A 56,212-nucleotide genomic window follows, 5' to 3' on the forward strand; every position below is an offset into this window, starting at 1 on the left:
TGGTTTTCTGCCTTATTTAAAATATGTTTATATTTTTATAAATGTCTTATGTATTTAAAAATGTTTATTGTATTAGATTTAGAGAAAGGGGGATCATGATTTGTAGATCTGAGATACATAAAAAATCACAACAACAAACAAATGTACAACTTATATGCAAAGGTAGAGGAGGGAGTAAAATGCAGAAAATGAGGGCGGCCTTGCATTTGGCTCAGTAAGAAATTCATGTTAAAATAGCAGTGAAGGAATAAACAAATTAAAAAGAAATGGAAATGTCACTGTTTTCTCCTAAAAAAATTCCAGTTTTTTTGTTTTTGTTTTGTATCAGGTGGGTTTTTTTTTTTTTTTTTTTTTGCTTTCCTGCACAAGTTGACCTACTTGTAACATGACTGGAAAATGATTTTATTTTGAAATACAGCTTAGCTTCTGTGTCACTGACCTAGTCACTGAGTTGGTCCATGCTTGGATTTCAAAATCAGTACTGCAGATACTCTAAGCCGTCCAGAGCTAGAATATTGACAGTAATCACATACATGTCTGCTTTCAGGAGCTGGTTTCTTGTGCTGATCATCCTGTTCCATTTATCTCAAAGAAGTACATCCTGTGGTATTTCAACCCACATAGAAATAGGTAAGTATCTGGGTTTTAAAATCTTAATGGAAAGCCAATAAACCTTAAGTTTATTAAGTTAAGTATTAAGTATTAAGTACAGAATCTATGATAGTGAGCCAGTAGCTTTTTTCTTTTAGCTAAATTTTTTTTAAAAAGCATTTTTTTTCTCTCTCTCTTATATCTCCTTACTGTTTCCAGCTATAAACTGGAAAAAGGAAAAAGGAAACTTAAAAAAAAAAAGTATACATGTTTAAGCAAAAAAAATTCCCATTTTGACCATGTCTACAACTGCATGTCTCATTTTTCTTATTTGGTCGATTAGCCCTCCGTTAGGAGGTAGATCATTCCTCTGTAATTATAGTGAATCATTGTATTGATGATAGTTCTTAAGTTTTTCAATATAATTTTTATTTTCAATTTTTGTTTTAGAATGATATGATTATTGTCCTACTTAATTCAGTCTGCATCAATTCATACAAGTCTTCCTAGGTTTCTTTGAAACCATTCCCTTCATTGTTTCTTACAGTGTCATAGTATTCTATTATATTAATGTGTATGATTTATTTATTCTTTCATTCTCTAATTATCCCCTTAGTTTCTAGTTTTTTGCTACCACAAAAGAACTGCTATATTGGTGAACCCATTTAGAATTATGCTCAGTCATTAGTTTCTAAGAGAAGACCAAAAGTTCCACTTGACTGTAAACAAGTTACTCTTTCAGGTCTCCCTCATACTTACTAGCTAATATTTTTTGTGGACAAGTACATGTCTAACTAAATAGTGACTCTATTCACCTCAGTTTTATTGGACCTTCTTATTTGTGGTAAAAGTGAACCCAGGTGGTTAGGTAAATATTAGATATTACATTTACTAGACAAGGAATTTCCAAGTTAATTTTTAAATTATTGACATGGTTTTTCACATGTAAAAAGAGAAAGAAAGGAGAGGGAAGTATAGGGTAGTGACAAAGAGGTTAGAATTTGATGGCAGAAGATATTGATTTGAATCTTGGCTCTGCTGCTTCCTAACTTTGTGGCCTTTATATTTCTAGGTCTCAGTTTCCCCATATGAAGATAATAGTGTTTTATAGTTACACTTGTACCTAATGGTAGAAAAATTTTAAATGTAACATCAATATAAATATAAATATAAATATAAATGCTTTATAATATAGTTTTAGATCTGGTACAGTTAGGCCACTTTCATTTACATTTTTTTCATTAATTCCATTGAAATTCTTGACCTTTTGTTCTTCCAGACGAACTTTGTTATTATTTTTACTAGCTCTGTAGTTTCTTGGCAGTTTGATATGGCACTAGACACATAGATTAATTTTACGTAAATTTGTCATGAGCATTTGATATTCTTCCAATTGTTTAAATCTGACTTTATTTGTGTAGAAAGTATTTTGTAATTGTGTTCATATAGTTCCTGATTTTGTCTTGGCAGGTAGACTCCCAAATATTTTATATTATCAACAGTTATTTTAAATGGAATTTCTCTTTGTATCTCTTGCTGCTGGATTTTGTTGATAACATATAGAAATCTTGATGATTTATGTGTATTTATTTTGTGTCCTGCAACTTTGCTAAAGTTGTTAATTATTTTTTAGTAGTTTTTTAGTTGATTCTTTAGGACTCTCTAAGTATATCATCATTATCTACAAAGAGAAATAATATGATTTCCTCATTACTTACTATAGTTCCTTTAATTTGTTTTTCTTCTCTTATTGCTAAAGGCAACATTGAATAGTAAATTTTCTTTGGTTTCTTTGAAACCACCCCATTCTTCTTTTCCTATAACAATAGTATTCTGTTACACTTATATACTAACATTTATTCAGCCATTCCTCACTTGATGGGTACTATCTCAGTATCCAATCCTTTGTCAACACAAAAAAAGATGTGCTAAACTATTATTGTGCATACAAGTCCTTTTTCTGTTTGTTTGTTTGTTTTAATCTTTTTTAGGAATACATACCCTGCAGGATCAAAGAGTATGTACAGTTTAATAGCTTTTTGGACATAATTCCAAATTGTTTTCCAGAATGGCTAGGTAGGGGTCATAACTCCGTCAACAGTGCATTAATGTACCTGCTTTCCCAAAGCTCCTATATCTTTTTGTCATTTTCATTTTCTGGATAACCTTGCCAATCTTTTTGTGCAACATAGTATAACAATTCTAGAAAAATTCACATTTTTCTAGTTTTTGGTGATTAAGAATTTTTTTTTTCATATGGTAGTAATGGTTTGAATTTCTTCTTTTGAAAACTGCTTATTCACATTCTTGGATCATTTATAATTGAGGAATTGTTCTCATTGTAGAAATGAGGCCTTTATCAGAGAAACTTGATGTAAAGGTTTTTTTTTTCCCCTTTCAGGTTTCTGTTTCTTTACTAATTTTAGCTGAATTGATTTTGTTTGTGTAAAAACTTTTTACATTTCTCAAAATACTGCTTGTAATTGACCAACTTAACTGATTTTTAAAAATTTGTTTTAGCACACAGAGCACTGGAATTTTTCAGCCAACAAGATGGCACTATTAACTATAAAAAGGTATAACTTTTTCATTTGATTTACTTCTCATTAACTATATAGTGTATAGCTATAACAAATGTGAATATTTCTGATTTAATGTCCCAGAGAATGACTTATTCCCAATGAAACATAATCAATGAACACTATATATTAATAAACAATTCAAATAATGTAGCATTTTAACAAAATCAAAATGAAATATAAGTTAAGGCAGTATCTGAGGAGGTATCTTCAAAGAAGTTAGGCATTTTTTTTTAATAAGGACATGGAAAGGAAAACTTTAATGCTTGAATCAGTTATGATGTGGGTATTTTTTTAACTTAAGGGAAACTTGCTCCATTATTTATTCTCAAATAGGTTTGAGTAATATTATATCATAATTAGGTTAAGAATATATTTACTCAGAAATATGAATGAATCCTTTTTCAAAAGATTTTCCCTTCTTACTACATTTCTTGATTTATTCAAAACTAGACTCAGATAAAAGTTGGATGCTAAAAGAGCTGGTGCATATAACTGTTGTGTTATCTGTGGGTTACCTTTGGGAAACTATAAATAAGGGGAGAGGCATTTCAGAATTGAAGAAAGACATTATTGAGGTAAAAGTTGTCCCAAATTTTTTTAAAAAGGAAAAAGAATGGAATTTGTCAACTCTAATTTGATAAAATTGATTTTAATTTCTGGCAACATTGCAAAATGTATTATGGAAGGAATAGTTAGTGAATACTTAAAAAAATAAAGCAATGATCATAAAGATGACTTTTTATTTGCCCTATTACCTTATTTCCTTTTTTGACAGGAAAACAAACTTCTAGATCCAAGAGAATTCTGTAGATATACCTCATCTAGGTTTTTAGCAAAAACATTTATATTCTTTCATGATATCCCTATGAATAAGCTGTAAAGTTATAAAGTAAACAGTCTTACATTAAAGGGATTCAGAAATAGTTAAGTAATCATATGCAAAGAAAAGTAATTGATGGGTCATTATTAATCCAATGACAGGTCTTTAATGGAATACCTCTGAGATTTTTCTTTAGTTAATTTTTTTATCATCATAATTTTAGATAAAGGGAAAAATAGCATTCTAAAAAGCAGTTGATCTGAAAAGATCCAGGGATGTTAGTGGACTGCAAAATCAATATGAGTCAACAACACAATATGGCAGCAACAACAACAATAAGCTTTACAATATCAGGCTGTGTGGCCAGGGATATGGCATACAGAATTAGGGAGATCTTACTATGAATGTTCTCTGCATTGTCTGGAAACTATTTAGAATATCATGGTCAGCTCTGGGCATTTTGAGAAGGACATTGTTAAACTGGAGAATATCTAAAGAGTCGTGACCCTTAACTAGGAGAGACAAGAGTCTTGACATTCTGCCATAGGAAGATTAGTTGAAAGAGCCAGCTCAGAACTAAAAGCAATGGATACAAATTTAAGAAAGTAAATTTCTCCCTGGTGTAAGGAATAGTTACTAGCAATTGTTAGTTGCTAACAATTATTTAAAAAAGTAACTAATAATTAGTTATTCACAAATAGGGCTATCTACATATGGAAAACTACCTGTCAAGGACTTCCTGAAAAGAATTCTTATTTAGTTATTGGTTGAATTAGATTAATTCTGAGTTTTGAAATCTGAGCTTTTATTTATGACCAAGATGGCTCAGACATATTTGCAGTTTATTATTTGGGATATTTTTCTGTCATCAAAATGAGGATTCATTAGAAGTCTGTGTTTATCCATCCTGGTAAATGGGATTGCCCTGACAATTAAAACAAATCCTCATTAGCATTTAGACTTGAATGTCAATTTACTTGTTTAAGAAACAAAATGGACAGATATAAATTTTATCTTTAATTTTCTGGGAAGAGGTTTTTTGCCTCACAAAGGTACAGATTGTTTTTACTCTTTTCTCTTTTTTAAGGGTTGGAAGTTTTGTTTATTAGTTACCACATATATGAACTTTTTCTGTTCCTCATTCTCTTTACTTATCTCTGCCTTTTAACCATGATATTATTCATGAGTGCCTTTACTATAAGTTAGACAGAGACAGTGAAACAAAGAGAAAAGAATGAGTGAATTTTGCCACTTTTTTTTAGTAACTTTGATAGTATCTATTGGAATATAGAAGTCATTGCCTCCAATGAGGTTTTTGAATTTTGAACAAATTTATGTATATTGTCTCTGTCTTTGATTACCCTCAGACACTTGGGAGTTGACTGCACATATATGTGATTGGGATTTGACTTTGCTCTCTTATTTTGACATCTTTTTGCTTCTCTAGCTGTTATTAGAACATCAGGATGCTTATCAGGCTGGGAGTGTGTTTCCTGATGCTTTTTATCCCAACATCTGCAAAGGAGGTGAGTGAAAGGAAACCTAATGCAAAGTTACATTTATCTAGTCAAGAAGCCATGGTTTAGCTGTGGAAACAGAGTAGCTCCTCATTTTTGAACAATGAGCTGTCCCAATTTAATAAATTAACCAGGTAATTGAAGTATATCTCTTTAAGCATGAAAAATTTAAAACATATGTAGCCATATGATGGAAATCCTTTTTGATTGCCTCTGATATTTTGTTGCCTTTAGAAACAGTGAAAAGATCCCAAGGACTTGTTATCAAAAATCCTGGAACTTGGGCTGTTCAAAATACATACATGTATATCTTTTTTTTCCTACCTATTAAAAGGTGTATGTGTGGGAGAAGATATACAGGGTGTTTTGGGATGCCGTATGTGTATGTTTGTATGTATGTATGTATGTACACATATACAGGTAATAACTCATTTATATATTACAAAGTTTTGCAAAGTATTTTCCTTACAACAACCTTACAATATAGGTAGTTATTTCCATTTTACAAATGAGGGAATTGGGATCATAAGATGTTAAATAACTTCCCATGATCACATATCTACTAGGTGTCTGAGGCAGAATTTGAATCCAGGGCTTTCAAACTTTCAATCCTATTTTTTTGCCATGTTGCTTCACTAAGGAACCTTGTTGGTAGTCTCATTTGAGGTTATTATCAAGTAAATATCATTTCCTTTTTATTTTTATATAATAAAATAGGACTAGAATCCTAATTGAAAAGAGATGTGTATAGCAGATAGAGAGCTGGCTTCAGAGAAATAAAGATATAGTGAAGTAGTGAATATATTGGCTCTGAGATTGTGGGCATGTCCTTATCTTGGTGTCCCAGCCAGCTCTCTAAGATTGTATAAGCTGAATAAGAATTAGTGATCTGCATTGGTAGAGGGAAAAAGAAAGCCCTCATCCACAATTCTCTATAGCAAAAAAATAAATAAATAAATAAATAACCCCTATAGTTTAGCTTTGGAATTAGAATAACTATTTTTGAAAGGCTGTTGAAGAAACAAAATGGACAGATATAAATTTTATCTTTAATTTTCTGGGAAGAGGTTTTTTGCCTCACAAAGGTACAGATTGTTTTTACTCTTTTCTCTTTTTTAAGGGTTGGAAGTTTTGTTTATTAGTTACCACATATATGAACTTTTTCTGTTCCTCATTCTCTTTACTTATCTCTGCCTTTTAACCATGATATTATTCATGAGTGCCTTTACTATAAGTTAGACAGAGACAGTGAAACAAAGAGAAAAGAATGAGTGAATTTTGCCACTTTTTTTTAGTAACTTTGATAGTATCTATTGGAATATAGAAGTCATTGCCTCCAATGAGGTTTTTGAATTTTGAACAAATTTATGTATATTGTCTCTGTCTTTGATTACCCTCAGACACTTGGGAGTTGACTGCACATATATGTGATTGGGATTTGACTTTGCTCTCTTATTTTGACATCTTTTTGCTTCTCTAGCTGTTATTAGAACATCAGGATGCTTATCAGGCTGGGAGTGTGTTTCCTGATGCTTTTTATCCCAACATCTGCAAAGGAGGTGAGTGAAAGGAAACCTAATGCAAAGTTACATTTATCTAGTCAAGAAGCCATGGTTTAGCTGTGGAAACAGAGTAGCTCCTCATTTTTGAACAATGAGCTGTCCCAATTTAATAAATTAACCAGGTAATTGAAGTATATCTCTTTAAGCATGAAAAATTTAAAACATATGTAGCCATATGATGGAAATCCTTTTTGATTGCCTCTGATATTTTGTTGCCTTTAGAAACAGTGAAAAGATCCCAAGGACTTGTTATCAAAAATCCTGGAACTTGGGCTGTTCAAAATACATACATGTATATCTTTTTTTTCCTACCTATTAAAAGGTGTATGTGTGGGAGAAGATATACAGGGTGTTTTGGGATGCCGTATGTGTATGTTTGTATGTATGTATGTATGTACACATATACAGGTAATAACTCATTTATATATTACAAAGTTTTGCAAAGTATTTTCCTTACAACAACCTTATAATATAGGTAGTTATTTCCATTTTACAAATGAGGGAATTGGGATCATAAGATGTTAAATAACTTCCCATGATCACATATCTACTAGGTGTCTGAGGCAGAATTTGAATCCAGGGCTTTCAAACTTTCAATCCTATTTTTTTGCCATGTTGCTTCACTAAGGAACCTTGTTGGTAGTCTCATTTGAGGTTATTATCAAGTAAATATCATTTCCTTTTTATTTTTATATAATAAAATAGGACTAGAATCCTAATTGAAAAGACATGTGTATAGCAGATAGAGAGCTGGCTTCAGAGAAATAAAGATATAGTGAAGTAGTGAATATATTGGCTCTGAGATTGTGGGCATGTCTTATCTTGGTGTCCCAGCCAGCTCTCTAAGATTGTATAAGCTGAATAAGAATTAATGATCTGCATTGGTAGAGGGAAAAAGAAAGCCCTCATCCACAATTCTCTATAGCAAAAAATAAATAAATAAATAAATAACCCCTATAGTTTAGCTTTGGAATTAGAATAACTATTTTTGAAAGGCTGTTGAAGAAACAATGAGATATTCCAGTTTAGTGAATTAGCCAAGTAACTGAAACATATCCCTTTAAGCACTTACAAAAAGATTTAATTGCAAAGTGTCTGAAGTTGAAGAATGGTTCATTGGGTAAGGAAGGGATATGCTTATTTGGGAATGAATATAATAAAAAAGCAAGAAGCATCAATACACTTTTTAAATAAACTCAAAATATATAAAATATTCTTAATGTAGAGGTTAGTTTTCTCAAAGATTACTCATGAACCATGAGGAAGATAAATTATTTTGTATAAAAGCTAAAAATGTTTAGAATGTTAAGTAGAATATACAACATATTTATAAGATGTTATAAAATCTTCTAAGCTTATTTATAGCATTTTACACTCACAGGGTCTGTCAAGGAATACTTTTTAATCAGAGTCAAGGTCCTGATTTAAAACAAATAAGATTAGACCTTTAAATTATTCCAAACATTTGGCTAAATGGGATCTGCAGTCTTCCTAGTACTCTGAAAGATGATGCCTAAAGTGATTCAGGGGATAGGTGGAGGAGTAGTACCAAATGGAAGACACTCAATTGAGAAACCATGCCCTTGAGGAATTAATCCTATTTTATATTGGCAGGAATTTATCACGATGTATCTGAAGATACTCACTGGACTCCATTTCTCAATGCAAGTATCCATTACATACGACAAAATTATCCTCTTCCTTGGGAGAAGGTAAGAATGATCTTCAAATAATAATAAATTTATGATATTCCAGTCAGTAATTTTATCCCAATACTATTTTTCCAGCGACAATTCTGAAGTAGTGAATATTTTTTTAAAACAAACTTCCAAATGGTTTTTTATAGTTTAGAAATAAGACAGTGCCTCCACAGACTTTTGGATCAGTTCCTGGAAATATAAATGAAGTCAAGTTAATGATTAAAAATGTCTTAGTAGATTTTAAGTTTCTTGAAGATAAAGTCCCTGTCTTAATTTAAATAGAATGTGATATATACCCCTCCCCCCCACACACACATAGATGTACATACACATGTATATATATGTTATATATATATACACACACATATTATATATACATATATAGATATATTTTGTACTTTTCATATTTTAAAATAGCTCAAAATATATAAATACCAGTTATTATTTATTTTTGTGCCTCCCAGAACCCAGAACACTGCTTTATACAGTTAATTAAATATTTTTGGATGGTTATATTTAATCTTTGCTACTTTGTGCATTTATTTTGTGTTTGGGCAGGATACCGAGAAATTGGTGGCTTTCCTGTTTGGCATTATGTCACACATGGTGGCAGATGTGAGCTGGCATAGCCTGGGCATTGAACAAGGATTCTTGCAGACAATGGGAGAAGTGAGTAGATATCTTAATAATTGCTAACTCTGAAATTGTTTTGTGTTTGATTATAAAGCAGATTTCCTCCTCAGCAGGTGGTACTAATAGTATCCATGGGACGGGCTGTCTAATAAATTAAATACTCAAATGATTTGTCACTTTAGCTATTTTTCATTGAATTGTCTCACAACCTGGAGAAGAAATAGTGAGTTCACCAGCTTTAAGTAACTGCATGGTTTTTTTTTCTATTTACACAGCATTATTTATAACTGTAATGTTCTGTCATATGTCACTTGGGCTAGCCGAGTAGGATATACAAGTGTTTTATGTGTATGTGCACCAGCTTTCATGTGATACATAAAGAGAATTAGTTTTTGAGTTAGATAGTCATGAGTTCAAATCCTACCTCTGATATATTCTGTTGTACGACCCTAGAGAAGTCATTTAATTTTTCCATGATCTCAGGCAACTTGCCTGATCTGTGTTGGTAGGAGTTTTTTCATCAGAAGCTTTACAACAATTGAAATAACCAGCCCAATTTAAAAACAAACATTTATACCCACATTTATCTTGGGCAAGTGCTGCAGATGGGCAGCTCACTATTTGGCTCAGGATTGAGTAGGTTGTTATTGTTGTTTATCTTTCATTCTTGAAAACAACAACTCTGACATGTTGAGTGAATTGGATTTAGGTGAGGGAAGGCTGTGCAAAGTCCCCAGCCTCACTTTCTCCTCAGGAGTCATCTGGGTCTTGCAGTCAGATATAGATCAGGAAAACTGGAAATGGCCCTGCAAAAGGGAAAACCTTGGCCTTTGTAAAACTAAGGTCTTTAATAGGTCTCAGTTTGACTGGGGCAATCACCCATGCAGTGATTAAGACTAGGTAAGAAAGAAAAGAGCTCCTGAAACTCATGATTTCCTTTCCAAGTTATGAGACAGTCCAGTGAAAATCGCTAAAGTAAAAAGTCATTTGTGTATTTAGTTTATTGGACATTTTTACCTAATTAAAAAAAAATCTATCTGGGAAGGAAAGATCCTTAGGGATTCTGGCCAAAACAGAAACAAGTGATATTTACATTCACTCTGAGTTGGTCAGGGTCCAAAAAAAGCTCTTTGGGTTTGGCCTTTTGTTGGCCAATCAATGAGAGCCAGAGAAATCTAGCCTGTGAACCCCAAGATGTCTTGTGGAGTTTTCAACAATCAAAATTTACATTCCTTTGGGCAGAGTATCCATAGGAAGGAAAAGGAAAAAAGAGGAAGGAAGGGAAGAAAAAAGAAAAGCAGAAAGGAAGGAAGGAATGAAGGAAGGAAAGAAAGGAGAAAGGAAAGTAAGAGATAAAATTTAATAGGAAGAAAGGATGCTTTGTGATTCTGAGTCATCCATCACAATAATCTCAGAAAGATTAACTTGTTGAGTAACCAAAAAAATCAATGCAGAAACCTATGGTGGGTTTAAATTTGTTGGTATATTACCCACAATGATTCCCCACAAATAGTGTTATAAAAGACATCATCCAGTATATCGATGTTATAAAAAGGAGTTGGTTTGGTTATAGGAAAGAAGATACTTTCTGCATTCAGAGAAACCTGATAAATAGAAGTATGTATAGAATGATTTTACATATATATATGTATGTATATATACATATACATATGTATATATTTGTGTCTAATTGTATTCATTTCTAGGGTGGGGTGGTGGGAAAGGAGAAAAAAATTGTGTCATAACCTTATTATATATTTAAAAGGAATAGCAATTTGTACATAATAGACTTACAATCATCTTTTTATATTATTGGATGCTTGTTTTATTCCATAAATTAAAAATTTTAAAAACAAAAAAAGGAAAAGTTGATTTGGTCATGTAATGAGAATAAAAAATGATGGAAAACATAGGTTCAGTTATACCATCCCTCTTCCTACTCAATAAACTCAATAAGTCTCTTGCATCCAAGAGCAACTGCAAAATGCTTTGTTTGGCAAAGTCCTTCATGAACCTTGGCCCCTCCTACCTTTTCAGTCTTTCTAATATCCTATCTGTGCCACATACTTTTTAATCCAGTAACAATGACCTCATTGGTGTTCCATGGATGAGATACTCCACCTCTTAGCTTGGCTCTGGCCATTCTTTTTTGCTGGCTCACCTGCCTGGAATGCTCTCTTCCACTGTGACTACTAATCTCCATGACTCTCTTTTAAGTCCTAAATTAAGTCCTGTTCTCACTTCTTATAAGAAGCTTGTCTCAAATCCTGTTAATTCTAATGCTTTCCCTCTTTTATTATTTCCTATTTATCCTGCATATAGCTTGCTTTGTACATATTTCCACATTGTCTCCTCCATTAGATGGTAAATTCTTTGAGGTCAGGACTTTTTCCTTTTCTTGTGTCCCCAGCACTTAACACAGTGCCTGGCAAATAGTAGCAAAATCAGATGGATTATTATGACAGAAAAAAGAAATGATAAATATTGAAAGGGACGTGGGAAAATTGGGATACTAATGCATTGCTAATGAAATTGTGAACTGATCCAACCATTCTGAAGAGCGATTTAGAACTCTGTCCAGAGAGTTATACAACTGTGCATGTCCTTTGACCCAGCAATACCAGTTCTAGATCTGTATCCCAAAGAAAAAAAAATTTTAAAAGGAGGAAATATCCTATTTGTAAAAAAAAATCTATAACAGCTCTTTTTGCAATGGCTAAGAATTGGAAAATGAAAGGATGCCCATCAATTAGAGAATGGGCAAACAAATTGTGGTATATGATTGTGATGAATACTATTGTGCTTTCTGAAACCTCACTATAAGGGATTTCAGAAAAACCTGGAAATACTTAAATGAAAAGAAAGTAAAGTGAGCAGAATCAGAACATTGCACAGAGTAACAGCCCTGCATGATAGAGAATTGTGAATGACTTAGCAGTATATTCTCAGTAATACAATGATCCAAGATAGTTTTGAAGGACTTATGTATGATCACCTTCTAGAGAAAGAATTGATGGAGTCTGAATATGCAGATTGAAGTATACTTGTTTACTTTACTTTTCTTGGTTTTTTTTTTTTTTTTTTGAGGGGGGAAGGGTCTGTTTTCTTTCACAAGGTAATGAATATAGAATTATGCTTTGCATGACTGTACTTGTCTAACATATATCAAATTGTTTGCCTTCTCATTGAGGGGGGGAGGAATGAGAGGGAAAGAGAGAATTTGGAACTCAACATTTTTTTAAAAGTTACAATTTTTGCATGTAATTGAAAAAAAATTCAAAGTTTAAAAAATTTACATTGTATAAAAAACAAGCCAATATATCATAGGATTTTCTATTTACTTCATTTTGTGTTTCCATCTTTTCATTTTTTTTTTTTGTATAAACCAAGTTTATTTTTCTTGTTATGATTTACTTATAACTCACTGTTCTATTTTTCAGATTGATTTTCATGGCTCTTACCAAGATGCTCATTCTGTTGGTGATGTTGGTAATTTTTTATTTATGTCTTTCTAATTTTCTCATGGTCAACTAGTAGAACAAAGGGCAGAGTGCCAGAACTAGAGTTAAGAAGACTCAGCTTCCTGTGTTCAAATCTTCCCTCAGATACTTCCTAGCTTTGTAACCCTGAACAAATCATTTAACCCTGTTTGCCTCAGTTCCTCATGTGTAAAGTGAGCTGGTGAAAGAAATGGCAAACCATTCCCATGTTTCTGCCAAGACTACCCCAAAGTGGGGAAGGGTCACAAAGAGTCAGACATGAATGAAAAAAACAACAGAACTATAATAAATCTCACCTTTATGAATTTCAGTTTACTCCTCTATAAAATAGGAATGATAATGTTTATTTATCCTGTTTACTTAGCAAGCTTTGTGTGGGGATCACGCCTTTTAAACTCTAAAATGCTATAGTCATGTACATTATTGTAAATAATATTAACAATAATCACTTTCTTATTTTTCAACTATTCCATCAAGTAACAGATGATGATATGTGAATGCACACATTTTAGAAATTTTTATGTAAAGAAATTATTCTGATGAATCCTTTTGTAAAATGAAAAATCTTTTGCAATGTGAATTATCATTCCCTAATTTACAAAAAATAATAGTAATAGATCACATTTAAATAGTGTTTTAGAATTAGCCTTATATTCTGGAAAAACTTCCTTCAAATCCTGTACCTGGAACTTATGGGTTGTATAATTCCTGGCAAGACACTTAACCTGTAACCTCCTAGAGCCTCATAAACTTATAAATTGAAAAGAGTTATAGAGCTGTATTATCAGGGAGAGTTTCTTCTTTAGGTATTACCTACCTTAAGGAAATCATCTGTGACTTATCAAGATTTGCAAAATATTTTCTTGTCATGATTCCTTTTTTCTTCTTCCATTCAACATACATTTTTTTAAAAATTCAATTTCTTAAATTTAAATTTTTTATTTTTAAAATTAAAAAAAAGTTTTCATTTTGTTTGTTTTGATCTCAGTCTTTAAAAGTAAATAGTACAAGTGGTTTGAGAGGTTAAATGCCCTGCCCACAGACAGCTTAGTGTCACAACTCATCCTTAAATCAAAGTCCTCCACTCTTTTAAATCCTGTACTCAGATTCAATATGACAAATATTTTTAAGTAGGGCCAAAGCAAAAAGCAGCCTAAGCCTTGTTTCCCACTAGACAAAAATCTACATTGAATTATTTTTCTCATACTGTAGGAGGAGATGTGTTGAGCCATTTTGAACTTGATTTTAATTACCTCGGGCGGAAATGGTAAGAACATCTTGTGTTCAGATATTTGCTTTTTTTAGTGGAATTTAGAATCGCTATTTCTTCTTGCATTTTGGACTTTTGAAAAGCAAAAATTGGTGTTCACCAGAGGCTATTATTTTTCATTTATGCTAGAGAAATACATTAATGTTGCATGATCACTATTTTCATATAGTTGAAGGGTTATCATGAGCCAAAAGAATTAGATTTATTTTTCTTGGCCCAGAAGTAAAACAAAGCCAATGAAGTTGAAGAAAAAAAATTAAATGTCAGGAATATTAGGAAAAAATAAATAAACAATGAAGATGTCCCAGATTGGTGTGAGTTGCTTTGGAAAGTAGTGAGATATTCTATATTATTCCATGGATCACCAATGAAGCAAGATAATCATTGAGATGCCTTTCAATTCTTCAGATTCTATGATTCTAACTAAAGTCATTCCTGGTTAGTCATAATTCTTGCCTTGGATGCTGGACTGACTTGAAATTAAGTTTTAGGATTATTCCCTATAAAATCTGATATGGAAAAAAAAAAGTTTTCAGACTCTAACAGATAACTCTTGTGATCTAAAATGTAACATAGTATTCCATCAGTCATATACCACAATTTATTCAGACATTGCTCAATTGATGGGCATCCTCTTGATTTCCAATTCTTTTTCCATCAAAAAGAGAACTGCTATAAACATTTTAGGATATATAGGTTCTTTTCCCCTAATTATCTTTGAAAATAGATATAAATGTAGTGGTGGTATTGCTGGGTCAAGGGATATAGGCAGTTTAATAACTCTTTGGGCATAATTCCAGACTACAAAAAAAATCCCAAAAACTTTTTAGTTTTTGGTATGATTGTGATGGAATATTACTGTGCTATTAGAAGTGATTTCCATGATCTTAGGAAAATATTGAAAGATTTCTGTGAAATAATGAAGAATGAAATGAACAGAACCAAGAAAAAACATTGTATACAATAATAGCAATATTGTTTTGAGAATGATTTGAGCAAATAAGTCATTTTGACTATTACAAATACCCAAATGAATTGTAAAGAACAAATGAAGAAACTGCATCCAGAGAAAGAACTTATAAATAGAAGTATACGTAGAATAATTTTACACACACACACACATGTGTATGCATATAGATATATGTACATACCTATTTGTGTCTGATTAGCCATCTTGGGGGGCAAGACAGAAGAGAAAAAATTTCCATAATAACTTTATTATATATTTAAAAGGAATAGCAAATTATATAGAATAGATTTGTAGTTTCATGTGCAATAATCTGTTAAAAAATATACTGTATAATGGAAATATTTGCTTTTTTCTCACAAGTTAGAAAATAAAATTATATACACAAGTATGTAAAAAAATTAAAATAAAGTGTAGCATAGTGAGGCAGTGTGGTTTAGCAGATAGAGAGCTGTTCTCAAAGTCAAGAAGCCTTAAGTTCAAATAACACCTCTTGACCGATGCTGTCTGTGTGACATTAGGCAAGTCTTAAGTTACCCAACCTATATTAATAGATGGAATTTCCTCACTAGGGGTTTCCCTATGTCTGTGAAATCACTATTCCAATTCTCTCTCATATCAAATAAACTAAAAGGCTAAATTTGTAGTCCTTCCTATAAAATTTATTGATTTCAACAATAACTCTAAAATGTAATTTAGGCACAATTTTTTTTTTTGTATGTTATTCAAGGAACCTTGTTTTATAATATCTTATTTTACTTAACAACTCGTATAGGAAAAAATCCATTTAAAAAAAAGCAAAAGAAAAAATAGCCCTTGAATTCCAGGCTTGTACTTGGAAAACTTTAATTTTAGAATTTCCCAGTGATTCTTTTACTAAAATGTACTCCATCAAATATTTTGGTTGGGTTGTGTCTAATTAGATTTCATTAATTTAAACAGAAAATCAAAACATATCTTTCTATTGATTCTACTGTTTCTTAGGTATGTACCTGTCAAAGACCTAATGGGAATCTACAAGCAGCTCTATGGCAAGGAAGTCATAACGAAAAAAGCAATAATTGACTGTTCGTATCTTCAGTTCTTAGAATTGTAAGTTTAATGTAGACAGTTCTTTCCCAAAACTTGGAGAAAAAAATGGCACCTAGTTTTCCTGTGGATTTGTTATAATAATATTTACAACACTTTTATGGATCTATGATCTCATCTATTTGGATACACCCATCACAATCCATCCTTGTCCACCCATCTTGAGTAACTCTAACCCATGTTTTCCTGTAAAACCCTCACAGAGGGGAGAGACTCCACCTATTATGTTAGGATAATATACTTCCTTGAAAACATTTCTAATATTCTCATTATCTCAGTAACATTTAATATCTGGATTTTGCATATTTGTAAATAGGGGTGTGTTGGAACTTATTCAAACCAGTTTATTAGAGTTTAATGTTAAATTTTCAGTATAAGCATTTATATACTGGAAACCAAAAAATCTACTAATTGGTTCCTGTTTTATAGTTTTGTTCATTGTTTAGATTGAAGAAAGTGATGGAGAAAATAATTGATAATGCAGAATAAACTAAAAATAAATATGCCATAGGTTCATTTTCTCTCCCTCCACCCCCACCCCTGAGAGCTACTTGTTAAACATTTATCAGCACACTGCAGTTTTTAATCTTTTTGAATGATATATTTTGGTAGGACTTTATTTTCATCATTTGGTTTACATCTTTCTAGGAAATACAACTTTCATTTTATTATAATTTATATTACAGGTATGGTGAGATATTGGTTCTTTCTAAGGTAATTTTCTTTATATCATTATAAATATAATACTTTTTTAAAAGAACTAGATGGATGTCAGACCAACATCTTATTTATTTATTATTATTTTTTTTCTTACCTGCTTTTTATATAGCTTTACCCAAATTTTGCAAGAAAGTCCCCATTTTTGGTGGAACAATTCCAAGATTATTTCCTAGGTGGACTAGATGACATGGCATTCTGGTCCACTAATATGTTTCATCTAACAAGCTATATGTTACAGAATGGGACCAGGTGAGGCATTATTTTGTTTTTTTTGTGCTTTATGTTGTATTGATGACTTTTTTACCCTCTAGGAATTTCAATTTGCTCCAGGAATTTATATATATATATATATATATATATTATATATATATATATATATATATATATATATATATATATATGTATGTATGTATGTATTATATGTTATATATAATTATAAATAATATATATTTATAATTATATATAACATATAATACATATATATATACAGACAGACATTATGGTATAGCTATTAGGTTTTATATATATATTCTAATCTATCAGAAAGAGAAAAAGGTGGCAAGTATGAGCAGTGGTTAAAGGAAGTAGATATGTTTACTTGTCAAAGAGAAAATTTAAAGGTACACAGTTACTGTTTTCAAATATTTGAAAAGTTATTCTATGAAAGAAGAATTAGATTTAATTTGCTTAGCTATAGGGGGTAGAACCAAGAGCAGTGGATGGAAGTTATGGATAAGAAAGCTTTGTGATATAATAGAAAAAGTGCTAGACTTTGAATCAGGAAAACCTGAATTCAAATTCTGCCCTTAAGTACTTTCTTCTTGTGTAATTTATAATCTCTCTCAGACTCAATTTCCTTATCCGGGAAATGAGAATAATAAGAGTACTTCAAAAGATTGTGAGGCTCAAATGAGATAATTCATCTATAATATACACAAATATTTGAAGTGCTTTGCAGACTTAAAATGCCATATGTTAGTAGTTGTTGTTATTGTTATTATTATGTTATAAAAGGATATAAGTTGTAACATAGTAATGAGGAACTTCTTAACAGTTCAAATGCCACCAAATGGAATGGATTGTCTTAAGAAGTAGTAGGGTCCCTCTTGTTGAGGCTAAATCTCTCTGTTCTGGTCAAAACATTTGTTATTAATGTTCTAGTGTAAGCGTTCTTAACTGTATGGTAGACCATTTTTTTTTTCCCCTGAGGCTGTTAGGGGTAAGTGACTTGCCCAGGGTCACACAGTGTTAAGTGTCTGAGACCAGATTTGAACTCAGGTCCTCCTGACTTCAGAGCTGGTGCTCTATCCCCTGTACCACCCACCTGCCCCTGAATTTGAAATTCTTAATTTAAATAATTGAAAGTGAAATAGGTTTCAGAAGATGGTCTGAAAAAACTTCACCTCTTTTTGCATACTCCTATAGTGACTGTACCCTACCTGAGAATCCTCTGTTCATGGCATGTGGTCCCAAACATAATGGCAGCCTTGGGTAAGTGGAATACTGATGTTTTCATTTAATAGCCCGTGTGATTACTCATAGGATCAGAGATTTAGAGCTGGCCAGGCCTCTGACACTCAGAAAAGATATCCCATTTGCAATCTGTGGATCTTTCAATGGAAAATGTTTATCTAATTGATTCTTGCTGAATGGATTTTTCTGTTGTATCCTAAAGCATAATGTACCAGAGGCAAATTTTAATCACTGTGATCCTTGAAATCATATCCTATCTAAGGGATATCATTGTCTCCCACAGAATTGTAATCTAAATACTCATTGTAACAATCTTTAACAAGGGGATGTAAGGGGAGATGCAAGGGGCTAAAATTCAATTTTAGTCTTTTAGTATGTTTCAGAGACAACCAGAATTTAATTAATGTTGTTTTTGGAGCTTTGACACAATTCTTTTCACTTGAAGATATAGATTATCATAGGATTGTAGATACAGAACTGGAAGGGAACTCAGAGGACATCTTGCCAGATTCTTTATTTTACAGATTAGGAAACTGAGGCCCAGAGAGATGAAATGGCATACCCAAAGTCATAGAGATAATAAAATGGAATTTAAACCCATGTTCTCTGACTTCAAAGATTTTCCACTGTACCACAGAATAGAAGATAAATATGTCTCCTATATGGAGACAGTAGGACTTGACTGAAAAAAGGGAGAAAATAAATATTGATTAAAGGAAGAATAGGGCAGAGGTCATGGTTTTTCATTCTAATCTAGTCCTTTTATGCCAGCCATAAATTGAATGACAAATTCTCTTTCTCTCTGACTTTCTATATTCCAGGACAGGAATAGCATTATGCTTCCTAGTGAGAAAGCTGTGATAATTATCAGCCTTCACATTTCCTAATTAACACCAACACATCTGTTACTTTTCAAGAGAGAATCTCTTATCCTCCTTAGCTCATTCCCAATGGTGATGATAGATGATCTCTATCTTTGATTTCCTGCATTTTAGAATTATGTTTTGGGATAAACATTTGAATTTGAAAACATTTAACTTTTTTTTTTTTTTAATAAACGTAACTTGTCAAATCTTTAAGGGATAAAATACTATATACCATGGTAAAATTTGCATTTTAATCTTTTTTTGGTCAAATACAGCTAAATCTTTAACTGTTAATGATCTAGAAGGAACTCTAGCTTTATTACTCATTGAACACTTAGAATTCTGATACTCTGCAAAACATCTTGAGTAATTTTTTGTTAGTGGTAGGGTTTTGTGTTATTAGGAGGCTTTGTGGAAGTATTGTAGTACAGGAAAAAATGGGGAAAAGAATAATCATTATTTTTTTGTCCCAATATAGCAGCCAACTAATTATGTTGTAGGCAAATTACATTTTGGGGCTGCAGTTACTCCATGTACAAAATTTTGTTGTATAGTCATTCAGTTGTATCCAAGTCTTCATGGACCATACTGTCTGCGAGTTTTGTTTGTTTTGTCAAACCCCTGGAGTTGCTTGCTGTTTCTTTACCCAATGGATTAAGACAGAGTTTAGTGACTTACTCAGGGTCACCAGCTAGTAAGTGTCTAAGGCTGGATCTGGACTCAGATTGTACTGACTTCAGGCCTAGCACTCTATCCACGCCATCTGCTCCATATATATAAAATAGGAGATGTGAGTTAGAAGATCTCTAAGGTACTTTTGAGTGCTAAATCTGTAATTCCCTTTGTGGAGATCCCTCCTCTTTCACTTATTGATTTGTAAAGGCTGGTGGGGCTGCAGCTTGATGGTCTCTGAAATCCTTTTCAGCCTTAAATTCATGTTCTTATGACCCTATAAGCTCAGAGAAAAGACTTATCCTGTTACACTTCCTTCTTGCTCTAATAATGTCTTGTGATATATGAATATCTCATTATCTATTCTTTAGTCTTATTCAAAATATTTCTTAATCAGTAAATAGTTTTTTGAAGCTTGTCATTTATAATTGATTTTTCTTGACAGAATAAAACTGCAGAAAAATAAATGTCATGCAAATGTAAATGTATCCTTAGCTGAAAATACTAAAGGAAATATAAATTACACAGAAAGAGGAGTCTTCTACAGTGTGGATTCATGGGCCCAAGTAAGTATTTCTTTCTAAATAAATTGAAATAGATAAATTGAAACTCTAGACTGTGGTTTACTACCTATGGATTGAAGACCTTTACTAAAGCCCAAGACCTATTATTGTACAAAGTTTACAAATCCTTGTACCTATCATGCAATATCATTTTGACCTTGATTTTATTCAAATGTGTGTGTGTGTGTGTGTGTGTGGTGTATATATTTACTGTTTTTCAAATGTACGTAAATGCTATTGGTTATTAATAAAATACAAGTTTTTAATGTGATACAAAATTACATTTTATTTATTGTGATTAAATTAGTTAATCATAATTGCAAACTTGTATTTTTTTTTTATAACCAACAACATCTACATGCATTTGAATTTGAATTTATAGAATTTCATTTATTTTCTCAGTTAAGGGATACTTATATTATAAGTGCTCAGAGTCAAAGATAGTCCTAGAGAATGAACTTAGGGCTCCTGGAGGTCCAGGATAGCCGGAAGGGGGCCCTGATTCGGCTTCATTGCAATGCCAGTCAATAATACTTATTGAGAGCTCACTGTGTCCCCTGCCTTAAGAGGAATAATGAAGAGATAGAAAGGAATTAGAAAATATAATTCCTATTTTGAGACAGCTTGCAAAATATGGTCTACCCTAAGATAATTTTTTTAAAAATAATAGCTTTTTATTTTCAAAATATATGCTGTAAGAAATAAAATATCTTACCAAGAACTCCACTGATTCACTGAAAAATACAAGAAATATTTATTTTACATTCTTGCAAGAATGGGTGCCAAAGTGAGTAGATATACCTTTGAAACTCCAAGGGCAGCATTTCATTTCCTATCCTGAAGCACAAGACCCTCCCCTGATTCCCAATTAATTGGATGTTACAGAAGTTATATGACATGACTCTCTACCTTTTATTATATAGCCAGTCCTTGCCCCAAAGCAGCTTACATTCTAAATGGGAGAAGATAGCAGGAGGGCTAAAAAGAACAAGATTCTTTTCAAATCTCAGACCACTATTCCTGATTACAAAAGTCCTTCCCTACCCCCCAGAAGCTTACATTCTTTTGAAGGAAGATAAACACCACCTTGATTATTCTTTGATATCTTTGTGTGTCTAATTTAAGTTTCTTTATCCAATTTAATTTTCATAACTGTGGAAAGCAAAATGCCCATTCATTTCTCACATTTTCCCCCTTTTTTCTTTTTTAATAATTTGGTTTCCACATCATTTTCTAACTCTTCAAATCTGTCTAGTACTTTTTTATATCCCACTTCATAAAAGTCTATTAATCCCTGCACAGATCTCCTTACACAGTACGGATAATTAATCCCTGAATTCTCTGCTAATTCTTCTGACAGGGCTGTACTAGGAATGAAACTACTTATAACCTGTTCAGAGTCATTCTGCTTTCCCAAGCCATTCTGCTAGGGGCATCTCACTACTCTGCTATTCCTGTCACTGCCTCTCTAGTGTAACTTATCCAATAATATTTCACCAGAGTAGGAATGACCCAAATCCAGAACTAGATTTCTAGCCTTGAATCCATCAGTTACTATCCTTTACTTATTTCTTCCTGGTTCAGTCTTACTTTCCTTTTTAAATGCCAAGGTAAAAGGAATAGCCAGTTGGGTTGATGCACATATGTCCACTCAGTTCCCAGACAAAGCAGGTTTGAGAGGGCTGCCTCTATATTACCCAAGGTTTACTTGGGCTGTGATTATCCTTGGGAAGTTGCCAGAGCTACCCTCAATTACATTTCCAACTCGGGTATGTGCCACTAGAATTCCTAGATTTTGGAATCTTTCACCCTTCCATGAGAAGCAAACTGATTGATCTTCAGAGCTAAAGGGCTAATATAAAGTATTGGAAATCTCCCTAGGAATGTTATTATGGGAACAGGAGGAATTCACTCCTATGTTTATCATACCCAAAGGGAATGATACTATCTGGGGTATGAGGCAACCCATAGCACAAACATAGAAATTGCTTTTTTTTCAGACTCTTTATAGAGTACTTTAACAATTCTACCCAGGCATTGGTATCTATTGCTTATATTATCTTGATTCCAAATCTTCCTAAAAGATCTATAACTATTATGTCTATTCTCAACTTACTCTTTGATCTATATTTTCTAAATGTCTAGTCCCTGTAGCAAACCAAACATTATTTCAAATTGGACAGTAAGTCCATAAATTCGTCTTTCTCTATTAGAACACAAATACTTATTGAACTTACTTCTCTATAGCTAGTCAAGCCTCTACAATTCTATAATTTGACAAGCATTAAACTAAATTATTTGTGGGGCATCCTTCTCAGTAATATTAACCCAATCTTAACCTGATGTCTCCCATTCTGAGTCCCAAATACAATACTAGGAAAGTAGCATTAATCCAATATAACCTACCTCCTTCATAGGATTGATGGATTCCTTACAGGGAACCCATTCAGACAGTAGGTAGTTTAAGTCCATTTACCACCAATTCCAGTTCCTTCCCAAACAAATAGGGCCCAAAGTCTTTTGGGATATGGGGCGATGATCTAATCTTCTGAAACTACTTTCTGCTGAGAATGGGCATTTAACTAGGTCATCCCATAGGATCCCATGTGGAGGAATTAGAGCTGTTTAAAGATCCAGTGGATTGAGTCAGAACCCTGAAGTACCAGTTTTCACCTCAAGAATACAGGCCTTTTCACCTTGAGGTTGTCACTAACACAGCCCCACAAACCTGACTCATGCTAATACGAGCTTCTAATTACTTTTTAAATCTCATTGATTTCTTTTACAAACAATCTTTTTTGTTTCTTGTTTTTTAAAACCAACCTTTTTTTTTTTTTTTTAAACTTTCTATATATCCTGTAAGTATATTTCTTTGTTAAAGGGAGAGAGTCAGACAAACCTTAAGATTCTCAACATAGGTAGTATCTAAATAACTTTGGACAAAATTTCATAAAACTTATACCATGTGTCCAGCAGAGCTGACAGCATTTTAAAGCATAGCTCATATAATTTTTACAAATTGCCCAATCTGCATTTTAGAAAGTAAGGAACATAGTGCCTTAAATATGTTTCTTCTAATTAGGAGATACAAACATATGACCTTTTTAGGTAAGTTACCAGAGAATTTTGTTGTGTCCCCCCCCCCCCTTTTTTTTTACTTAAAATTAAATCAAATACAGACTTAAATTTCTAGTAGCAATATTTCAGTATTAATGCACACATATTTCTAAAATATCATTCCCAAATGTATCACTTGAAAATAATTCTTATCATATATTATTTAATTTATTTTTTTATTTTTTTGCTGAGGCAGTTGGGGTTAAGGAACTTGCCCAGGGTCACACCGCTAGGAAGTGTTAAGTTAAATCTGAGACCACATTTCAACTCAGGTTCTTCTGACTTCAGGACTGGTGCTCTATCCACTGTGCCACCTAGCTGCCCCATATAATTTAAACACATAATAATTTAGTCACTTTTTTTTGAGAGGAAACTCCTCTTCCCCATTAAAAATTCCAGTCTTTTAGACTCCCCAAAATCTTTGAAATGTCAGTAAACTATTTGAGGTCTGAGATGGAGGTACAGTCCCTGAGAGCAAAATGGCAGTGGCTCCCTCCCCTTAAGTATAAAGTGAATTTTCTTAGATTTTCCCAAGCTATGTGGAGATAGACCATACTCTTTAAAAGAATCTAGAGTCCCCTGAGAAGAATTTTGGGACTCTGGGGGTTTGGGGGATATAGGAACCCATAGAGAGATACTGAAGCTAACTCTTTGCATGGGGTTTTAGAAGAGCCTACTGTTCTTTGGAGAGGCTGGACTGGACTTAAGTCCACATACATCAGCCCTGGCCATTCCTCAATCCTCTCTAGTGAGAGAAGCTTGAAAACTTAACTTTTAAGAAAAATTCAGGTTAGATTGAATCAAGATGCCTAACAGGCAAACAGACTTAAAACGTAGATATATACAATACCTTTAAAGCCTAAAATGGCGAGAACTTTTTCTTTGTAATTCAGTTGACTGAAAGAAACACAGTAGACAAAACAGATTTACACTTACACACAAACACAAACTGCTTTTAAATTCCCTTTTCTGTTTAGTACATAGATGTTCCTTCCTTGCTTCCTGGAGGAGATCCTCTTCTCTTCTGGATCCCCATTTCTTTACTTCTCCCCTAGAGTTTCTTATAAATATCTCTTGTGCAAATCCTTCCTGCATCCCAACGTGGAAATTTCCACATTCCAGTGATCCCAGGTCATTAACATTTACTCAACTTTAGATTTCCTGACATCCCTTCTCTTCCAAGACTTCATGGGAGATGTTCCAGGGGTTCCATTCCTTGGTACCATTAAATTGTCCATCTTGCCAATCTGTCTGAAACCTCAGATTCTGTAAGATGGCTCTAACCACCAAAGGCATTACTAGATAGTCCATATTCTTACCTTTGATCTGTGTACAGAGTTGCCTGGCTGCTGCAGAACTTAGGCTAGTTCCCTTCCTGATTTCCTGGATTCATTAGTGGCCTGCCTTACCAACATGTACTGGCATCTTGGACAGCCTTTAAGTGACAGAGCTGAGCCACAAGGCAGATGAAATCACTGGGACATGTCTCCTCATGTTTTGAGAGGGGCCACCCCAAATTTATAATTTCTGGATCCTGGGTGAGCCCCCGTTTGTAAGAAATACAATATCTTACCAAGAACTCCACTGACTCATTGATGAATGCAGGAAAGATTTATTTTACATTCTTGGAAGAATGGGTGCTAAAGTGAGTAGACATACCTTTGAAACTCCAAAGACAGCATTTTATTTCCTACCCTGAAGCTCACGTCCCTCTCTTGATTCCTCTTTAATTGGATGTCACAATTTACATGACATGAATCTCCACCCCTCATTACACCGTCAATTCCTGCCTCAAAGGAGTTTACAGTCTAGAAGGGGGAAGGTAACCGAGGAGGGCTAAAGGCAAAAAACAAAAGATTCTTTTCAAATCTCTGGCTATGGCCCCTGATTACAAAAATCAGTCCCAGCGCTGAAGGAGTTTACATTCTTTTGAGATAAGATAACCTTCACCTTAAGATAAGATAAGAGAAGATGTCCTTGTATGTCTATTTTAAGTTTAATTTCTCCAATTTAATTTTCATAACTGAGAAAACCAAAATGCCCATCCATTTCTCATATATGTAGAGATAGTTGTCAACATTCACTCCTCTTCCCTAGACAGTAAGTAATCCAATCAATATATGTTAAACATGTGCAATTCTTCTATGCGCATTTCCTATTTGTATTGCTGCACGAGAAAACTCAAACCCAAAAGGGGGAAAAAGGGAAAAAAACAAGCAAATAACCACAAAAAAAGGTGAAAATACTATATTGTGATCCATATTCAGTCCCCATAGTTCTCTTTCTAGATGCAGATGGCTCTCTCCATCACAAGTCTATTAGAATTGGCCAGAATCATCTCATTGTTGAAAAGAGCCACATTCATAAGATAAGTTTTTTACTTACTTTGTGAAACTCAAATTCTAAGCTGAAAATATTTTTCCTTCCTCAAATCTTCCTAAAGATCTTTATTTACTATCACACACACACCCTTTGTCTCTATCACACCCTGTTTTTTTACACTGTATTCATTCATGGACATATTTATACTCCAAGGAAATGTAAGCTTCTTGAAATGTAGTCTCTACATTATATTTTATTTAAATTTTTAATGCCTGATACTTTAAAATATCTGTTGTTGTGCTCACAAGGACAGTAGCAATTGTTTTGGGTATACCTGTACTAGAGAAAGCTCGGGTCTTTCATCATAGTAGAAGACTTACAAAGTACTTTTTTCAGTACAAATGCAAAGTAATATACTATTTTTAATGATGAAATCATTGAGGCTGAGAATTAAAATGTATTTTGTATTTCCTCATAGTTATACACCTTTTAAATATTGGAATTGAGATATAAATCTAAGACCCTCTTAACTCTAATAATAGACTTGGAGTCAGTTTAGAGCTAACTAGTATTATTTTTAGAGTATGTCTTCTATGTGTGTGTATGCCCTATCAATCAGTTAGTCAACATGCATTTATGAAGTATTTACTATAAACCAGGCTATGTTAAGAGCTGGGGATACAGACTCTAAATTCAAGGGGGAGACAACTTGTAAATTCAAGTTATATACAGAGTGATGTAAGGTTATCTGAAAGTAGAAGACATTAGCAATGGGAATAACTGAGGAAAGGTTTCTTGTATAAGAGGGGATTTGAGTCGAAACTTAAGGAAAGCTATGGAAACTAAGAAGCAGATGTGAGGGAGCAGAACATTTCAGGGATAGGGAAATGAGGGTGTGAGCAACTAGTGCAAAGGCATGGGGATGGAAAAGTGATTATCATGATTGAGGAATAACAGCCAGGTCATTAGAGCTGGATTTAAGAGTACACAGAGGAGAGTAAGGTATAATGTGGGAAGGATAATACAATGAGAGAATTGCATTTCCTATTGCCACTTGCTAAGATAAAGACAATGATGGGAAGAAGACACTGCCTCAGTCTATTTTAAGCTTCCAAACATCAATCCTAGAAACTAGAAGTTCCACCTTAAAAATCAAGATTGAGAGAGAAGGCACAGCTCTAGTTTGGACCAGCTGGAAGATGTCCATATCTTCCTTTTTCTGTTACTTGTTTCTAGATCTTTCTTATCTTCACCTCTTATGTTCTTGTTTAAATTTATTTTTATTATAGCTTTTTATTTACAAGTTATATGCATGGGTAATTTTTCAGCATTGACAATTGCCAAACCTTTTGTTCCAACTTTTCCCCTCCTTCCTCCCACCCCTTCCCACCGATGGCAGGTTGGCCAATACATGTTAAATATGTTAAAGTATAAATTAAATACAATATTAGTATATATGTCCAAACAGTTATTTTGCTGTACAAAAAGAATTGGATTTTGAAATAGTATACAATTAACCTGTGAAGGAAATCAAAAATACAGGTGGACAAAAATAGAGGGATTGGGAATTCTATGTAGTGGTTCATAGTCATCTCCCAGAATTCTTTCACTGGGTGTAGCTGGTTCAGTTCATTACTGCTCTATTGGAACTGGTTTGTTCACCTCTTACTTTCTGTGAAATTCCAGTTTTCTTTTCTGATCATGTATTTGCTGAAACTGAGTACCTGAGCTTATTGACTCTTGTATACAATCAGTTGAGCCTGCACTCTGAGCAAAATAAAACTATTACCCTATCTCTGCATCATTGATTTGGTGATTGACAGTAGTATTTAATCTAGGGACTCTCAGATAATATTTGTCTCAATAGTGTGGAGCCAAATTAAATGACAAAGAGGATTTTATATTTAATCTCAGAGATTATGGGAAGCCATCTAAACTCATTGATCAAGGTGAGTGACATAGCCAGTTCTACACTTTAGATAAATCACCTTGAAAGCTGAGTGGGGAAATAGGAAGAGACTTGAGGCAGAGAGACAAGTTAAAAGGTTATTGCAGTGGTCCAGGCCATAGGTGATGAGGGTCTGACCTAGGATTATAACTGAAATAGGATGATAGGGCATACACACACATAGGATTATATATGAGTGAAAGAAGGGGATATATACAAGAGCTGTTGTGGAGGTAAAAATGACAAGATTTGGCAGTGGCTTGGATGCATGTATTGGATAAGAGGGGAAAAATCAAGAATGACACTGAATTTTTAGACTTGGGTGACAAGGGTAGTACCCTTGACAATAATAGGGAAGTTTGGAAAGGTAGAAAATTTGGGGCTAAAGATAATGAATTTTCTTTTCAACCTGTTGAATTTCAGATACCTTTGGGACATTCAGTTAAAAATATCAATGTGGCAAGTGGAGATTTGTTATTTGCTCAGCAGAGAGACAAGGGCTGTATATATGTAGAACTGGAAATCATCTGTCCTGTGGGGAACAATGAGGAAATAAAAAAGAAGTGAAAGCCATGGTCCATTCTTTCAATTAGTTTTTAATGTTCCTTGAATGGCTAAATTTGTTCCATAACCAATGAGAAACCTGAAATCTGTTTCTCTATGGTTTGGTATGAGGAGGCCCTAAAAGGATTTAACTTTCTGTTGTGACTTTGCACAAATTATTTAACCTCTCAGATTCTGTTCGCTTATTTGTAAAATGAAAGGGATGGATTAAATAGATTCTAAGGTCTTTTTCTTTCCTGCCTATCCATCATTATGATCTAAGCTTATATTCCTTCCTGTCAAACATTCCATGTTACCTTACCAGAATCTTTGTTGCTGGAATCATAGAGATGGAACAGACATATTTCAGTCAGAGTTCCTGGATCTCCGACACCACTGCTTATAGTTTGAATACATTTTATTGTGTTGATGTTTTGAATTAATATTAGTTCAATAGTTTTAAAATATATGTGTATTTTTGTATGATCCCACAATATCCATTTCAGGTGAACTTTGGGTTATATGTCTCTTTGTGTATTCAGGACTTGTTTGAACATGTTCACCAAAATTTTTGTTTAGTTTTGCTTCAAAAGAAAACAACAAAATTATCTTTGATTCAATTTCATATTTTATGAGGAAAAATACGATTGTGGGATCAATTTTATTTGGAGTTTAGAAAATTAGTCATTCATTCTGGTCTGAGGTACATGATTTGGTTCAATTCAGGTCTCTCCTGATTTTTTTTCTACTTGCCATACATTTCTATTACTCTCTTCTGCCTCCCTACATGTAGTTGCCCAACTTGTATTCAACTGATCTCAATGGATATATTTGATCCTGCACTTAAGTATATGATATCTATAAAATGTCATTCCTTCAAAAAGTTCAGTGATTTTTAGTAGATATCCATTTATATATCTGGATTTATGTATAATATACTGGAATATAGTCCAGTATAATATACTGGACTTCACATCAGGAGTCTTGGGGTTCAATCATGGTTCCAATATTTATTTGTTATGTGACTTTTGCTCACTCCTCTCCTTTATTCTTTAATACTTCCTATTGATTAATTGCTCTCTTTGTCTGATTTACCTCATATAGTTTTTTGGAGGAAGATACTTTGTCAAGCCTAAAAGACTAGAAATGTGAGTTGCTGTGATTGTAGGAATTTACATGTGTGTTTGTAATCATAGCTAATATTTAATGATTCCTTTCTTTTAGGATTCGGTCTCCTTTTTGTATTTGACTTTCACCAAGAAGTTAAGGAAAATGTTTGCAAGTGAACAGCCTCACCAGCATAATTATGTGTCCAGTCCCATAGCATCTTACTTTCTGTCACTTCCCTATGTGAAGCTTGGATGGTAGGTTGGATTATTTTAGTATCAGTAACTCCTTTTATTTGGCTCTGATAATTTTAAAAAATTTAATCTGTTTTCAAAGTATATTTTCTAGTCCAGTTTATCCTAGACTAAATATGTTCCTTCAGTTAATCTCTGGCTCCATTTGGCACTTCCCACTTCACAGTGGCTGTGCTCCCCAGAAGTCAAGTATGAGTCAAAGTGTTTAAGTGAGATTCAGTAATTTATATTAAGATCTTTTCAGATCTTTCACTAATTAATGCTTTTGAGTGAAGTTCAATTGACCGTAACCTTTATATTTTACTCCATTACCTACTTTTTATTTTTTAAAGTTTTATTGAGGTATTTTGTTTTTATATTATATTTATTTTTCACTACACTTCCCTCCCATCCTGTACCTGGGGAGCAATCTTCCCTTGTAAAAAAAAAAAAAAGAACTTAAGTACAGAACTTTATTTTTATTTTTAATACACTTCCTGCCTTACCCATTTCCTAGTTATGTGACGATGGGCAGATCATTTAACCTGTCAGTCTCCTGTTCCTCATCTTTTATAAAATGAGGAGTAATATTAGCATCTGTATCACAGGAGCAGATGAGATAACAATATAAGGTTCTCTGCTAATCTTAAAAGTATACTATAAAAATACTATTATTTCTTTAATTCTATGCCGTTAAGATGTTTTAGGAGATCTTTTTATTTCTTTGAGGCATGATACTATTCTTAAAGGATTACTAATGAGCTACCAAAGCCCTTTTTCTTCAGGCTATTAATTCATTCAATTATAACACAGTTAAATTAACTCAGAAATCAAAATTTGTCTTCACTGTTCATTGACATATGTAAAATGAGCTCTTCGATTCAATGGACGATCATTCTAGATAAAAATTCCTGATTATGTTGGCACCCACAGAAAAATCTAGTCCCTAATACAATAAACATTTCCTTTGAATCAGGATTGAAGGACATGAGAATGTTAACATATATTCTTAGATGCTCCCAACTGTCTTAAGCAGTAATTTTTTTTAACCAAACGAGGCAAGTTTTTGCATGATCTCTATCAACCCCAGCTTGTGATTCAGATATTATTCTATAGTAAACAGGAGGCTATTATTGAAAACTTGAAGTTTATTTCTTTGTAAAGAGGTTGCTTGTTTGCAACTCTTTAATGTTTTGATTTCATGAATTCCTTGGAGGTCCAGTGTGATATGTGCCTGGCACATATACATTTCATGTAATTGAAAGAGAAGGAGAAGGAAATGCAGTAAAATTTTTAAAAAATTATCTTTATTAAGATAAATATCTTAATAGATATTTATTTACTGATTATATATGTGTCTATGTGGGGAGGGGTGTCAATGAATTTTAAAAATATGAAATATATGTGTACGTATATATGTATCTTATAATTATATTTCTCTATACGTGGTTACCTTTGTAATGCTGTGTTTAATTTTATACATTTGAAAATATTATTCAGTGAAAGGGTCTGTAGGCTTTTCAGACTGCCAAAAGAGTCTGTACATGACACACAAAACATTAAGAATCCTTGTTTTTAGAGTGAGCAGATTTTAGGTCGATAATAACTTAAATCTCTCCAATGTAGTCATGATGATAGTTAGTTCTAATTATTTTAAGTAGTACTCAATTTTCTCTTCAACCCTTTCCATCTTCCCCAGAAGTATGGACATGGGATCTCATTGATGTAAGGAATTCTTGGCAAGGAAACTCTCTTCTCTGATGCTGGATGATCTAAACAAACCATCTATCATTTATAATCTTTGAGATTTGTCTGGGGCACCAAAAGATTGTAAATTTCTCATGGTGTCAAACAACTAATATATACCAAAGGTGATTCATAAACTTGGGTCTTCCTGACTTTAAGTCCAGCCCTTAAACACTAGACTTTATTAAGTTAGAAGACTTGGAAGAAGTCCACCAGAGGAAAGAAACAAGAAAGAAAGTGTTTTGCCTAAATCAGAAGCTTCCTGTGTTATAACTGATAATCTCTTCTGCTGTACAGGTCAATGACTTCAGCAGACCTCAACCAGGATGGCCATGAGGATCTGGTGGTAGGAGCACCAGGTTATAGCAGATCAGGCCATATTCAGGTGGGACGAGTATATCTCATCTACAGCAATGCTATAGGTTTGCCTCCCGTAGACTTGGATTTGGACAAAGAAGCACATCTAATTCTAGAGGGCTTTCAGGTGTGGTTCAGATTCAATATTTTTTTCTTTAAAAAATGCTGCATGTGTTTTATTGGATAATAATTCATTACCTAAAGCCTGTAATCACATTAGTATATATGTTAGTTTTGTCAACCTTCTCAAGATTCTTTAAATGTCTTAATTGTTTAAATAGGGCATGATGTATATTTAATGAAAAAAAATCACTCTGAGTTTTAAGAGGGAGTCCAGCTTAAAAAAAATTTTTTTTTAAGTATCTTCACCCTAGGACTAAAATAGAGACTAACTATGCCAGAAGCCCATCTATAGACAGCTTAAATCTTAATTCTTATCAAGATACTAATCATTATTAGGCAACTAGAGATTTCCTCCAGTATAATGAAGTTTAAAAGGTGCACATACATTTTTATTCATCCAGAAGATAGAAACATGGGTCTTAATAACTAGTTAGCAAGAATAATGATTAAAAATAGGAAATTTAACAGATAGGAAATTTAACAGATGATGTGGTCTTTCCTTCTTCTTTCTTGTAAATGGCCATATTCTAGGTCAGTGATTCTCAAAGAATCCCACCCTAGTCTCCAAGACCCTTTCAGGTAGTCTGCAGAAGGTAAAAACTGCTTTTATCACAGTACCAAGATGTTTTGATTTCTAATACAATAAATATTGATGGACATAATCCATATAAAGTCTTTTGGAGGAGGGGTTCTGAATTAACTTTTAACAATGTAAAGGAGTCCTAAGATCAAAAAGCTTGGGAATTGTTGCTATTGATTCTATTCTGTTCCTTCTCTGGCATCAGTGTCCCTCGTAATAACTTCCAAATGTCCTAGGGTCCTTCCAACTTAACTGAATTGATCTTTAAAAGTTGATTTAAAAGTTAACTTTTATTCTTTGTGTTCTAGTCACTTTTATGATACTTTCTCTAGGGCCACAGACTTGCAGGTTAGGACTCTGGCCCTTCTAGCTGCCATGAAAAAACGCAGTGGTAATTTATTTATAAATAAATGCAGTGTTAATTGACTTATATAAGGTCACTTGAGGCAACCTGTTAGTTTATGACATTGTTTTTTCTGTTGGACAACAATTTTAACGTTGTGATTTGAAAAATTGTATTGAGTCTGGTAAGTTCTTACTTTGATTCTGACATTAACTGCTTATGGGTATCAGGCAAACCACTTAACTTTTTTGTGTTTTAGTATTCATCTGTAAAGTGGAAACAACACTAATGTATGCCTTATACACTTCATATAATTGAAGGAGAAGGAGAAGGAAAAAAAAATAATAGACAGGAGTGAACTTTGCAAAGTTAAATGACAAGATTCCACCAATTACGTAAGATAGAAAGGGAAGTTCATTTTTGCCAGTTTCTGTGTTTTGGATAGACCCATGAACACAGTGCTGCAAATAGCACATCACAGTATTGTGGGAGTTGAAAGAGAATGTAGAGGGCATCTAGTTTAACCTCCTAATTTCACAGATGAGGAAATTGAGGTTCAGGGAAGAAATTAATTTGCTTAAATTCACACTTCAAATGGCTGTTAGAATTTACTTCCAAGTTTTCTCACTACAAACCTAGTCCTTTTTTACTTTTTTTTTTTTTTTATAACTCCCACAGAGCTTGAAAAAAAAGTTTCTAAATAATTCCACCCACTCCTGTTTGCTGCTCACCTTCTCCAGAAGCCTCTCGATCTGTTTGTCACAATGTTTTATCAAACAGAATCATTCACTGTGTATGTTTTTTGGGAATAGGAATAATTGCTTACCCAAGTGAGTAAGTCTACAGAAGCAGTATTTTAAATAGAATGGTAGTTATTATTACTGTTTTAAAATTTTTATTAAATGGTATCTTGAAGACCAGCATGGACTAGTGGAAAGAACACTGACTTGGGTAGCCAGGTCTTTCAGCTTTGCTACTAATTATCTCTGAAATCCTCTGAGCTTGAAATGAAGTCATAGCTGGACCTTGAGGTCATCATCTTACAGGTGAGCAAACCCAGGGAGGTTCTATGTATGTGTCAAAGATAGGATTTGCATCCAGATCTGTTGACTCAAAATTTTCTTTCAACTGTATGTGATTCCTAGATGATCTGTAAGCTCCATTTTAACAGGTGATGATGATGATGATGAGATTAATGATAATGATAATTCCAGGATTAGAATTCAGATACCTGGGGATGCTTAGTTAACTTTCAGAAGAGTCTGAAAAAAAGCACTCATTAATGATTTAATAATAAGGCTGCTGGGGCCATGTAGAAAAGTTATATAGGATGAGAAGATATTCTCATAATTGATCCATTGAAACATTGAGGGCTGGCAGGGAAACAAACCTTTAGAGCTCTGAACATTAGTCGTTGCTCTCTCTGTCTTTGCCTTGCTTTGTATTTTCCAGTGGTTCAGAAAAATTCTCTTATCAGGTTCCCACCAACAAAAATGGTAGGAGAGAAAAAAGACAAGAGTGTAGTGAAGGTTACCTAATAAGTAATAGATATGCTTGTAGAAGTAAGGGGGTTATGCTATAGACAATGTATCATCCTATACATAGTCAAGGCCAATATGGTGTAGTGAAAAGAAGATTGGGCTTGGTTCTGGAAGTCCCAGGTTTGAATTCCAGTTGGATTTCATTACTTTGAAATTCAGTTTCCATATTTGTAAAGTAAGGAGTTAATTTAGATCAGGAGTTGGCACACTACTGACTGAGTGCTGAATCCAGCCCACAGCCTTTTGTTTGGTTTTCACATTTTAAATTATAATGAAAATTTATTTTAAATTGTAAAAACCATTCTTAGCTAGGATTAGAGTAGATTATCTCAAAGGTTGTTTCCACCTTTATGCTTATAAATTATTATTAAACTATATTTTTTGTTAAACTATTAAACAATTATTAAAATTTGAAACTATTTAATTGAAATTATTAAAAATTTGAACCAGAAATACCATTACTAGATCTATTTTCAAATATGATTAGGGAAAAAGGAAAATATCCTATATGTTCCATAAGTGTAGAGGCAAAGAACTGGAAATTGCAGGGTTGCCAATAAATTGGAGAAAGACTGAACACATTGTGATGGAATACTATTGTGCTGTAAGAAATTATGAGTTTGATGATTTTAGAAAAGCTTGCACAAAATAATGAAGAGCAAAATGAGCAGAACTAAGAGAACGTTGTATACAGTAACAGCAATAATTGTTTTAAGAATGAATTTGAATGAATAAGTCATTTTGACTATTATAAATACCCAAATTGCCTATATAGGATATATGAAGACAGTATTTACATCCAGAAAAAGAACTGATAGAAGTATGTATAGAATAACTTTACATACATATATAAATATATATGTGTGTATATATGTACATATATGTAAATTTGTGTCTAATGATATCCATCTTTAGGGAGAGAAGAAAAAAAAGAAGTTCACATGGCAAACTTTATTATATATTTAAAAGGAATTTCAAGTTATACATAATATATTTTCAGTTTCATGTGTAATCTTGTTTGTCATACTATATTATGAAAATAATTTTTTATTTCATTTATTCATTAATATTCATTAATTAAAAATTTAAAATAAATTCTACACCTACATTGATCTATGAGGTCCTTTATAAAAATATCTTAATAGTCCTGAGTCTTTGGTTTTAGACCAAAATTCAATGAAAAAGAGCATTGGTTCTGGAGTGTGAGGACCTGGATTCAAAAACTATCTATATGACCCTTTATTTCCCTGAATCTAAGTTTTCTCATTTGTAAGATGAAGAGGGGTAGACAAGGTGACTTTTAAGGTCCCTTCTAACTTTGATCCTAATAGTGGGAATTATTGGGAAAACCTCCCCAACTATTCATGAACTACCTGATATCTAGTTATTACCCTAGCACAGTGTATGATTCTGAAACTATGAGCCAGATTATATTCTAAAAACTTCAGAAGCACAAGGAAGGTCTTTATTTGCTGCTCCCCTGTTTCCAGGGATCCTGTGCCTTCATCATAGCAGAAGACATTCCAAAAATGTTACTTGGAAAACAGCATAAAGCAAAAGGCCTTTCTTTTTTTCTTTGAAAGATTATGACTTAGCAAATAGGAAATAATATTTAATCCTTCAGCCCTCAGGTCGTTTTGGGTCTTCCGTGGCAGTATTGGATTTCAACAAGGATGGGCTGCCTGACCTAGCAGTGGGAGCCCCCTCGGTGGGAGCTGAGAAACTCACTTACAATGTAAGTTTACTTTGACCTAGGAGACTTGTTTTCTGTCCTTTCTCCTCATCCTACCCCCAATCCTTTCTTCATTTCTGAGGGGAAGTAGAGAATTAAAAAGTCCAGGGATCATCAGTTAGATTCTGATGTTTATAATCTTCACATAGTAATATGATGGCCCTTCTTTTCATCTTTATCCTACAATGTTAAATACCACGAGACTATAGAAGAAACATAATACATGGTCTTAGCTCTCCAGGCAGTTAAGAGTTTTGTTGGCAAACTCAGGACAATTGGAGAGGAGCAAGGCAGATGCAGTTCACTTCCAAAGCAGCAGCAAGATGCCACAAGATAGTATATGAAAAGTGTCAGCTGAGTAGTACAAGCACTATATTACAAGTTCCAGAAGGAGACAGATCCCGGAGGGCCAGAATCATCAGGAAGAGTATCTTGGAGTTGCTGAGAGATGAGTTGAGCCTGACAATTGATAGGAGTTCCTTAGGCAGCCTTCTCCCTGTTGACTTTAGTTTTTTATCCTAAGGGAACTGATGTCCCTAATTTTGGGAAATGATGAAAGCATTGTAAGTTTGTGAGAGCAGACACTAAACTGCTGTAAGAACTAGATCTTTCTCAGGCATCAATAATTATTATTAATTGTTATTCAGCATCCTCCAGGCCCTATAAAAGACACACAAAAATTATTAAACACACAAATCTTTTTCTTTTATATCATTTAATCAATCCATCTGCATTTATTAAGGGCCTTTTATGTGTCTGGCACTGGGTTATGCCTATGAAAAAAAGAAAGAAAGGCCAAAATAATTTTATCATTCAAGGAGCTCACTTTCCATTGGGGAGACAACTTGTAGACAAGATACATTTATCAAATGTTATTATTATGAAATGAGGTAACATATATAAAGCACTCTATAAGGGTGGGTTAACCCTTATGAATCTAATGCTAAAAGCCAGGGCTCCTCAAACTTTTTAAATAGGGGGCCAGTTCACTGTTCCTCTGACTATTGGGGGGCCGGACTATAGTAAAAACAAAAACTTTGTTTTGTGGGCCTTTAAATAAAGAAACTTCATAGCCCAGGGTGAGGGGGATAAACGTCCTCAGCTGCCACATCTGGCCCGTAGGCCATAGTTTGAGGACCCCTGCTAAGCTTTTGCTGTTTTTGAAATCTACATGATACTGCTTCTGATCCATTTTTTGGTCATTATCTAGGGAGCAGTGTATGTCTTTTTTGGTACCAGAAATGGAAAAATATCTTCTAAACCAAATGTCACCATTTTGTGCAAGGTATGTCCACCTACTCCTAATGCATGTTTGCCATCTGCACTTGGTCTTCCACCAATGTCTCTTTGGGTTAGGGAGATGATTCCGAGTTATTTTAGGCTCTACCAGTAAAGCAACTCTCAAGTGGTCCTACCTTCTAAGCTGGAAAGGCTTCAAATATGGATCAGCTGATGAATTGTATGTTTGCTTTTCAAAGGTCAGCCTAGTTAAACTTGGGAACTCTCAGCTTGGGTTTCAGACTTGAAAGCTTGGGTGCAGAGCAGTGAATTGTTTGGCCACAGCAATTCACCGAGATCATTTGTTAAGGGATAGAGGGGTTGAAATTTGTATCATTGGAGGATGTAGAGGAGTTGAAACCTTTTTTCAGCCAAGGGATATGGATAACTGATAAAACCCCAGATACTTGGACTATTAAAGTGTGTTTGGCCAATGTGACCAAATTTGTGGGACTCCTTCAGTTACAAAGACTCTGTAGACCCCAAGAATTTCCACTATGTTAAAGAGGTTTTCTTTTTAGGACACATATTGTAACCTTGGCTGGACGCTCTTGGCAGCAGATATTAATGGCGATGGTGCTCCAGACCTGGTGGTTGGATCACCCTATGCACCCAGTGGAGGGAAGCAAAGGGGGATTGTGGCTGCATTCTATTCGGATTCCAAACAAAATGTCAAAGGTGATGCTTTAACTTCACATGTGGTTTCTTAATTGTGGTGGGGATAAGGGAGTGAATCTAGAACTCAAAAATCTTAAAAACAAATGTTTAAAAAATTTGTTTTGAATATAATTGAGGAAAAATATTAAATAAATACATTTAAAAACACTAAGGTGATGTTTGTTATAGGCTTGTCCAATCTTCTGTGTGTAGTTTGCATCTTCTTATGCATTTATTTTATTTCCCCCTTGGTGAAGAGGTCATATCATTGCCTTAAGCTGGTGATACAGATAAATTCAGACAATATAAAGGACATGATGTATCCAAAGGGTCAAAGTGATATTAGCTTTCAGATATAACTGAAAAGGGTAACCATATTCTCTTACCATGTATTTAAATGAAATGGGAATTAAGCAAGTAGCATTCTAACAAAGACTTCACTGGGCTATGAAGTGAAATACTATACATTGTCTAGAAAAGCAGTTCTTTTTACAAATTGTTTTTCAGTCCTCACCAACATGACCACACATTTTATTCCTTATACAAATTGTGAGGGCCACAGTGACTTGAAGAGTGTAAAAGACCTCTGCCACAAATAAAATCTTTGAGACTTGCCAAACTTTGGAACCTCCAGATTTATAGATTATCACAACCTCCTAATGAAGGTGACTGCTGTTGTCTTTCAGATCAACTAAATGTTGAGGAAGCTAATTGGATGATAAAGGGGAAAGATGACTATGGCTGGTTTGGATATTCAATTCATAGTCTCAGCTTAAAGAATACAACCTTGTTATTAGTTGGGAGTCCAACCTGGAAGAATATGAGTGGGTAAGTTCTGATCTTGAATTCTAGGCACTACGCTCCAGTTTAAACTTATAAAACTTACCATTGCTTCTTAGAATTGTAGGTGTATGCAAACTCAGTACTTTTAAAAGGGATCTTGTAGAATTTACATTTGATAGATTGTTAAAAGTAGAAACCATTTTAGTGGTTTAGTTTGAGGGCTTTTGGGTGCTGAACCTTGTACATAGTCATAAGACCCAAGTTCATACCCCACCTGTGCTGCTTACACCTGTGTGCCTTTGTATCTCTGCTGTCCCCTGGCAGTTAGGTTTATGAGGGTGCAGGGGAGGCGGGGTATGCATGCATTTCTAGCCGCCTTCTCTTCTTTCACATTTAGTTCAGAAATAATCTTAACTAAATCCTCTGGGGAATCAGTTACCCTAGAGATGCCTCTGCCTGAAGATGACTGGATTGCTGAGAATAGTATAATTTGTTCCAGGTTAGACAGTGTGTTCTACATCCGTGATGAGAAACAAAGCATTGGAAAGGTCTACGGCTATTACCCACCGAGTAGACAAAGTTGGTTTACAATTTCTGGTGATGAGGTAGGAGATTCCCTCCAAGGAGATTGGCCACAGTATGCTCTGTTAGTGCAGAACCATTCCATATTGACAGTATTGCATTTTTTCAGGCAATGGGAAAACTGGGCACCTCACTCTCAAGTGGTGTTGTGAAAGTCAATGGAACCACAAGACAAGTGCTGCTGGTTGGTGCCCCAACTCGTGGTATGTCAGCATCAATTAATAATGCTTCCTGTTAGTAAGATAGCCCTTTGGACCCACAGAATTAAGATTTTTAAAACTCAGCATTTATAAGGGAGAGGTCATCTTTTAGTGTGGAGGACCTTGTTAGCAGATCCTGATATCTGGTGCTTGCTTCTGAGACAAACTATTTCATTCCCTTCTAAGAGGAAGATTAATCTATAAGAGTTAATGGGTCTTATAAATTACTTTTTTTTTCCTCTGAGAATTATTTTCAAAACAGAATTACACCATTAAAAATGTACTTACATTGCAACATTTTGACTGTTGGAATTCTCACTTCGGAGTCAAAATAAGTGATTCCTAACTTTTAAAAAATGTTTCAACATCCTATTATTGCTTTATTTTGCAACCTTCACTTTTCTCTGAAATACACATCTTTAAATACTATGCAGTTTAATAAGTTTATATAGTATAATTTAATTAAGTTTATTTTAAAAATTCAAGTGGATTTGAATTCATTTTGTTTTTGAGCCATTCACAATTTCCTTGAGTGCTATAATAATAATAACAGTCCACTTCTCTATAATGCTTCAGGTTTACAAAATATTTTCTTCATGGTAGTCTTGGGAGGTGAGTAGTTTCCCATTTTATAGATGAGATGACTTAGTCTCAGAGAATCCATGATCATATTGCTGCTAAATGTCAGAGCAGGAATCTGAGCCTGTATTACCTCATCTTGAATCCAGTGCTATTTTACAAAAATTACTGTCCTAGGCTTAAATTAGTGAAGGGTCAGAGGAGACATGCACATACTGGAAAGAACACTGGAGGGGAGGGGAAGAATGGAGAGGAGAGAATCTAAATTGATTCTAGTTGATCACTAAGATCTTCTAGTGCTGGGATTCTTTGAGTCTTTAATTTTTTTTTTTTTTTTTTTACTAATAAATGCATTGAGTATTCATGATATAAATAAGGGGAAAAAAAGAAAATACTGTATTTGGTGTTAAAATGCCTTGTTTGAACACTGACTCTACCATTTTTGCTATCTAGCCTTAGGCAAACAATTTAATTTCCCTGGATCTCATGTTCTTTATGTGTGAAATGAGATGTTTGGAGTAGATGACTTCTAAGGTTCCTTTCAGCTTGACACCTTGAAATTCTAATGTCACTATTACCTCCAGCTCTAGTTTTAGCACCTGTTGGTATAGAGGCTATTTCAAAAATGTAACTATTTTGTGAGTTATAAATTAATATGATTTGTTATCTTGATAGTAAAAAATATTCCACTTGAGTAGGATTATTCAGAAATTATTAAAATCACATTATAGAAATGCTAAACTCTGACTCTAACACATGTTCCCTAGTGTGGAGAATAATTATAGTTGTGTCCAACTCTTTGTGACCCCATTTAGGGTTTTCTTAGCACTGATGCTGTTCTGATTTGCCATTTCCTTTTCTAGCTCATTTTTCAGATGAGGAAACTGAGGCAAGCAGGGTTAAGTGAATTGCCCAGGATCATACAATTAGTAAGTGTGTGAGGCTAGATTTGTACTCAAAAAAGAAGAATTTTCCTGATTTTTAGTCCAGCAAGCATTTTATCCACAGCATCACCTATTTATTTGATGACACTGTGGGAATGAGGTGTTCCAAATAAGGGAATTTTTCAGATAACTGAACTCTCTCTTAAGGCATTGATACTTTAAAAAAAAAATAATTTTAACCACCTTTCATAATTAAGCTTTCTACACACTTCCATACATTAGTAAATAGAGTATAACAAATACTATCTTTCTCAATATCCATTACTAAAGTTAAACTGTAAAACAATGATCCCATCTATGTTCTTCTCTGAGGCTGTTTGCTCCTATGCTAAGTGGCCTCAAATTGCTGTGCTTTTCTTGTTAGTATTTTTTGTTCCTCTTTATAAATAATCATTTTTTGCTGCTTTTCTGGGGCTTGTTTTTAAAAGAGAAGTTTCTTTTTTTTCCTCTCATTTTTTCTAAATACATATAAAGATATTTTTCAATATTCATTTTTATTAGATTTTTTATTCCAAATTTTTTCTCTGCCCCTCCCTTATCTTCCTCCTTCCCAACATAGCAAGCAATCTGATATAGGATCCTTTTAAATATATTAGCAAATTTGTCATGTTATACAAGAAAAATCAGATCAAAAGAAGAAAAACCACACAAAAAAAACAAACAACAAAAAGTGAAAATACTATGCTTTGATCCACATTCAGTCTTCATAATTCTCTCTGGATGCAGATGGCTTTTTCAAGGAAGTTTCTAATTGGCAATGTGCTATAAGCTGATGGCAGTTTTGAAGGCCACCCAAGAAAATCATAAAAATCAAGCTTGGTGAATAAGTTATATTAATTCTACATAGAGCACTAAGTCAGTAGCTCTGAAATTAAGGGCAATTTCAATCTTTGTCTAAGAAACCAGGAAATCAGCATCCTAGTCTTACAATATCCAAGGGTATTGCTAGAGTACTAATCATAATGGTAGCACAAAAATGTTCAAGCAAAATAAATCTGAATTTAAATGACAACTGTCTTTTTTTTCTTGTCACTCAAAGGTCTTCTTTATTCATGTTTTGGATTTATGCCTTTTTGGATTATTGAGGTGGCAGGAAGCTCAACTGTTGAATAAATGGGGGTATTACTGTGTTTATCAAATATTTATACCTTGTAGTAAAAGTCAATTTAGAATTTTCTAAAAGCTAGAACTTTTTATAATAGAATAGTTGCCTCATAAAGTAGTGAGTTATCTGTCATTTGAGAGATTCAAGAATTGTCTGTAAAGGATATTATAGAAAGAATTTTTGTATTGGATGGCAGATTAGACCAGATGGTTAATTAAGATGCTTCCCAAATTTAAAATCCTTTGCTCTGTTTGATAATATGTGATGTCTATGGGCAGCTAGGTGGCTCAATGTATAGACTACCAGCCCTGAAGTCAGGAGGACTGAGTTCAAATTTGATCTCAGACACTTAACACTTCCTAGCTGCGTGACCCTGGGCAAGTCACTTAACCCCAATTGCCTCAGAAAAAAATAAAAAATAAAAAAATAATAATAATATGTGCTGTCTTAAGCCTAACTCTGATACTCTTTAAGTTGTTCCATTTTCATTGTTTTGTATTGTTTCAGACGACATGTCTAAAATGGCATTCTTATCCATGACCCTGCACCAGGGAGGCAGCACATGGATATATGACTTGACAAACGAGACAGGTCCCTCTCTGCTTAGCACCTTCAGTGGCGACAGGCGCTTCTCTCGCTTTGGAGGACTGGTGCACTTAAGTGACCTGGACAGTGATGGACTAGGTAAGAAGGGAAACAAACTTCAGCCAAGGAGTCTTATTCCTTCACTCAGTTCCCCAATAGAGGTCCCCACCTGAGCTCAAACGGCTTAATTAGAACTGAGATCATTCAGTTCACCTGTAAAGAAAATTCAGGTTCAGAGATGGTGATTTGCTCAAGGTCACCCAGGTAATGTTAAGGACCTCCGGATGACAATTCTGAGCCTAATAAACCCAAACTGAGATGTGTAAAAAGAGTGACTTGTCCTCCTTGTGGTCATGTCCAGTATCTCCACTCTATTAACTGATGATGAATAATGAAACAGGAAAAGAGCATCTATTTTAGTCTAGCTAAAGTTGGTGTAGATGATTTCAAGGAAGGGTAGAAAGTGTGTTGGGGAAAGGAAATTATGAGGATCCAAAACAGAACATGATCATCATTTTCCTAAATCCTTCCCCTCCCTCCTCACCTTTCCTATTATTGTAGAGAACAACACCATCCTCCTGGTTCTCAGACTCAAACTAGGAATCACCCTGGATTCCTCACTTAACTCTCACTTTCATATCTAATCTTTTGCCCAGGGACAATTTCATCTTTATGACATTCCTCAATTTGTCCTATTCTCTCCTACGGCAACCAATTTAGTGCAGGCTCTCATCACTTCATGTCTGTATTGCAATTGCCTTCTCCGTGTCTGCTTGTCTTTCCCTCCTCCAGTTAGCCAGTAAAGTAATTGCTGATCTGATCATGTTAATGCCCTCTCCCCCTTTCCTCCTCAATAAAATTCAGTGGTCCCTATTTCTTCCAGCATCAAACATAAAATGTTCCATTTCTAAGCCCTTCACACTAACCTCCTCCTATCTCTCCAGTTTCCTTACACTTTACTCCTTGACAAGTATTCTTCCATCTAGTGATACTGGCTTTTTGGATATTCCAAGAATTAAAAAAAGTCCACCTCTCTACTCTATGTATGAATGTTACATGTCTGTAACATTCCCCCTCTTCTGCTCTGATTATTTACCTACTTGGTTTTTTAAAAGTCTCAACTAAAACCCCATCTTCTATAGGAAGCCTTTCCCAATCTCTCTTAATTCTACTACCTTCCCTCTGTTAATTATTCCTATTTATACAATGTACAGCTTGTTTTGTATATATTTGTTTGCATGTTGTTTCCTCCATTAGACTGTGAGTTCCTTCAGGAGTATCCCCAGCATTTAGCATAATACCTGACACATAGTCGGCACTTAATAAATGTTTATCAATTTATTGAGCCATCTCCTTCTTGTGTTTAATGCTTACAGATGAGATCATCATATCAGCCCCTCTGAGAACAGGGGACTTAACAGCTGGGCTTCTTGGTGGGGAGGATGGCCGAGTTTATATCTACAATGGCAAGGAAGCTCCACTTGGAGATGTCACAAGTAAATGCAAATCCTGGATCTCTCCTTGTCCTGAAGAAAAGGTAAGTCATACAGGTATCCTTCCACAAAATCCTTGGGTAAAGGGTGGTTGGCTACTGAGTCCTTAACATAGTCAAATCTTGATTTTAAACACTTCATAAAGAACTAAATTAATGTCTTCCTGGTGCTTGATGACTATAGGGTTTTTTTTTTTTTTATCATCCATGCTGGTTGTTTCCCAAGTACTTTACTTCCCCAAGAAGTCTTTAACAAATACAAAACATGTATAGGGGTACAACTGCATATTGACCTGGGGAGTATCATAAAGTATCTTAGCATTTCAGTCACAACTGACAAGATCCCAGGGTCAAATGCAAGAGACAGATCACTTTGAATGTCAAATCCATAAAGATCCTTTACCTCCTACTTTTAAAATCATAAATTTAAAGTTCGCTATCCAATTCCCTCATTTAACAGATAAGAAGATGTAGGCTGTCATAAAAACAGACAAAGGTAGTAAGTAACAGAGAGGCAGGATCTGAACCCAAATCCTTGAAATTTGAATCTATCAATCTTCCCCAGAATCCAATACATGCCTTTCTTTAGAACTTACTCCTTTACTTCTCATTTTCTGGGCCTTCATAGTCTGGCCATCACACAAAATTTGTTCTTTTGAATCATGTATCATAATGACTGTAATATTATGTCTCTCTCTCTTCCTCCTTCCCATCCCCCCTTTTTTTTCAGGCCCAGCATGTACTGATTTCTCTAGAAGTGAGTATCTCTTAAATCATTTTTGAAAAAGAAATGAAAACTTTCACTTTTTTTCCTACATTAATTTGGTGTAACATGAAAAGTTTTAAAAAATACCACTAACAGGCAAAATGTTTTACAGGAAAATTCAAGATTCGGGAGTTCTGTGGTCACAGTGAAGTCAAAGACAAAGGTGGGGACAACAAATACATACATATATATGTATGTATGTATTTGCTTTCTTTTTTCTTTAATACTAATTCTTAATATTTGGAAAAAGCCTCTTTCAGCCTACCAATCAATCGTCCACAAGTATTTATTAAGTACCTACTATATTCCAGGAACTATGCTAGGTTCTGGGGATACAAATACAAAGTAATTAAACAATCTCTACTTGCAATGATATGACTTTTTTTATTAGCCTATGACATCAATCATTCAAATCAGCAAATATTTATTGTGTGCATATCTCTTTATATCTTCATAGGGATTATTTTGGCAATACATAGGATCATAAATCAAGATAGATCTTTCATTAACAGGAGGCCCAGGGAAGTCAGATGATTTGCCCATAGTTGTACAGGTAGTGTCAGAGTCAAGATTTGAACTCAGGTTCTCTGATTCCAAAAACATCATTTTTTTCCTTCCATATCACACTTGCTGTCCTGAATTCCTCAGAATTGTAAAGTGTGTTGACAGCTCTCTTTTAGGGCTCAGAAAAATCAGGGGCCACTCTTGTACCTAAATTTTCCTGCCCCAGAATGCTCAACATCACATTCTTACATTTTTGGTACAATAGGGGCCTTCAGAACAATGAAATCCTGTAATTGGCTGGGTTCGGGTTAGGTTAGGTTTAGGTCGCCCTCTACTGGCTGGCTTATATTTTAGGTGCTTCTTTAGTCTATAAACTTGATTTGTACGTGAAAATCTGAACCAGAGGAGTTAGAGCTGGGAGGAACTTTAGGAGTGATGTAGTTCAAATGATTCATTTTACAAATGAGAAGACCAGGAAACCAAATGATTTGTCTTTACATTGGTAGGATGTAGGAGAGGAAAAGTATTTTTTCTATTGTACCACAAATTGATTCTAAAGGTTAAATTAAAATGGTTAATTGTGTCAAAGGATTCTGTAATTTACAAAAATTCTTACCTTAGAAACTCTTAAAATATCCAGTTTCTCTTGTGTATTTAAAATTTGGTTTAATTTTACAAATCTCTGACAGCCATAGATGTTCCCAAGGAACACATTTGTTGTGTAAGATGAGTGATATTTATAAATGGATTCCCAATTTCTTTATTTGAGAAGAATCACACAGCTGGTATAGTTTAGACTTTTGAACATGTCTCTACTTCAAGACCGGTGCTTTCCCCACTGTATAAGCAATTTAGTTGGCAGAGTGGACAAGAGTGTTGAAATTAGAATCAGGAGACCTGAATTCAAATTTGGCCTTAGGCAGCTGGATGAATCATTAATTTGCCTGCCTCAGTTTCCTCTTCTATAAAATAGGGATAATAATAACACCTATCTCCTAGAGCTATTGTGAATATAATAACTCATTAAATAATTAAAGGATGATATAAATGTCAGCTTCTACTATTGCTACTCCTAATACCACCACCACTACTGTAACATTAATTTTTAATATAGAGGCCTTACTATATACATTGCCAAGGCCTGCAAGGAGATCCCTTTCAACTTTGAAGTTCTGTGATTCTTTGCTAATGGAGATACTTAAAATGTATGCGTGTGAATGGCACACTCTCTCATAGGAACTTACTGTTTAACAAATGCTGTCAAAAGCATACTGGCTTTTGAGTCTAAAAACCTGTGTTTGAATCCAAGCTCTCTGACCTCAGAGGCCATTAAATTTAATGCTCTTATTTTATTTTTTTTATTATAGCTTTTTATTTACAAGATTTTTCAGTATGGGTAATTTTTCACCATTGACTAATGCTCTTATTTTATTTTATTTATTTTTTTTAAAAATAATTTTTTATTGATAGAACGCATGCCAGGGTAATTTTTTACAGCATTATCCCTTGCATTCATTTCTGTTCCGATTTTTCCCCTCCCTCCCTCCACCCCTTCCCCCCAGATGGCAAGAGTCCTTTACATGTTGAATGGGTTGCAGTATATCCTGGATACAATATATGTGTGCAGAACCAAACAGTTTTTTTGTTGCACAGGGAGAATTGAATTCAGAAGGTATAAATAACCCGGGAGGAAAAACATAAATGCAAGCAGTTTATATTCATTTCCAGTGTTCTTTCTCTGGGTGTAGCTGCTTCTGTCCATCTTTGATCAATTAAGGCTCTCTTTATCAAAGAGGTCCACTTCCATCAGAATACATCCTCAAACAGTATCATTGTTGAGGTATATAATGATCTCCTAGTTCTGCTCATTTCACTCAGCATCAGTTCATGTAAGTCTCGCCAGTCCTCTCTGTATTCATCCTGCTGGTCGTTCCTTACAGAACAATAATATTCCATAACATTCATATACCACACTTTACTCAACCATTCTTCAATTGATGGGCATCCATTCATTTTCCAGCTTCTAGCCACTACAAACAGGGCTGCCACAAACATTTTGGCACATACAGGTCCCTTTCCTTTCTTTAGAATCTCTTTGGGGTATAAGCCCAGTAGAAACACTGCTGGATCAAAGGGTATGCACAGCTTGATAACTTTTTGTAATGCTCTTATTTTAAAGATAAGGGACCTAGAGAAGTTATTTGCCCAAGATCACATAGTTTGACAGAGTCAAAATTGAATCCAGATCTTCTGATCTCACAATTGTCACACACAAAAAATTGTATTTTTTAAACAACCTTAGATGTTGTGTAATTAGATGAAAAGTATTCTTCACTGAAAAGCCAATGGTCATTGATCTGAGTTTTTCTAGAAGGAAGAGATTCTTCTCTTACTACTTAGTGAATGCTATACAACAATGCCTTATGTAGAGATGGGGAAAAAACTTATTGTTTTTGTTGTTGAGTATTGTTGAGTATCTACTCTCTGACCCTGTTGGCTTGCATATGACTTCTTATTGTTTCAAAAAATCAAAATTATCCTCAAATGATAATAATTTATGACCACTGAAGATATTCAAAAGAATGGACTGCAAATTCTGAAGGCATTCCAAAGGATATCTTTTATTAAAACGAAACAAAACCCCCAAACAAAAGCAAAACCCCCCAAATTCCACCAGTATTATTTTATAGTCTTTCCTCACAGGCCACTTTATTAAATCTACCCCTTTTTGAAACCAGGACTGTTCTGGGCTCCAAGGGCCCTGGGTTACATGCTGGTGATATGGTACAGCCCTAGAGGATGATGTGAGTTCTAACGGAGCCAACCCTATTCCCATTGTTAATCTTATCCCACACCAAGGGAGACCACATTCCTGGGACTGTTTTATCTAGTCAAAAATGACTAGGGCTTGACCAATCCACCAAATTAATAAGGACCCTGCAGATAAGGGGCCCTTTCTTTCCCTGAGCAGGTACACTAGAGATACCCTTGTCCTGTAAGTAACCTGTTGATCAAAGCATTACAGCCCGCTGCTAGATCATCTTGATCTGCTTCCTGCACCTACAAAAAATTTTTGTAAGTTTTTCACATTCTGAACCACTCATCCAGAGAGATGTTTCATAACTGGGAGCAATGATTACTATTAATGTTACTGCCTTCTATTCTTTCTTTTCATTTCTTCATCTTAAACCTGGAAAGGAATCATCTCTTTTCTCAATAGAATCTTACTCTTTTGAGGATTATGTACTTATTGTAATATCGGAGAAACTGAGGCAAGATAGGGATTAGAGTTTTTAATATTTTATTTGAATTTCTGAGAGGGAGAAATTGTCTGGAGGCAGATCAGAGTCCATTTTGCCCCTAGGGCTGACTTGTACTTTTGTCTTAAAGAATTCAGCATTGACTATGAGATTCCAATGATTTTTATAGGGTTTTAGCCATCAGTGGAGACAAAGATAAGGGGTGGAGTCGGAACACTGTTGAGCAGAAATTTCCAGAAGGGACTATCAATCCAATTCTGACAGCTTGGGTGAGGACCATAAATTCTTGATAACTTAGTTAGACTTAGGGAGCCAGGATGTCTGAAAGAGAAGAACTCCCCCTTATCTGAGATTAAACATTTACAGTTTATGACCCTAGAGTAGCCAGCCCTAAATTATATCGGTCCTAATATTCAAAAAGGGGGGAGGGGTTGCAACCAAGGAGATTGAGGCAGAACAGTTCAAGGAATTGAGGTAGAACATTTTAGGGAAACTAAGGCAGGACAATTTAAGGAAACTGAGGCATAACCCTATGATCTTTTGGAATTGTGGCTGAAATCCCAGCCTTAGAAATTCTGACTGCCCTTTTTTGTGTTCTCACAGAATCAAGTTGTTGTTGCTGCTGGGAGGAGCTCCATGGGAGCCAGACTAGCTGGAACGCTTCACATCTACAATCTGGGAGTTGACTAGAGACCTCACTGTTTCCTTGCCCACCTCTTCCTTTCTCATGGAGAGGCCTCTGAAATATGGAGAAAGTGACACTTCAAGTGGAGCCCTTTGAGTGTCATTTAGGTGGGGCTCCTGGGAAGATAGAAGACAGGAAGTATCAGGAAAATGGGAACTGTGAAATCTTCAATTACATGATTTGACCATACTTTGAAGCATCAGAAACTCCTCTTGCATACACCCCCCTTTCCAAATCTGATTCCTTGTTTCCCCTCACATCTGATATATCTTCCTTCTCTTCTGAATTTGTTCAAATCTCTGGTTCAAATCTGAGGTCTACCACTATCTTTGTGACCATGGGAAAATTACTCTGCCTAGGCTTATTTCCTCATCTATAAAATGAGGGAGTTGGGCTAGGTAGCTACTAAGGTCTCTTCCAGATCTAAATTTAATAGCTGATGACATCTTGCCAAACCTGTTTCCTCCTACTACTTATCAGTTTAGACATTCCCTGTTTATGAGATGGTCTTCTTGTCCTTACCTATTTGGCCAGTCTTGAAAATCTGTTTCTTCTCTTATAGAAATTCAACTGATAACTAAGGAGAGGGTATAAAGAAAAATTGGGAGAGTGGTAGAGGGGAATTACAGGATCTGATAACCTCAAAATCCCACTTTTCTGCCAGTGATTCTGAAATCTTAAGTAATATGTGGCTAATGACATTAGCATGTAGGTAGTTCAGTGAATAAGGAACAAGAAAAAAATCACTGGTTCAACTGTCAGAAAAATTGAGCTCAGATTTCCCCATTTACTGACATTTCTAAATTCTTTTAGTATGAATTATTTTAGTGTTTCAATAGGTCTATGATCTCATTAATTTGGATATTCACTCCAACAAAGTAAGTGATTATCTATTCATGCCCACCCATCCAGGGCAACTCATGAATTCAAAAGAATTCTTTTCATAAGAATTGTTATCCCCAAGGACACATATCAGTGAAAAGCAAATATCAAAACTGAAGATAATGAGGTTTCTCTGAGTATTCTACGAGGTTTCTCTGAGTATTCTACAAATACTGCAGAGGTAGCTAAGGATGAGATTAGACTAAGACCTCAAACTCTCATCCTTTCATTTCTCTCTCTTAGAAGCATCTTAAAGTAGATTGTGGCTTAGACAGAGTTGCCTCAGTAGTAATGAGGAGACTGGGTGGGTGGTCAGCACCGTGAGCAGTCAGGCAGAATGTATGGAAACTAGCTTACAGTGAAGCTTGGATATGGGATCAGGAGGGGATTGGATGTTCCAGGCTCTCTTAAAACAAATTGTATTATCTACCACAGACTGTATTTAACTGCAAGTACTGAGAAATCTTAATACTCACTTTAAAAGTCATGTATGACAATAACAGTAAAAGTAAACATTGTTCAACATAGACTACTTAAATGATCAGCCCGAGGCAACTGGGATGGGGGGAAGACAGAGAAAATAACTTGGAAGAGGTGATATGCTTGATGATTGTACCAGTTTTTCTCTATAGTAATCATGGAGGAGCTGTGTCCCTGGTGAGATTATCACAGAGGTATTTTAGGTGCCCTAAAAACTTCAATCACAAGTCATTATAAATATGAGGAATATTTCCTACATTTTCTAATACCAAAATGTAAGGTAAGAAGAGATTTCAAGTATAATACAATTTAAGAATGAGGGTAGTAAAAGTGAAGAGACAAGTAAAAGGCAAAAAGGAATTTGATAACTCTATAACTACACCTATGAAGAATTTAAAGTAGTTTCTGACCTAGTTTGGGAGTCCTGGGGAAAAGAGGGGTAAACTCTTTCCTGGAAGAGTAGTTGCCAACAAGAAACTCCATGTTATGTGCTCAGTATAAAAACAATAGAAACAAAAACTAATACACAAAAGTCTATAGGTATAATTATAACCCTTGGCATTTCACGAGAATTTTCAAACATTCCTTAAACTGCATCACAAATAAAATATTGCTAAATAGACAAACTACTATAAGACTACTATTCTGTGTGTTGTCTTGTATTATACTGATTTGTATAGAGCTCTTATTAATTCAGAGGAAATCTGGTAATCAGATGACAGTCAACTGTTCAACAGTGGTGAGTTCTATAGCTAATAATTTAAGTATTCTTTATTAGGCGGTTAACTCTTGGATATTAGGCATTAAGCTAGATAAAGTAAAGCAACTAGTGTTACTCAAAGGAAATACTAAGCAGGCCTGTCCATCAAGACATCTTCTTTTATTATTATTATTTCTCCAAAACTTTATCACTATGCTTCACAGAAAAGCTTTTTCTTTGAATATGGCCCATATTTATCTAAACATTCCTATTTTCATCCAAATAATTTTGTTAGTATATTTAGATAATATTGTGTTCACAGATCAAATGATATTTATGTGAAATCATCATAAAAATTATAAAATAAATGTAAGCTATTATCAACAGGTAAATTGAGAAATAAGTTTTACATGATATTTAGTTTTAAATAATATTTAATATTATTCCATAATTTCATGCTGAAATATAGATCCCCCAAATCAAACTATCCTGTGGTTATTTTCTTTAGTGTAATTCTTACAAAATTAAATTTTTACAGGTTTCACAGAATGTTTTATTTCAAGAAACTAAAACTATATAAATGACATATTTGTATTTGTTATACAGTAGTTTTTTCAAGACTAAAATAAAACCTTATCTATCACCATTTTAGTCATACAAATGTGATTAACTTACTTGAAAAGAATATCCAGTGATTCTGTAGGGAAGGAACTCAGGGCTCCAGATTTGAACTCTAACCTCTGTACTAATTTTATATTATCACATACCCTTCTATAAAGTATTGAGAATAAATCCCAAACTCCCAAGTGTAGCTTAATATGGAAATTTCCCAAAAGTGAGAGTATGTAAAATTCTTCAAGCTCTTCCATCAAACTAACATATATACAAATCACATAATCCTTGTTATATCCACAAAACACAAATTAAACACTAATGATTTTTTTTCAGAAAACCATTGCCACCACTATACTTTTCTTGGGAGGCCAGCTCTGACAACCAAGCTAATTAAGGAAAGTTATTTCTATTAACATATATTAAACTACATACTGTCAGAACTGAAAGGGATCTTTCAAATTAGCTCAATGGCCCCATTTTATAAAAAATGGGAGCCAGAAGATCAAGTGCTTTATCCAAAGGTACACAGCAAATTAATGGTAGAGCAAGAGCTAGGTTTCAAGTCTACTGTGCCCTATCTTGCCATGCTGCTTTTTGTTGCCAGGATTCATTGCAATATTTGTCTATTGAGCTTTCTACCATCTCAGGTTGAAAGTTAATGTGCTTTAGAAGTTCATTTTTAGAGTATTGCTTTTTGGTATGAACTCTTATCATTAGGAAAACTTGAACCTAATATTTTTCAAGGTGATCTACTGAGAACTTTGGAATAAACACTTGTCCTGACAACCTCTAAAAGTTTAAAAAAAAATTAATCTGCCCCTTTAATCTTATGAGGTAGTTCTCTAGAGAATATGAATTGGCAAAAGGCTTTTAAAAACATCCAGAGCCACAGGCAGAATCAATTACTAAATGTAGAGAGGGAAAAAACAAAAAAAAATAGCAAAGATGTGGGATCTATATGATTCCTATTACAGGAATCTTGAGTTATATTGATGGATAAATCCAACTCTTGGCTCCAATTCCTTCAGTTTATAATAGGAGAACACTTGTTACTTATTGTGCAAAGGTAACAACAGCATAGCTCAGAAGGGAGTTAGTACTGAATTCAGGAAGCCTTAGAGTCAAATCTTACCTCTAACTTGTAACATCCCTACTGTGTGACCTTGGACAAGTCACTCCTTTCCCATCACTTAGGTCACTTTCTAAACTCATGAGTTGCAGGTCTTAGTAATAAAGGGAGTTTCCTTCCAAGGAAGGAATTTTTTACTCCAAAGAAATTCATGTCTTAGAACTGGGTGGCATAACAGATAAGAACATAATTTATGGGAATGTCAATTCAGAGACTCAACTGTTTTCTGTAAAATCTAGTTTATATTTCTGTGTCTTGAAGGACATTTTCCTTCCAATTAATAACTAAATTATCCAGAAAAATGCAGCTCAACCTGTTCCCAGATGACCTAGCAGCAAGGAATCAGGATCTCTTAGTAATATACAGCTTTATGTTGTTTTTATGAAAAAGCTACATTATATAAACTGCTCTGGATTTTTAGGCACTGTCCATTTGTTGCTAACTTTGAAGTACTGTGACTTCCAGCCTACTTTAAAATTGTCTGCTGAATAAAGCTTATGGCAGCTTATTCAATTACAAATGTTAATAATCTGAAATATGTCATTTCCCTACAGTACATATATTATCTTTTCCTGCTATAATCTGCATTAATAGAAGTTTCCTCACTAAGTTCCCTAACTCACAAAATCTCATACATCCTCCCCAAACATGGTGAAATGTCTCATAACACAGGCATCTGCCATATATAGAAAAACTTAAGAAAGTAACCAATGATAAAAGAGAGGGCATATCAGGGGAGGGAGTGGTCAGTAGTAAAACATGTATGAGGGACAAGGTGGGAGGAGAATAAATGGAGGAAATACAGTTAGCAACAGTAGTTGTAATAAAGTGACCACATAGTATGACTGGAAAAGGTACTGGCTCTAGAACTGAGAGGCTGCAATTCTAGTTTTGTTTCTGACATAGTGAGACCTTAGGCAAATTAGTTTTATTTCTGTGTACCAGTGTTTTCTCATATAGATGCACTATAGAGGCTCTAAATTTCTTTAAATTTTTATAAAAAGTACAAAGAACCCTATAACTGATGAAGGAGTTTCCTTCTATTAATATGCCACAACTACATGTCATGGGGGATGTCACTGAATAACTGACAGCAAGTAAGAAACTGAGGTATAACTTGTTAGCACTTAACAGTTCTTTTAGGCTACCATGCAATAGGGAATTATGTCTTCATAATCATATTATATTTGCATGGAGCATTTCATAGTACTTTTACATATTTAATTTAATCCTTGTGAATCAGAAAGGGCAGTTATTTTTCATTCGAGAAAGCCAAAACTCAAGGAGATCACATGACTTGGCTATGTTCACATGAACAGTTAAGAGTAGAGCCAGAATTAACTATCCGGTGCTTCCTACTACTGCCCTTTCTAAGACCCAACTTTCAGAAATTACATAAAACCATGTTTTTTGAATTCTTTAAAGGCACATTAGAACATGCTAGAATAGTAGTGACCAGCTCAAACACAAACAGACCTCTGGGCTGGCATACTGACTTAGAAACTCACAAATTAGTATTATTGATCCTGAACTGTCTTTTTATTTTACTATATTAAACACTTTCCAATTACATTTGATGCACTTAGGAGTTTTACCATGAGTTTGACACCTACTAGAAAAAAAACACTTTATCAAGTGAAACCTAAGGAAGAACTAGAAATCTTTGGCTAACCAGAATGGTTATCCTTCTCTGTATTGCCTCTGCCCCACCTCTTCTATAAGAGGCAAATCACTTGATCATATCAGTTAAAAGAACACATTTTGAGATTGCTTCTTGAGGACAGTTACTTTTCATCTTTGTGTCTCTGGTGCCTAGATTAGCACAGTGCCCTATACATACATAGTATGTACTTAAATGTGATAGGCTCAGCACATTCCCTACTCCTCAATTACCTCTGATAGAGTATTATTCAGAGACAATTGTTTTTCAGAACCATCAATCAACAAGAATTTACAGGCTGTCCCAAAAAGTCTTAGTATAGTTGTAAGCCTTAGTAGCTATTAAGGCTTACAACTGCACTAAGATTGTTGGGTTAGTCTGCATTAAGCACCAACTACATACCAGGCACTGTTAAGCCTGGGAATAAAAATGCAAAAAAGAAAGTAATTATGACCTGCAATGACTTTATGTTCTTTAGAGGAGACAATGTGTGTTTTGTGTGTGTGTGTGTGTGTGTGTGTGTGTGTGTGTGTGTGTGTGTGAGAGAGAGAGATTGCAAAATAAATCCTAAATTTAAAAAAATTCAATGATGTTGTCTATTTTAAAGCAGAAAAATAGTACACTATCTTTAGAAAGTTTCTTAAAAAAGGCTGAAACAAAACAAAACAAAAAAGCTTCTTTCATTAACTCTGAGTTAACCAGATTAATACTTATTCCAGTTAATCAAAGTTTTTACTACATGAAGAATGTGCATGAACTTAAAATATTCTAAGAATACTAATAATGGAGTATGAAATATCTTTGAAACCTTTGAGATACCGTGTAGTTCTGGTATGTATTCAAAACTTTCTATCAGTCTTAAATCTTTTGAGAGCTTATAAAATCTTTTTTATAGCCTTCAAAGAAACTTCAATTCTTATCCCCTAATAATAATAAAATTACTATTATTCAATTTCACAACAAATATTCATTTGCTAATCTGTAAGTGTAGACATGTACTATTTTGGTATGTGAACATGCTAGCATGTACTACATATAAGTTAAATATAATAATTAAATGAACATTTAATTCTGTGCTCAAATCAGCTCTTCTTGCTTCATACGTCATG

At 34.2% G+C, this 56,212-nt stretch overlaps 1 protein-coding gene across 1 annotated transcript; it reads left to right on the top strand.

Annotated features, from left to right (window-relative positions):
* Positions 1 to 518: 518 nt before the first annotated feature.
* On the top strand, positions 519 to 49,826 carry GPLD1 (glycosylphosphatidylinositol specific phospholipase D1). The gene is made up of 25 exons (XM_051970607.1): positions 519 to 630; positions 3,112 to 3,167; positions 5,441 to 5,519; positions 8,687 to 8,784; positions 9,331 to 9,441; positions 12,846 to 12,894; positions 14,118 to 14,172; positions 16,127 to 16,234; positions 16,918 to 16,945; positions 17,061 to 17,200; positions 18,377 to 18,442; positions 20,408 to 20,528; positions 29,680 to 29,819; positions 31,839 to 32,025; positions 36,110 to 36,220; positions 37,428 to 37,502; positions 38,017 to 38,173; positions 38,839 to 38,980; positions 39,435 to 39,540; positions 39,627 to 39,720; positions 42,853 to 43,029; positions 44,307 to 44,467; positions 45,153 to 45,179; positions 45,301 to 45,351; positions 49,556 to 49,826. Exons 1-25 carry the CDS (start codon positions 534 to 536, stop codon positions 49,640 to 49,642), a joined length of 2,523 nt encoding a protein of 840 aa, XP_051826567.1. The 5' UTR covers positions 519 to 533; the 3' UTR covers positions 49,643 to 49,826.
* Positions 49,827 to 56,212: the final 6,386 nt, after the last annotated feature.

The sequence above is a fragment of the Antechinus flavipes genome, chromosome 1 (genome assembly GCF_016432865.1).
Source record: "Antechinus flavipes isolate AdamAnt ecotype Samford, QLD, Australia chromosome 1, AdamAnt_v2, whole genome shotgun sequence".
Taxonomy (NCBI): Eukaryota; Metazoa; Chordata; class Mammalia; order Dasyuromorphia; family Dasyuridae; genus Antechinus; species Antechinus flavipes.

Bases quoted from the DNA above. Each gene is read 5' to 3' on its own strand.
- GPLD1 (XM_051970607.1), top strand. From the start codon at position 534: ATGTCTGCTTTCAGGAGCTGGTTTCTTGTGCTGATCATCCTGTTCCAT. The intron at 36,221-37,427 runs GTAAGTTTACTT...GTCATTATCTAG, and splicing joins CTGAGAAACTCACTTACAAT to GGAGCAGTGTATGTCTTTTT. The intron at 45,352-49,555 runs GTGGGGACAACA...GTGTTCTCACAG, and splicing joins CAGTGAAGTCAAAGACAAAG to AATCAAGTTGTTGTTGCTGC.